Below are 72,089 nucleotides of genomic sequence, written 5' to 3'. Positions count from 1 at the left end.
AGACAAATTGTTGTTGTTGTTGTTGTTTTCTGTTGAGTGTAACCTGACTCGTCTCCTCGAGTGCGCGTTCATCCTGTGGTGGCCGGCCACGTGGTCGCCAGTGCACCACCCAGAGAAGTGGCCCGGAAGTTGATGTCACAGAACAACTACTTGAGAAAGCCACTGACATGGACCTCTTTATCCACGCTTAGGGGTCACGGTTTCTTTTCTTCTTCGTCTTATATTCTCTACAAAAGGGTGACGCGTCGCATGTTCAACTCGTTCTTTTTTTTATCATTCTTCATTCCCGAATGTAGCCGGATTGAGTGTACACACTCATTGAGTATGATGGTTTGTCTTCAGTCATCAGTAACTCGGCAAGGCCCAGCAGCTTCACGACATTTGAGAATGCCGAGCGTTGCTGCTTCAATGCGCGGCCTGTGCCCTTTCTGACTGTAAACAAAACTTTGTACGGTTGGAATAAACTCGTCGATGAGAGGTACATACATCAAAAGGAAAAAAGAGAGGAGCCATTGATCCAGTGTGATTAGATCTGTATCCTGTGCGCCCGGCTTCTCCTGGCACATCAAGGAGCAATTCCAAGGACAAATGCGCACTTAGCCAACCAACACAGCAGATGGTTTTATTCGATTGGAGTGGGAAATATTAATGGGAGAGACATTTCCCCCGGTGCTTTATTTAATAGTTCCTCTTTACTCGTGAGTTTGCTTAGCCGTGAAAAAAGGGGGGGGGGGGTGGGGTTTGTTTACAAAGGTGACAACGTGATCGGTTGTTCGTGCGAGTTACTTTCGTGTACAGTTACAATCTCTAGAGATCACTCACTCTGTCCCACCACTCACTCTGCCCCACCACTCACTCTGTCCCACCGCTCACTCTGTCCCACCACTCAGTCTGTCCCACCACTCACTCTCTAGATATCACTCACTCTGTCCCACCACTCACTCTGTCCCACCACTCACTCTGTAGAGACCACTCACTCTGTCCCACCGCTCACTCTGTCCCACCGCTCACTCTCTAGATATCACTCACTCTGTCCCACCATTCACTCTCTAGAGATCACTCACTCTGTCCCACCACTCACTCTGTCCCACCACTCAATCTGTCCCACCACTCACTCAGCCCCACCACTCACTCTGTCCCACCACTCACTCTCTAGAGACCACTCACTCTGTCCCACCAGTCACTCTGTCCCACCACTCACTCTGTCCCACCACTCACTCTGTCCCACTACTCACTCTGTCCCACCACTCACTCTGTCCCACCACTCACTCTGCCCCACCACTCACTCTGCCCCACCACTCACTCTCTAGAGACCACTCACTCTGCCCCACCACTCACTCCCACCACTCACTCTGTCCCACCACTCACTCAGCCCCACCACTCACTCTGTCCCACCACTCACTCTGTCCCACCACTCACTCTGTCCCACCACTCACTCTGTCCCACCACTCACTCTCTCGTCGTTTCTACCAGACCACTCATTCTCTACCACACCACTCACTCTCTAATAGACGAATTATAATAATAGAATCATTATATAATCATCATGCTCTCTCTCACTCAGTTACTCGCCCGCATAACCACCCTGATGTTTATATACTTATTTTTATCCTCGTCAAAATTGTAACTAATAATGAGTTAGCATCAATGACTGTCATATATCAACGTTTGGCACACCTCGTATGTCATAAGTTTCGGAGCGAACCGCACGAAGTTTGACTTTTCATCGAGAGTCAAAATCCATAAGCCCAACGCGAGAGCCAACCGGAGTTCAGATATCGATTTCCTCCGCTGATGGATTCGCTCCTGGTGCCCGAATCGAACTCAGGTCACCGGAATCTCAGCGGCACGCGCTTCGCACCGCAACCCGCTCACCCCGAGTTCGATTCGTGCGTTGACAGAAGGCGCAGCGTACGGAAGACATCCGTGTCGCCACGTGCCCTGCCGCACGTGGCAGCCGAGGCCAGCGCCGCTGTCAGTGAGCGCCTGTTAAGGCCCGCAGGGTACAAGACGGACGGGGTGGGTTGTGGCCCAGCATCTTTGCTTGCTTCGTCCGCGTCGTCTCGCTGCCAAATGTCGATCGCGATGCAGCGACGCTCGTTCATTTTAGAGGCCATAAAAAAAGTGTTTTTTTTTGTTCTCCGATACCAATTACCGCTGGCGCTGTACTTTGTCACGGGTTCGTCGTTGAGCCTTTGCTGACCAGTCCCCGACTGAACGTCTGTGACAAAAAGAAGCTTCTTCATAGCTCATCGGATTCCTCCAATGTCAAACTAAGGTTCTTCTTCCGCGCTGCAAACCCTGCGTTGCTCTGGGCTCTTAGAGGGCACTGCCTTTGCCACGACAACACCGGCCACCCGCCCGCCTGCCCGCCACGTGACAGCGACGGTGTCCGCTCATCCGCGCGGACTGGTGGAGCAAGCGCTGTTGGTGAGCACCTCTTTCGGCCAGGGTGACGCATGACGGTGTCGCTGTGTCCAGTACCAAGCCCGGCCGCGTACACCTCCAAAACTGCCGATATTGGCAATCCACGCACCACAAAACTGCCGATATTGCCAATCCACACACCACAATACTGCCGATATTGGCAATCCACGCACCACAAAACTGCCGATATTGCCAATCCACGCACCACAAAACTGCCCAAATTGGCAATCCACGCACCACAAAACTGCCGATATTGGCAATCCACGCAGCATCAACTCTTCACTCAAAGCTGAGTCAACCTAGGGGAGGCACGCAACTCGATTGACGGCGCACCAATGAAGCGCGCGTCGCCGGACGCCTCGTTACGTTAATTGCCCCCCTCTTTGGGGGAGGAGGGGAAGTACGAAATGGGGGGGGCGAAATGGAGGGGCAGAGTGGAGGGAGCAAAGCACCTGGCCGCCTCTGTGCCTCCACATCCACAGGTGGTTCGCTTGGCAGCCCCCGGTCACAGCTGCCGTTGCGTTTACCCCCCACCCAGGGGTGATTGTGGTGGCGAGATGTGAACTACCTCGCCTGGTATGCAGGAGGTCGTGGGTGATATCCAGACCCTGGCGATGCCGGTTTTGAGTTTGCGTGTTCTCTTTCTCTCCCTGTGGTCGCGTGGATTTTTCTCGGGCTCGTCCGGTTTCCCCCATCCACATTTAGAATTCACACCACGCGTTTGGAGTATTTGCCTCCTGCTATAAATCTCCACCACGACAAGCCGCGTCGTTGGACTATCATCTGTGGCCAAGAGCTGTGTAGCTCAGTGGGGCCTGACCTGGTAAAATAAAATAAACAAATATTTTCTGATGATGATGATGATGGCAATATGCAATGTTAAGGTACATGAAGACGCAATTTTGAGAAGATGGGGAAAACATCGCATTTGTTCGATGTGAAGTGTCAGGCCATCGCGAGAGAGCACGCGATCTGAGATGCTGCCCGGCTCTGGGTGTGTAATGGAGAAGTCTGCCTTGGTCAGGAGGCAACTGACCAGCAGCACTGTTCCTATTGTCACCATGTTTGTTTGTTGTAGTACGGAGTTAGACTGAAGGTGTTAATCTAAGTTGTCTTGTGGTTGTTGTTGTTGTGGTTTGACTTGCATCCCACTGGGATTTTTGCACACAGCTTTGGTGTACGGTGGTTTTTTCTGCAATATTTAGCTGTTTTTTCCTGGATTTTTCTGTTTGCACATAGTCACACAGTCACTTCAAGATGTTTTCTTGTTCATGTTTTTGTTTTTGTTTGTTGCGGTTGCACCCGATTCAAGAGCCGAATGGCTCACAGGGCTATACCACCGAATAAATGAAACTGAAACTGAATGATTGCACTCGAAGGTCACCGCGCATCTCTCCCCACGCCGTCTGTCGCCGCGTGGTCTTCGGTCCGTTGTCTGACAACGCCCACCGCTGATCTCAAGACAAACGATGTTGCTGCTGCTGCGGTTGGCAGTGGTGCACAGACACAATCGACAACAAAAACAACAACAACAACAACAACTGTTTATAGCACACGTGCTGTGAAGAAGGGACATTGCCCGAAACGTTGCCGGTTATATATGTTGTTTTTCCTTTTCATGCCACGGTGTTATTGACGAGTGTGTTGGGTTGTTTGTTGTGTTAGGCTCACATAAGTCGGGACCAAGAATGCCAATGTAGGACCCCAGAGCTTGGAGAATTGCTCACGCCAGCTGTGTCCCCCTCCCCGCTCGCCTGTGGTTTCCCACGCTTCTGAATCTTCCTCTCTATTTATCTAGCTGAGCGTGAACCACGGCAACCACAACCACAACAACAGACACTTTTCGCGCCGCTCTATGGGACACGGTGAAGGTGCATGATCATATGCCGTTGAGGGCCCCCTTCCCGCGTGTGGAAATTCCACATTCCCGCAGCGACGCTGGACGGCAGCCACTGGTGACGATCTTTCGTTTTAGTGAGTGGACACCCCTGCCTGGATTTGGTGAAGTGTGGTCTCGTCACTGCTGCTATAACCAACCACGAATGGACCACAATGCATCGCTGATCTCGTCAAGGAGCTCAAACCTTCATCACACGAACACCGCTCATCCTTGCAGCAGCAGCAGCAGCGGCGGCCCTTTGGCTCGACATCTAACAAAGGGGCCGTCCATAAATGACGTCACGCACCTAGGGGGAGGGGGGTCAGACATTTGTGACTATGTGTGACGAGGGGGGGGGGGGTTTGAGAAATGTGACGTCACATCAAAATGCGCAACTTTAAATAAATATAGACAACACGTTCTACTTAATTAAATATACTTTTTTATAAATGTTTTCTCCTACAACATCAGAGTGCAGCGCCACATTAAATACGCACTACAATGACAATAGCTTAAAGCGATTTGAAGCATGTTTTATTTGGGGGGGGGCAGAGCTTTGTGACGTCATATTTGAGGGGGGGTCTGACCTTTTGTGACGAAGGGGGGGGGGGGGTAAAAAATCGTCCAAAATCGCGTGACGTCATTTATGGACGGCCCCTAAGGCAGTGGTGGCCACCGCATCGCGCCATTTCGGATGCGCTTTAAGCAGCCTTCTGGAACGTTCTTCCCTCCGATATTAGGAAGCCACCATTTCTTTAGAGCCGCTTTTGCGTGTTTAGTTTGTTGTCCTTCCCCCGCACCTCCGAATTATTATCACGGTTGGCTACGTACGGTGCGAAAGAAGTTCAACATACGTACTGACGGCAAGGAGCCGAGAGCTCCCGGTTGAATACAAATTAATTCATTGAAACAAAATTCCGTATGGAGCAGCTCTGCTTTGTTCTTCGATAATTTTTTTGAATCGGCGCCTCTCCTCACTTCATTAACAGCAGATGTTCATTTTTTTTTCGTCTGAATCAGCAAGCAAAGTGGTTTCAAAACGGAACCAAAGACGTTGTTGCTGTTGTTGTTGTGACTGAGTCGAGTATGGCGCCGTGCAATCACTCTGAGTTCGGCTAATGAGAAATTAATTTTAAGTTTATAATCTAAGCGCAGCTTGCCGAGACATTTGGCTCGAGCATACGAATGGTGGCTTAATTGGGTTATCAGCCTGAGTGCGTATTCTTTAACGTAATGATTCTAAACGGCTCATTACTTATTTACTGATTTGAATAAATGTTCATGTGGCGCGGTGATCGAGTCACAGACGGTTAGAATGTTCGAGATGATTCAACCCATCGCGGTCTGTCAACTAAAGCCCCACTCCACGAGAAGTCAGCAGTGGTTAAGCTGTGCGTAGGGTTGGCACCCATCATAGGAACGTGGAATTGCCATCGCTGGCTGTGGACAAGTGGGTACACTTTTCGATACCGCTCTCGGAGTTCAACAATCTGCAGGCCTTGGTCAATCCACCGCTGGATGAAAGTATAACCCACACCGGCGGCGCCACGGTGGCTAGGAAATGTTAACTACCTCGCCTGGTATGCAGGAGGTCGTGGGTTCCATCTCGACGCTGCGCCTGCTGCTGCTGCTGTGTATTTGGAGTGTGCGTGTCTCTCTCTCTCATAATCATCACGGTGGCTAGGAGATGTTAACTACCTCGCCTGATATACAGGAGGTCGTGGGTTCCATCTCGACGCTGCGCCTGCTGCTGCTGCTGTGTATTTGGAGTGTGCGTGTCTCTCTCTCTCATAATCATCACGGTGGCTATGATATGTTAACTACCTCGCCTGGTATACAGGAGGTCGTGGGTTCCATCTCGACGCTGCGCCTGCTGCTGCTGCTGTATATTTGGAGTGTGCGTGTCTCTCTCTCATAATCATCACAGTGGCTAGGATATGTTAACTACCTCGCCTGGTATGCAGGAAGTCGTGGGTTCCATCTCGACGCTGCGCCTGCTGCAGCTGTGTATTTGGAGTGTGCGTGTCTCTCTCTCTCTCTCTCGCGTTGGTCGCGTGGATCTTTCTCGGGGTCCTAACGGGGTTTCCCTCCACATTGAGAATCAGCATCACGCGTTTAGAGTATTTGGCTGATACAAATTTCCACGCGATGATAAGCCACTTCGTTCATTTGTGGCCAGGTAGCTTCTGAAGAAGAGCTGTATAGCTCAGTGGGCCTTACCTGGTAACATTAATTTTAAAAAGTTTAGTTTTAAAATGTTGCTTACAATAGTAGTTACTCGACCATACTTCACCAAGCTGGTCATTGGTGCAGGCTGGTTCAGATACCACTCGTTCACTGATGTTCGCCAGATCACGGAATCGAACTCAGACTGCCACATTCACCGCGCTGCGCCACCACTCAGGAGCAACTTCACGCCTAAATACAGACTCCCCATCGGTCACCGATTCCTTTCTAATTCCTTAATTGAGTTAATTAAAAGTAAAAGATCACGTCATCACGTCTCCGTGCTCTCCGTTGGCGACCCTGAACCAACGGTGGAAATTCCCCATTCCTATGACAGAGGGCCGTGGCGGGTTGACTCTTAACGGGGTCAACCGCTGTTGACTTTTAACTCAAAGCGGACTTGACCCCAGGGTTCCGCGGTTCAAGTGGTCTGGCGGGTGCAGCCCAACTGGTGATTGGTTATCGCCGAGATTCCGTTCGTACGGGCGCAGAAAGCCTCTGCGTCGATGGGCAGCGTCTCTCAGCCGGTGTGATTTTATATTAAAGCATCTGTCCGGGAGGCATGGCTCGGGTTTGTTGATGAATAACGTGGAGAGGGAGCCTCGCATTCGTGTCAACACGGGCTTTTCGTGGCACTTGCTAAAACTTTCGGCTGATCTCAAGAACAAACGGGGAAGCTTCGAGTGTCCGGGTTGCGCGCAGGTCACAGGCACTGAGCTCGGCACCTACTGAAGACCTGGGTTCGACTCCAAGGCAGCTCTTTCTTCTCTTGATTCGTATCCAGATACAAATCGCTGCTATGCTCAGTCCATCTCTTTTGTTGTTGTTGTCTTTTCCTATGCCCATCAACATCTTCCTGTCCTTGTCTTTCATCGCCGCTGCTTGCCTCGGGTTTCCACGTCCTATTTGTGCTCTAGATGACTTTGTATGGCTCTCTGATTAATTTAGATTATTCTCTAGCCATCAAGCGAAGTGAGAGAGAGAGGTTAATGGTCTCTCCGCCTGGTCACCCCATGACAAAACCCACAATTTGGTTTCGGACAGTTAATTTGGAGAAGGTACCGCCTCTGGGTAATTACAAACCTTGGTTTTACTGTTTCGTGGGATGAAGATCGCTAGGCCGAGATAGGTGGAAGAGCGCTGTGGCCCCTCGTGTTTAGAGCTCACCAAGGGGGGTCTCCAACTAAAACAACAAAACAAGAATATTCTTGGTTCTTTCGGTAAAGTCACGGAGAAGGGAAATAATAAAATAATAAAAATATAAAACATTAAAAATGATCACGACGTTTCGACTGCAACACAAGCAATCATCATCAGGTGTGAAATCCACAACAAGAAAATTTTAAAAAAGTGGCGGTTTTTTCTTAACGTCAGCACCACGGACAGCGATTTGGCAGTTGGTCAGATGGACGAGTCCATCTATGTTCGGAAAAGAGGGGGGGGGGAGAAGAAGAAAATGGAATGCGGTCTGAAAGTCACCGTAAGCGTGACCTCAATAAATTAAGACCCGAAATGGTTTATCAAATCCTTCCACACCTGATGATGATTGCTTGTGTTGCAGTCGAAACGTCGTGAGAATTTTATTGTTTTATATATTTTTTATTTTATTATTTCCTTTCTACGTAACTTTACCGAAAGAACCAAGAATATGAATCCCTGCAGTCACGAAAGCTTTAAATCAAAATAAAACAAGACGTTTAAAAAAATCTAATTCGGTGGGGGAAAAAACGCCCTTCAATATTTTAAGAGCCGCAATGCACTTTGTGCACTTTGTGGTGAATGCGAGACGGTGGTGGTCCGGAATAAATAACATCACGGAACAGCAGCTCTTAAAGAGCAGCATGCAGGTTGCCGACCCCTGCCCATAGTAAACAGGACTTCCATGGTAAACTGGATTTCCATGCTAAACTGGACTTCCATGGTGAACTGGACTCCCATGGTAAACTGGACTTTCATGGTAAACTAGACTTCCATGGTGAACAGGAGTTCCATGGTAAACTGGACTCCCATGGTAAACTGGACTTTCATGGTAAACTGGACTTCCATGGTGAACAGGAGTCCCATGGTAAACTGCACTCTCATGGTAAACTGGACTTCCATGGTGAACTGGACTTCCATGGTGAACTGGAATTCCATGGTGAACTGGACTCCCATGGTAAACTGGACGTCCATGGTGAACTGGACTTCCATGGTGAACTGGAATTCCATGGTGAACTAAACTCCCATGATGAACTGGACTTCCATGGTAAACTGGACTTCCATGGTAAACTGGATTTCCATGGTGAACAGGAGTTCCATGGTAAACTGGACTTCCACGGTAAACTGGACTCCCACGGTAAACTGGACTCCCACGGTAAACTGGACGTCCACGGTAAACTGGACTTCCACGGTAAACTGGACTCCCACGGTAAACTGGACTTCCACGGTAAACTGGACTCCCACGGTAAACTGGACTCCCACGGTAAACTGGACTTCCACGGTAAACTGGACTCCCACGGTAAACTGGACTTCCATGGTAAACTGGACTCCCACGGTAAACTGGACTTCCACGGTAAACTGGACTCCCACGGTAAACTGGACTTCCATGGTAAACTGGACTCCCACGGTAAACTGGACTTCCACGGTAAACTGGACTCCCACGGTAAACTGGACTTCCATGGTAAACTGGACTCCCACGGTAAACTGGACTTCCACGGTAAACTGGACTCTCATGGTAAACTGCACTTCCACGGTAAACTGGACTCTCATGGTAAACTGCACTTCCATGGTCAGGGATCGGCAACCACAACCACAACAAGAAGAAGAAGAAGAGAGCCACTTTGCTTGTCGAGTTTCCACAGCCGCCACTGCGCAGTCCTTAAAGAGCCACCGCTCTGGACCGGACTCACATCGTAGAGAGAGAGAGAGAGACACAAAGGGTCAAAGGGTCAAAGAGTCCTTGTCCGTAACATCGGCAGGTCGCCAGTATTGACTCAGGCGAGCCTGACTGCTGATGAGACACTGCGTGTCGAGACCCGTCCAGAGCTTTGCTTGTCTTGAAACAACGCGGCTGAAATGCGATGCACTCCAAGGAAGGGGATCGTGAGTTGTGAGAAATGTGTTTATATATATTGATTTGAAGCTTTCGTGACTGCAGGAATCCATACTCTTTGGTTCTTTCGGTAAAGTCAAGTAGGTATAAAATAAAATATATATTTTTTTATATTTCATGCGAACAGACGAATGAACGACGGAGACATATCTGTTGATTTATCACTTTGTTGTGCAGACCGGAGTTTCACTTGACGACATTTCAAAAGTAGCTCTGTTACATCAACTTCCACGCGGGTCGTACTCTAAAGACGAATGGCCGTGCCGCTCCGCGCGATAACCACCCCCCCCCCCCCCCCCATAGATTCTCCGTCTCGTGGTGTGACGCTGGCAGCACAATCAGTACAACATTGGAGTGGGGGGGGGATATAACATTAAAAAATATATAAAAACAAAACAAAAATACAATGATAAATAACCGGAGGTTTCTACAGCGGCGGGGGGGGAGTCTTGTGACTTTCCACCGCGCGACTCGGCTGAGGAGCAGTCTCCCGTATCCATCACCACCACCACGAGCCGTCGTCTCTCCGCTGCTGGATGAAGGCCCTCTCTTCTCCGAGCCGTGGCCACCCGCTGGCGCGCCGCACGGCCCGGCAGTGCCGCATGAGGCGAGTGCGGGGCCTGTAGCATTATGATATAAAGGTGCCCTAAATAAAAAATAAACATTAATATTTAAACATAAATTTTTGACTTGCATAGAAACGTAATTTGCTTTTTAATTGATATACAGCCAGAAAATACGACAACTCGCTAACCTTAAACACCCAGTCGTTCATAAAAGTTGAAGGCGGTATAGTACTATAGTAATAGAGCAAATGCAGAATCACTGAACCGGAATTGATAGCTTGAAAGCATTTAGCGCGGGACCCTTGGAAGTTCGGGGCCCGTAGCTACTACACGTGTAGCTACTACACGTGTAGTAGCTACTACACGTGTAGCTACTACACGTGTAGCTACTACACGTGTAGCTACTACACGTGTTGCTACTACACGTCTAGCTACTACACATCTTTTACAGACGGAACCAGATCACGGATTTTATGTAATGTGTTGAATCGGACCTGGATCTTGTGTTTATTCAAGATTTTGGAGATCTTTTTTGTGATCCCCGCAATGTAGGGTAAGGTGATGGTTTTGAATGGCTCCTCAAGAGGGTCCTTCTTCATGGTTGGAGTGATGGCTTTGCGGATTGTGTAGTCGGAGTAACCATTAGCCTTAAGAGCTTGGTGTACGTGCTTGAGTTCACTGGCAATGTGTTCCTGGTCAGAGATGCATTGGGCTCTATGGTGCAAAGTCTTGATGAGGGAATTCTTCTGGGATGGATGGTGGTGGGAATCCGGTTTCAGGTAAGCATCCGTATGGGTAGCTTTTCTGTAGACAGAGTGGCTCATTGAACCATCAGGTCTCTTTTGTATTAGGACATCCGAAAAAAGGTAGCTTGCCATCTTTTTCGACTTCCATGGTAAATCTGATGGCTGGGTGTATGGAATTGATGTGGTCGAGGAATTGATCTAGAGCAGGCCGGCCATGTGGCCAGATGACAAAAGTGTAATCCGCGTACCTCTTCCATAAGGTTGGGCGCAGAGTGGCAGTCTGGATGGCGTCAGTCTCAAATTTCTCCATGAAAACCTTGGCTACAACCGGAGATAGGGGGGAGCCCATTGGGGTGCCCTCAGTTTGTTTGTAGAAAGTTCCATTCCAAGTGAAGTATGTATTGGTTAAGCAGTGTCTCACCACTACTGTAGCCCACCGGTATGTTGAAGAGTGAATCCACAACATTTACAATTTTTGAGTAAAAAAAATTGTAGTAGTGAACTATTTGTCTTTTGTCAACGTGATGCTTTTTTACTCATTGGCCGTGTCGGGTGGTGGAGGGTTACGACACATTTATAAGTAATAACGCGATCTAACCCAAAAACGTTTATTATGAAGCTACTACATATGTAGCTACTTTTTCTCCGATGATAATCCGCAGTGGACATTTTTGTTGCAATTAAAAGTGGAATCACGGTGAGAAGTGGGCCGCTTACGTTTTCATTATTACGTTTTTAATTGAAGAAAACATATACACGTAGTAAATTATTAGAATCATGTTAAAATAATAGTGTGTGAGAATGTTTGCAGTTAAAAGTGGGCCATTGTGTTTTATTTGTATTAAAGTTGTCAAATTACGATAATAAAAGCATAGCATATTATTGTAATAGTGTTATAATAACAGTGCAGTATTATCATATTTTTTTGCAATTAAAACTGGAACCACAGGGAAAAGTGTCCCACTATGTTTTTATTACAGTATTTTAGTTATTTTAATAATACAAAAATGCATTGTATATTATGTTACAACGAGCCTTTTGCCCGTCCAAGGACGGATATATTGCAGTAAATCTTAAACTTGCAAGCAAAGAGCAGGCCGCCACGTGATATTCATTGCATCCATTCGCGTGCAATTTGTAAGGCCGCGGTGACACAGACCAATTTCATTTAAAGGTGATAATCCCTTGTTCATCGCGACGTCCTTTTTACTTTGATGTCTCAACAGCGTGACGGAGATCGCGTGACGTGAGGGTTCTGCCTTTGTAGTGAGGGTTGTAAGTTAATGCTGGGGGGGGGAGGAGGCGCCCCCCCCATGGGGAGTGACGTCACCCGCTCATGATTATTAATGAGCAGGGTGGGGTCCATGTGGAGTGACGTCAACTGTTCATGATTATTAATGAGGGGGGCTGGCCGACGTGGAGTGACGTCACGCACGGGACACACAGACATTCTCGGATCATTATAGTAGTAAATAATAGCATTCTTATAATAGTAGTAAATTATTACTTTATATTATTATAATACATTATTGTAATATTATGAGAACATTTAAAAAACTATTATTTAACAATATACGACTGCTGCGCTGCTTCTAAGGCTATTTGACATCCACTGGAACGTCACCAGTATCTTTACCTAGTCATATTTTTTTAAAACTAGTTTAGTTTTATTTGTGGGTTTTTTTTTGTGTGATTTGTTTACCTTTCCTATACTTTGCGCTTCTATCGTGTTTTTGTGTTGTTTATTGTTGTAACGTCCTTACCCCGTGCTACTTTACTCGACAGCCGTGCAAAAAGAGCTTTACAGCTAATTGTATTCCTCCTGCAGTACAAGTACAATGTTCACATTTTGATCGACAGCAGCCACCTATCCAGCGCTGGCTTCAAGGCCCTCCTCAAATCCGTCACCGCCGCCGCCGCCGCCGCCACGTTTCACGCGACCGTCCGTGTCGCTCCAGCGTGCGACAACGACGATCAGCCGTGTCGCTCACCGCATCTCAAGGCGGGGGGGGGGTCACGGTGTCCACCCCCCTCCGCGTGAACTTCCAGCAGCAGCAGCAGCATCACACCAAATCGAGTCGATCGATTCGGCGATAAACAATGGAGGATGCGCACGATGAAGTTGATGAGGATGCGCACGGTGAAGTGCACGTGTCTTGGTAGCAGGAAGGTGGGAGGCCTCAGATTGACCGATGCGTGCCGCCCGGCGATTCGCGGCGGGCGTGCGGTCAATAGCGGCGACCTCGGGGTTGATTCTCGATCCACGTTTTGGGGCCACCTCGGAGGAGATTGATGGAGGGCTCCGTTTGGCAAAGTCGTTTGGGGTAAAAAAAACGATGTTTACGCGTAACGCGGCAGAATATTAATTGCCCTTACGGGCAAACTTCGTGCGACGTTGGCCGAATGTTTTCCCCAAACACTGTAGTGACGAGAGGCAGCTGGCGTTGCGGTAACAGTCATTGTTATTACTAACAGAGTCATTCTTATTCTTGGTTCTTTCGGTAAAGTCACGCAGAAGGGAAATAATAAAACAATAAAATTATCACGACGTTTCGACTGCAACAGAAGAAAAAATTATTGCTGTGGATTTCACACCTGATGATGATGATTGCTTGTGTTGCAGTCGAAACGTCGTGAGAATTTAATTGTTTTATATTTTTATTATTTTTTATTTCCCTTATACGTGACTTTACTGAAAGAACCAAGAATATGAATCCCTGAAGTCACGAAAGCTTTAAATCACATTTTAGAGTCATTATTATTAATAACAGAGTCATTATTATTGAATCACTATAATGATTAAAATAGTCATTACTATTATGATTAAAAGAGTCATCACTATTATGATTAAAAGAGTCATCACTATTATTATTATTAATAACAGAGTTTAACAGTTATTCGTGTTTGTGTCGCTGTTTTCGGTCCGGGGGCTGCACCTACAGCAAGTAAAAAACCCAGCGTCTGGTGGCTCGCAGATGTCAACTCCCTCGTCCGGTAGGCAGGAGGACGTGGGTTCGATCCCGACCCTGATGCCTGCTGCTGTATCTTTGGAGTTTGCATGTCTCGCTCGCACCGTGGTCACGTGAGCTTCTCTCCGAGTCCTCCGGTTTTTTTCCTCCGTATTTTGAATCAACATCACGCGTTCAGACTATTTGGCTGCTATCAATGTCCACGTGATAAGCCACTTCGTTGAGCTATCGCTTGTGGCCAGGTCGCTGCTGAAAAAAAGAGCTGTATAACCTGGTGAAATAAAAATAGTTTAGTTTAGTTCGACGTGCCGGTGCAGGAGGATTCTAGGGATTTCAGGGACAGGATGGTGTAAGCAACTTGGAAGCTCAGAATAGAATGGCAGGATACGGATGTGGATGTAATGTTTGTATGGAAGTATGTTGAACTTCTTTTCGCAGCGTACGTAGCCAACCGTGCTAATCGGAGGTCAGGGGGAAGGACAACAAACTAAACACAGAAATCAGTTCTAAAGAAATTAGTTTTTAATCTATATGATTTAAAAGTGCGTAGCTCCAGTGGCCGCAGAAGCGCATCTGAAAGCGCCGCGCGATGCGGTGACCGCCGCCTTTGTTCGACAGCTATCAGCCAAAAGCCGCTGCGAGGATGGCCGGAGTTTGCGCGATGATGGTTCATGTTCCTCCGCATGCCCCCACCCAAGGATACTTCGCCGATCGGATATCCGAGCTCTCCTCTCGATATTCCCCTTCGCAGCAACAGAAGCGACCCAGCAGCAGCACTCACTCGGTATGGGGGGGGGGGGTTGAGGGGGGGTAAGGCGGGGGCTGACGCAGGGAAAAGCGTTTGGCGAGGCAATGCGATTGATTTGTCCTTTCCCGTAAATTTGCCGGGTGACCTGGATGCACCTCCAAATCACGCGCCCCGCCCGTCGCTCCTTCCTCCTCCTCCCCATTTCATTCAAACTGCCGCTGACAGATTGAGGGCGGCTTCCAGAGCCAGGGCCGGATTCAGATGTTGTAGGCCCCTGGGCTACAGGTACTGTGAGCCCCCCCCCCCCCCCCCCAGTAATATTTTCAAAAGGAAAATAAAGTTAAAGAAAAATAAAAGGCTAACAACAAATAAAATCAGCATTCACAAGTGAAATAACGTTTCGCTTAATCTGGCCCTGTCCAGAGCGTTGGGTCCCGGCGTCAGCACAGCGCCAAGGGGTCGGTGCCGTGAGTTAGGGTCACAGTTGGTGCACGTTTGCTTTCAGACAACAACAACAACAAAACCCCATGCCATTATCATCGTCGTCGTCATCATCGTCGTCATAATTTAGCACCAGCAGATCGCATCGACAGCGTGTGGCTGTCGCACAAAGACGACGGTCACCGCATTCTCATCGCGCGCTTTCGGATGCGCTTCTGCGCCCGTCTGGAACGCTCCTTCCTTTCCGATCTTAGGAAGCCACCAGAGCTATGTGCACTTTTACATCATCGAGATTGACAAACTCATTTCTTTGGAACGGCTTTCTTTAGTTTGTTGTCTTTCCCCCGCACCTCCGATTAGTACGGTGTGAAAGAAGTTCAGCATGTACGTTGAAGTTCAACATGTATGTTGACGTTCTTTCGCACCGTACGTAGCCAACCACGCTAATCGGAGGGGGATTAATGTTACATCACCGCACTGAGCTGGCAATACGGTACTGAGATTTTGGGTTTGAACCTGGGTTTGAACCACCACCACCACCATTATTATTATTAAGCCGGGATCTCACGTGCAGTGAGTTGATGATAGACTGTCCCCAGCGACTCTCATAGCCGCCCTATTCATGTGGTTTTCACCCCATAAAAACGAAACCTTGGGCCAATTCAGCCACACCGTAAAACAACACCAACACGGCCACACGAAACCCGTGCTATTATTATTATCATCATCAACAACACAGAGCTTGAAATCAAGCTGTGCAAACATTTTACACGGATAGATACCTCATGTGGGACGGGGATTACGACGAAGTAATCCGGCTCGGTCGTACGAACTATTTTTATTTTACCAGCTAAGAAGGCCCACTGAGCGTTTTGCTCTTTTGTCAGAAGCGACCTGGCCACCGCTGAATGATGGCTCCACGAAGCGGCCGGACGTCGTGCGGGAATTGTTGATTCTGAATGTGGAGAACGAAAATCCGGAGGACCCGGAGGTAAAACCCGCGTGACAGGCGTCGGGATCGAATCCACGACCTCCTGCCTACCAGGCGAGGGTGTTAACACCTGGCCACCATGGCGCCCTGAACTGCACTGGCGCCGCTGTGCCCGCTGTTTGTATCCCTGCACTATAAATAAACAAATGGCCCGGCTCGTGGGTTGGGGCCACGGGGCGGTGCACCGCTGTTAGGGATCGTGGCCAATAGCCGAGGACTGGCGACGGAATCGCAGCCCAAGGATAGAAACGCGCCCGAGCGGACGAACCGCCGAGACGATGGAAGCGGATGCAATCGGCTCGTGCGCAGGAGCCAGATGGATGATTGTGGCACGGGGGCTGCTGTGTGAGGTGCGGTGACCGTGTGGGGTGGGAGGGTGGGGGTCCTTCATCCAGCAGTGGAGAGATCGTGGCTGATGATGACACAGTAACATCTGACCACGTGCCAGGCAATGTGTAAACCATGGCAGCAGTAAGATGCGGTTCCCTTGATGCACAGACCAGACCGCGACTGCTTTATTGTGTTCAGTTTGTTGTCCTTGCCAACATACATAGACTCACACAGATACCATGTCTGTGTGTGTGTCTTTGTGTGTGTGTTTGCGTAAATGTGTCTGTGTGTCTTCGTCTTTGTTCGTCTGTGCGTGTGTGTGTCTGTTTGTGTGTGTCTGTGTGTCTGTGTCTGTGTGTCTGTTTGTATGTGTCTGTGTGTATGTTTGTGTGTGTCTATGTGTGTCTATGTGTGTCTGTGTGTGTCCGTGCAATGGGGAGCGGTAGTAGTAGAGGTTAGCGCGCTGCGCTATGAACCCGGCAACCCGAGTTCGATTCCCGCTCACGGCCAACACCAGTGACGATTATCTGAAACGGTCCTGGGCCTCCTCTAGGTTTACTCGGCCTCAAATGAGTACCTGGTGCAGTGTGTAGACATCGCCACCCGGGAGACAAAGGCGGCCGCGGGTGGTGTTGGCCACCCACTCGCGCGCCGTGCCGGCCTTAATAGGTGCTCGCTAGCAGCACTTGCCCCAACAGTCTGTTAAGGCTACTTTGTCTTGTGCAGTGGTTCCCTCTGGTGAGTGCAGGGCTATGGGGCGGCACGGGCTTCCTTCTCCTCGCTGCCGCGGTGGATGGGAGAACTCGAAGCACATTTATTGGATGTATATTTTTTTGCTTGGCCAGTATCAGAAAAAATAAGAATAGGGTTTGCCCTTTCTGTTTTTTGCATGTTTATAGCGTGTTTTTGTTCATTTTTTTTGCATGTTTTTTTGCATGTTTTGCCGACAGGATGTGTGGTTAATGCAGACTTGATGCCTTGCAAAAAAGGTATCTTACCTGTGTGGAGACAGTGCGTGCGTGGACTAGCGGTCACGAGGGGAAATTAACAGGTGATTGATAAATAATGAGAGGGCGAGTCGTCACAAGGGGGGAACCATCAAGGAAGTTCGGGGACGGGACAGAGAGTTCGAGAAAGGGGGCGTGGCCGAGGGCGGGGTGAGGGCCACGCCGGGGATAAAAGGAGGCGAGGAACAAGGTTCGGGGCTGCCGTGGGATCGGGGTCGTCACTGTCTTCGCGTCGTCCCTACTTGCGTTCGATCCCTGGCCAAAGTTATCTGCGTGTTATCCCTGGCCAAGTTATCTGCGTGTTATCCCTGCCCAAGTTATCTTGCGCGTTATCCCTGGCCAAGTTATCTTGCATGTTATCCCTGGCCCATGTTATCTTGCGTGTTATCCCTGGCCAAGTTACCTTGTGTGTTATCCCTGGCCAACTTATCTTGCGTGTTATCCCTGGCCAAGTTATCTTGTGTGTTATCCCTGCCCAAGTTATCTTGTGTGTCATCCCTGGCCAAGTTATCTTGCGTGTTATCCCTGGCCAAGTTATCTTGCGTGTTATCCCTGGCCCAAGTTATCTTGTGTGTTATCCCTGGCCCAAGTTATCTTGCGTGTTATCCCTGGCCAAGTTATCTTGCGCGTTATCCCTGGCCCAAGTTATCTTGCGTGTTATCCCTGGCCCAAGTTATCTTGCGTGTTATCCCTGGCCCAAGTTATCTTGCGTGTTATCCCTGGCCAAGTTATCTTGCGCGTTATCCCTGGCCCAAGTTATCTTGCGTGTTATCCCTGGCCAAGTTATCTTGCGCGTTATCCCTGGCCAAGTTATCTTGCGCGTTATCCCTGGCCCAAGTTATCTTGTGTGTTATCCCTGGCCAAGTTATCTTGCGCGTTATCCCTGGCCAAGTTATCTGCGTGTTATCCCTGCCCAAGTTATCTTGCGCGTTATCCCTGGCCCAAGTTATCTTGCGTTATCCCTGGCCAAGTTATCTGCGTGTTATCCCTGCCCAAGTTATCTTGCGTGTTATCCCTGGCCCAAGTTATCTTGCGTGTTATCCCTGGCCAAGTTATCTGCGTGTTATCCCTGGCCCAAGTTATCTGCGTGTTATCCCTGGCCCAAGTTATCTGCGTGTTATCCCTGGCCAAGTTATCTTGCGTGTTATCCCTGGCCCAAGTTATCTTGCGTGTTATCCCTGGCCAAGTTATCTTGCGCGTTATCCCTGGCCCAAGTTATCTTGCGTGTTATCCCTGGCCCAAGTTATCTGCGTGAAGCGCCCTGATCAAAATAAGGCAACCCTCTACAGTTCGTGTCGTCCGAGAGTCATTACACCTGTATTTGGTGCGTGGACATCTTAACGCAACTCCTGTTTTAGTGCCAGAAAGGGGAAAGCATGCAAACAAACATGCTCTGATTACATTGACTTGACGCCTTGCAAAAATGTACAGGTTTTGCTGTAAAGGGCAAAACCTGTACATTGCCTGGCACGTTGTCAGATTTTTCGGTTTCATCATCAGCCACGATCTATCCACTGCTGGATGAAGGCCCCCCCCCCCCCACCCCACACGGTCACCGCACCTCACACAGCAGCCCCGTACCACAATCATCCATCTGGCTCCCGCACACGGCGGGTCGTCCTCTCAGGCGCGTTCCATCCTTGGGCTGTGATTCCATCGCCCGTCTATTGGCCACGATCCCTTCTAGTGGTGCACGGACGGGGCCCCAACCATCTGCTTGCTCAGTCAGTCATTGTGACGTCTCCCGTCGACGTCACTTCTCTGATGCGAGTCTTCCTCCTTCAAAGGTCGAGGATCCACCCCCACCTTGCTTCTGTGCGCACTTTTCATACCAATACAGAGACTCATCTCCTTACGAACGCTCGACTTACGAGCATCCAGAGATACGAACAAACCTGTCCGTATGTCCAGTTGTCTGTTCAGGCTGAGAGTCGTACGTTCAACCGCTGCGAATCGACAGGAGTAAAGTTGTCATTACCAACAAATCGACTTACGGACAAAGACCTCTGGAACCTAACTCGTTCGTAAGTAGAGGAGTCCCTGGACTCTATGAGATCCCGTCTGCCGTGTCGATGCCCGCCATGTTTCAGATGCAGATTATGTAGCCGCCGGTAATGGTAAAAAACATTCCCCGTGGGCGGCGCGGAGCCACCTGGCTGTCCCTGGTGGCCTTTAGTACGGCCCCTGACGCATCCCATCGCGCTGCTGTCAACCCCCAAATGGTTTCTAATAGTGTGGGCGGCCCTCGTACGCCGACTGATGTCTCCGTTGCTTTTCACGATCAAGTTCCGTTTCCCAAATGCTGCTCCCAATCCGCTCGACCCCTTTTGTGTCGCCGCTTTGATTCCGTTCCGCCTTGAAGAAATTCCCCGGGTTATTACAAACAACTGTTCCCCGTGCTCTGGGTGAATCGCAGGCTTTGTCTGAACATACCTCACCAAGCTGGGCAATGAAGGGTCCACTGAAAGGGGGCAACAGAGAGAAAGTGATATTGGGATCTTTCTTGCCAGTGTAGTGGGTCAATAACTAGAGGAGAGTCGCTCCGGGGCAACACGTATTTTACTTAGCAATCAAACCTTAACACAAAGGGGTAACGGCCCCTTACACCCGATATGCCTCTCACTGGCTATTCTAGCCCTTCTTGAGTGAAGCTTGTTGGTCTTCACTGGTCTATAACCTGGAGTCGACCCTTGCCAGGGGTACGGTTCTGCCCATCGGACTCTTCTCTTCAGGAGGCTCTTGGTCTTCGGGTGGACGACGACTGCCTGGGACCGTTCAGAGGTCCGGCTTTTATACAGCTTGCTCCGCCCTGGCCACGCCTTCCTTCCAGAACCTTCCACCGGGTCCCGGGAGGGTGACATCATCCCCCAGCCCTGGGTCCGTTATCCCAGGGTTTGCCGTTGGCCCCTCGGGCTATAGTCCTTTAACATTGGGCTTAGTCACTCTTCCGCTCCCTATTGACATGTGAGGGATACTACCAGCTGACAACATGGGGAGTGCATAATAATACCTCGACACCAGTATCAAAATATAACAATAGGTTTTACCCTTTCTGGCAATCAAACAGTTGTTAAGATGTTAAAGCACGAAACAGAATACGTTTTCAAGATCTTCCATTTCACAATCGTAAAGCTCGTCAGTGACGTTATTTATTGACCCGCTTTTTTGCCCAAGGACGGGTGTAGATTGCAGTAAATCTGAAATATTCAAGAGAAAAATTGTTCAGCTCATGATTATTAATGAGGGGAGGGGGGTGGGTTGCCCCATGTGGAGTTACGTCACCCGCTCATGATTATTAATGAGGGGAGTTGTGCGGCATGCGGAGTGCGCGACCTTCTTGTGCGTTCGTGTAAATTTCCATGCGGGCATGAATATTAATGAAGGGGGGGGGGGCTCTTTTGCGGTGACGTCACACACGGATGTAGCAGTGTTCTGCTTAGATTTATTTTTTACCATTACTTCCAGTAAAGAAACGTCATATTTGAAGCGACTTTGCGTAATACATTATTTAATTCCGCACGACCTTCCTCTGCGGTAGTGTGGAGTGACGTCACGCGGGGGGGTGGGCCTCATGTGGAGTGACGTCACGCGCGGGACACATTCTTGGCTCTAATTTATTGATCACATAAGACTTCACATTTGATTCATATTATTGAACCTGTTAGCAACAATGCGAACAACCAATGGCAATCAACAGCACAATTTATAATTGTTACATTTGAGTGAAATTAAAGATAATTTAGAATTTGTAATGCACCCAGTTTTCATTCGTATTTTCTTAGAGGCGCCGTTAAACCCGCACGGAAGTAGGAAGGCTTCCAGAATCAGCGCCAGCTATCGTCCAAGCTCCGGTGGTCCTACATCGGAACGTTTGGCCAACTCCGTTATGAATTATGAGTTAAACAGGAGAGCAACGTGAGGGTACAACTACAAAGTACATCATTCTAATTCTAGATTTGAAGTTTTCGTGACTGCAAGGATCCATAATCCCTTGTCAGAGCGATCTCTTCTGCATACCTCAGCAACTGTTGTCGCTGTTGTTGTCCCCACCCAATGACGGGCGCTTGTGTTCCGCCAGAAACGTCGTGATTTAATTTGGTTATTTTAATTTTTTTTTCACCTACGTGACTTTACCGAAAGAACCAAAGAGTATACGTAATTTTACTTGCTGTACTGCCATAGTCTGGCAAACCAATACATGGTTACCTTGGCACCCACAAGTAGGGAGATTCACGACCTCGTGTGATCCACCAGGGGGAGATTCACGACCTCGTGTGATCCACCAGGGGGAGATCCACGACCTTGTGTGATCCACCACCTCGTGGGATCCACGATCTCGTGTGATCCACTAGGTGAGTCTCATCACCTAGTGTGATCCCCCTTAGGAGTTTCACGACCTCATGCGATGCAAGATGCAACTGTGAGCCCCCCTCCTTTCTACCGACTTTCACTGAAATAGCTACGGATCGTTTTTTATAGTTGTGTAGTGCCATAGATGGGCCACACTCACCAGCAGTGGTGGACAGGAACCATCTGCAGGTAGCTCGGACCCCCAGGGGAGGGGCCACTGTGCCAGCCCAAGAGGGGAGGGGCTGCTGGGGGCTCTAGGATCCTAGACAGCTAAGCCCTCGGCACCAGGCCCTAGGATCCCAGGCAACCCAGACAGCTAAGCCCCTTGGCCCACCAACGGGGGGCTGTGTGTGCTCTGTGGGCTATCTGGGGGCACACACAACCCCACCCCTCGATGGGCAAGAGGCATAAAAGGGCCGCTCCCTGGCCGATCGGGGCCAGTCGCAGCTCAAGCCCCAAGACCGGCCAGCTTAGGACCCTGGACCCCCTCGTCCCGCTTGTCCTTGTAAAGGCCGGGACGCTGTGCGGGCCAGTGGTGGGACTCTGGGACTCCCGGCTCTACGTCCTTGTAAGGGCGAATTCCGAGGAAGCCAGAGTCTAGACCCGCACTTTCGCTGGGTCGGGTCAGGTAGTCTCCCCTAGGGTAATTGTAGCCGGAAGACCCCAGAGCGTAGCTAGAGTCAGGTACGCTAAGAGTAGGCTGTGTCGCTAGGCTGTGTCACTAGGCTGTGTACCTACGCTGTCTACCTAGGCTGTGTACCTAGGCTGTGTACCTAGGCTGTGTACCTAGGCTGTGTACCTAGGCTGTCTACCTAGGCTGTCTACCTAAGCTGTCTACCTAGGCTGTAACAGAGTATCAGGACTGTTGGAGTGTTGTATTATAATAAAGAAGTTACCTCTACAAGTGTCTCCGGAACCCATTATAGTTGCACTGTGTATTGGATTTAGAGGATGAAAGTCTTCACCAGTGTTAATAAAAAATATTTAAAGGTCACAATACTCACAATTAAGTTATCGTGCGTCAATAGTTATTGATATTACATTGCATAGGGCACTTTCCCACCTGGAGGTGAAGGAGTGTAACGATGTGAGAATGCTGTTTATCGATTACAGCTCAGCATTCAATACCATAGTGCCCTCCACCCTAATCTCCAAACTGGAGGCCGAGGGTGTGAACGCCACCCTCTGCAGTTTCTAACGGGAAGACCTCAGGTGGTAAAGGTGAGCAAATAACATCTCATCTTACCTGACCGTTCACAAGGATGTGTGCTTAGCCCCCTCCTGTACTCCATCTACACTATCGACTATGCTGCCAGGTACAGCTCCAACGCCGTCATCAAATTCGCCGACGACACGACAGCCGTGGGCCTGATCACCAACAACGACACCACGGTACACGTGGTTGAGGTGAGGGCACTCTCGACGTGGTGTCTATGGAACAACCTTGAGCTCAACGTCGGCAAAACCAAGGAGCTGATTCCGGACTTCAGGAAGAGTGGTAAGCACCTGCCACTAACCATAAACGGGGCCTCAGTGGAGCGGGTCAACAGCTTCAGGTTCCTGCGAGTTCGCATTTCAGAGGACTTGGAACGGTCCCGTAACGTGGATACACCGATTTAAAGCTTTCGTGACTGCAGGGATTCATCTTCTTGGTTCTTTCGGTAAAGTCACGTAGAATGGAAATAAAATAATAAAACATAATAAAATCATTCTCACGACGTTTCGGCCACAACGCAAGCAGCCGTCCTCAGGTGAAGAACAGGTCTGTCGAGAAGACAGTCTGAATGAAACACCCCAAATAGACGCTCCAAGCCTGGGGTGTTTCATTCAGACTCTGTCTTCTCGACAGACCTGTTCTTCACCTGACGGCTGCTTGCGTTGTGGCCGAAACGTCGTGAGAATGATTTTATTATGTTTTATTTGTATTATTTTATTATTTCCATTCTACGTGACTTTACCGAAAGAACCAAGAAGGTGGATACACTGGTGAAGAAGTCCCAGCAGCGCCTTTAGAACCTCAGAAGGCTGAGAGAATTTGGCATGTCCGAACCTGTCCAGGTGCACCATTGAGAGCATCTTGGACTGGCTGCATCACCGCCTGCAACGGTAACTGCACCGAACGGGACCCTCAGGGCCTTCGGAGGGTGATGCGGTCCGCCGATTCCAGCCAGCCGGGCCACGGCTTTTTTCATCAGAAAACAATCCAAGAGAAAGCCCGGCCACATCAGCATTGCGGCTACCACCGACCGCCTCAGGGGGGGGGGACAGCTTCTATCCCCCCAAGCCATCCGGATGCTGAGCTGAGCAGTGCCCCGCGCAATATTTGCCCAAGCCCCACCAACCCAGATTTTGCCCCCCCTACCACCATTCACACCCCCCCCCCACCCTAGACATTAACCAAACAAGAACATTTTGCATAACAAGATAATTTATAAAGCTCACCCGCAGGGGGTCCTATTTCTGCGATGCACATGTCACTTTTATCATCTGCACAGCGATTGTACTTAGTTTTGAATAAAATTTTTTATATATTTCAAAATATTGTTGATGCTGTTTACATTGTTGTTGTTAATTTGCACAAGATGAGAGAGCGACACGGGAACAAATCATCTCACTGCCACGTACCTCATGTATGCATGCCTATGTGATTAATAAAGGGGACTTGACTTGCTTTCACGCGCATGTCACTTAGCAAACAAGCTTGGCAGTGTCCAGGAACAAACACCAGCAGTAGCATGACCACATTTTACGCTGCGTGTATTTTTTGGAAATGCTATTTTTTTTCACTTGTAACATTGTTTTTTTGGCATTTATGCTTCATTGTTGGAATATTTTTGGAACTTTTTTTTACATGTTTTACTTATCTGTTGATTCGCCCCCCCCCCCTTGTGTCCGACTGGGCCCCCCTATGCGTCGCACGATGCGTGCCACATAGCCACCCTCACCCCCCATATTTGCACCCCTGGCCCCACCGACCCTCGCTCTCCAGCGCTGTGGTTACCGGGCGTTGCGTAGCCACCGGTGCCCAATGCGGTTCCAGGGAAATTCAAATGCGGCATCTCGCCCGATGGGCTCGGAAAGGCTCGGAACGCGACATGTTGCTTTACGGAAGGCTCGTAGTCGGCTCATACCGGGCAGCTATCGGATCCGATGCGATGGTGACGCAGGTGGGGAGCGGTGGCGCAGCGGTTAGCGCTACACTGCGCTACGAAGCCAGCAGAAACCCGAAGTTTGATTCCCGCTCACGGCCAAGAACGGGTGACGATCATCATCTTAACCGGTTCTGGGCCTCCCCTCGATCGACTCGGCCTCAAATGAGGAACCTGGTGAGGTGTGTAAACGTCGCCACTGGGGAGACAAAGGCGGCCGGGCGTGATGCTGGCCATCCACCTCCTCTTGTGCCCTGCCGGCCTTTATAGATTCTGCTACTTGCTAACAGCACTTGCCCCAAACCTGTGTCTGTTGTGATACCAGTGTGAGAATCCGCATGAAAACGGAGGCGAATGCCTTAAAACCAGATGGCCTCAAACCAGATGGCGAGTGATGATGAGAGCGCACGCAAGGAACGTGGCAGTGAGGCGAGGCGTCGTTAAAAACGAACACGTCCAACAACACGGAGGCGCTGCTCACTAGAATCAGGAAGGCACTTCGCTCCCACCCTGCTGTGCATGCATGTCCACGGCGACATGGACATTAACTACTTAAACGATGTTTTTATGTTACCAGGTAAGGCCCACTGAAGCTACATGGCTGGAGGTTATTTCTTTCCAGAAGCGACCATGGCCACAACAAATGACAGCTCGACGAAGTGGCTCATCGTCGTGGGGCAAACATTCATGGCGGCCAAATACTCGAACGGCGTGTCGATTCTAAATGTGGACCCGGAGAAAACTCCACGCGGCCACCGCGGAGGGGCATGCAAACTCCCAGTATACAGGCGTCACAGTCGGGATCGAAACCAACGACCTCCCGCATACCAGGCGAGGTAGTCAACATCTCGACACAGCGGGTCCCCACGCACACACCCGCACGTTGCGGCTACTCGCAAACACCCGGGCCCCGCATGGCACTGCGGCGGATAGAGGACAGAGCTGAACGCTTCGCGTCCCATTGCCGCCGCAATGAGCGTACGCTGGGCACGGTTACAAAAAAACACCATGAGACCATTAGCATCACGGTGTTTTGCATATTACACGTTTTTGGTTACATGATTGACGCGCGCGCGTGTTTTGGCTGGGACATGCTAAAGGACCCCCCCACCACCACCACCCCGGGTTGAACTTACACCCCTGCTTGCACGAACGCAACCGCATGTCCCCGTCGGCGCAACTGGAGGGCCGCAACAGCGCCGCTGAAGGTGCAGGACCCTGCAATTCCCTTCTCACTTCACTGCTGGCAGAAACGGCCGCCTCCACTGGCGCGCGCCATCCAGCGGAGACCCCCCCGACTCTTGCACGACGTTGAACTTCTTTCGCGCCGTGCGTAGCCAGCCGTGCGAATCGGAGGTGCCAGACGTCTTGGCAGAGGTGGATGTACCCACACTTTACCCCACCGCACTCACGCCCATACTGCTGGGGAGATAAAGGCGGGGGTGGTGGTGGATTTCGGACATTTGCCGATCCTTACAAGTGGCACGCAGGGAAGAATGAACCGCAAGTCCAGTGCGTTAACCATCACACCACGGCGAGATCACATTTCATTGCGTAGATTAAAGTGATGTAGCATGCACCATAATATATTTAAATAAATATAAACTCTTTCAATGTTTACAATAACTTTCAGTTTTAAAATCGGGACCATTATGGTGCCGGTGGCTTTGCGCGAATGAGAAGAGGCAATGCACACACAGAGGCTACAACACCTCGCCTAGAGGCGAGGCAATATACTGCAGCGGGCTGCTACGTCTGGGGTTACACCAACGTGATATATTATCTATAGAAAAAAGAAAGTTACTCTGAACAAAACAAAAAATTTGATTTCAATCATGCCTTTCATTCAGAAAATGTTTTTTTTAAATCAATGTTAAATATCGTACTACTCGTTGGAAGTAGCCCGCGCTTTTATAAGAAACTGTGGACACAACGTGGGGTCTCTTCCCCTTCACATGCACGCCGCCACGTTCCAAGCGCCGCGTTACGGCGACGATGGCCAACACCTCGTCTCGTCCGGGCCCAGGGTGCGGTGGAAACGGCTCGTCGGCGGCATTACTGTTGTCACATTCTACTTTATCGCTTTATTTTGGGTGATTTCGAAAACATATGGTTAAGCCATGTTTCTTGCGGAAGAGCAGAGTTGGCCTGATAACTTGAATCTAAATTGTCTTATGGTTGTTGTTGTTGTTTGACTTGCTCACACTGGAATTTTTGCACACGGAGTTTTAATACGGTGTTTTTTTCTGGAAGATTTGCTGGTTTATCCAGGATGTTTCTGTTGTGCGTCGTCGCTTTAAGATGTTCTCTGTTCATATTTTGTTTGTTGCGGTTGCACCCGACTCAAGAGCCGCATGGCTCACAAGGCTCACAGGGCTCGACCTAATAAATGAAACTTGAAAACCGCGCGGGAAGGGAGTGCAGAGGCGAGGACGTGATGCTGCTGCACATTCCCACGCGATGGGCCTCCTCTCGTCGAGCAATCATTTGTTGTGTCCAGGGTTGCTTATTAAAATATGCTTATAGCCAAGTAGGCTTTATCTGCTCAAATAAACGTTGATGTACGTATATGGTTCTAGTGATTTGCTTATCTTTCCTATTCCTTTGCACTATCGTGTTTTCGTTATGTTTGTTGTTTTTGTAACTTTCTTGACCCGCCCCTACTGGACAACAGCGACAGAGAGCTTTAGAGCTCATCGGATTCCTCCAGTATACATAAAAATTACGATTCTGGCGAGTTGTGTAAGATGTCAGACGGGACGCAGTGTGCGAGAGGGCGAAAGGTTTGCAGGGAAGGAGAGTCCCGAAGGCGGACAAAAGAGGGCACACGGCTCAAGATGAACAGCAGCAGGAAGAAAGACGGAGTGCCGTGCAGGGAGGGGAGGATGGGGAAGAAGGAATGCCCGGGCGAAGACGTTGGGGATGATGAGAGGGGAGGAAATAGATGGGGAGAGAAGGCACGGGGCAGAAGTGAGCTCCATGGAGGAGCTGAGGAGTTTACTTTCACAGGCGACGCGGAGGCGGGGAGAGAGGAGGGAGTGGGGGTGGCCACACAGAAGCCACGTGATTTACTGGATGCTTGAGCCGATTTAGATAGACGTAAGACAGCACCAGAATATTAACCTTTTCCCATTCCGATGACGTACGTGTACGTCATCAGTTTATCTTCTGATCCTGTTCCGATGGCGTATGTGTACATAGGAAGATAAAATAAAATAACTTCATCGGTACTGAGGCTCTCACAAGGTAATGCAGCAGGGCGTGTGGCAGTTTAGTGCCAGCTATCATAGAGTGCGGTCGTGTCGCGACAGTTATCTGCAGTGAGTACAACCTCTATAAAAAACAGCACTACGCCTCTCTAAATAGAATTCACGCTGAACCGCTTGCGCGTTCCGAGATTCAGAGATGAACGGGACACCCACCCTTCAACTTGCAGACGTCTTGGAACGGGAAAGGGTTAAAGAGTATTCCTTCTCTATGCGATGGGTGGCATAGTTCAATGAGAGATAGGCCAAATGGTCCTACGTATGAATTCTTTAAACAAAATAATCAAACATTTACTAAATACACAGGAATGGAAACAACCTCAATTGTGGAATGATGCTTCAATCATTTCATTCAGAAAAGATCAAACGAATGTTAAATACCATTGTACATTGCTCTGCAGGCTATGAAAAAGCATTTGATTCAGTCGCGATGAAAGCAGTCAATAAAGCTGTCACAACTAAACGCCTAAAAAATACGAAAATAGAAATGATCAATAATTTACAAAGACGGAAGAGCTACACGAGAACTAAAAAAAATCATAAGTGGAGCTATGCAAGCAGCTGCGTAGGCTTTTTGCGACCATTATTTTGCATGCTCATTTTGTTGGGGGGTTAGACGGCGTTAATGTATTCCCGGCAACCGCCCGATGATGCCGGTTGTTGTAATCGTTAGCGAGATGTCGTTAACTCCAATTGTAAATGTCGTGGGTTTGCTCTCCAACACAGAGCCGGTAGTGCTGAAGTAGAAATTAACTGGTACGTTTTGTTCACGTGACAAACCTTGCGATTGGCTGTCGGGTGGAGGTGGGTGAACGACACATTTCCGCGATCTAATCCACGAAACCTGATCATGAATCGCACAATCAGCTTCACACACTCTCCCCAATGCTATTCACAGTGGCATGAGACGCACTCCAAAAACTAAATTGTAGACATAGAGGCATAAATATGAACGGTCATTATAAAGACCATTGAGAACGGGGGGGAAAACCCCACCATGAAACGATTGGAGAACGTAACCAAAGAGGGAACAAAACTGAGCTTGGGTTAAACCTTTCCCATGACGAACATGTACGTCATCGCAATGGGAAAGGGTATGTCATCAGATTTCCTTCTGATTCCGTTCCAATGACGTACACGTACATTATTGGAAAACTAAAATTAAATAACAAGACCATGCGGGAGGGGGGCATGTGGCAGTTTGGCGCAAGCTGTCATAGAACGCGGTCGTGTCACTACAGTTCTCTGCGGTGACGTCTTTAAAAACAGCGGCGCTACTACGCCTCTCTCAATACAACTACCGCCACGCCACTCATGCGTTCCGAGATTGAGCGGTGAACGGGACACCCGCCCTGCAACTTGCAGACGTCTCGAAACGGGAAACGATTTAAGATTATTGATTGAAACAAGTGCAGCGGCGTACGATTTAGTTCGCGAGCACGAGAGAAAAAAATCGACGAAGAGACCCGATTGGACAGGAGCACAGGATGTCAATATGCAGGGCGGGGGGGGAGCAGTTGTGGCATCGGGACCCGAATGGTGGAATAACGAAAGGAGGATAAGCGACAGCAGGGAGGATTCGCTTTAGAGGATGAGCTTGGTAGAGTCAGGCAGACCCCGGCTCACCACTCCTCAAAATGCGCCATTCCTGGGGAAGCAAGCGCTAATCGAATCAGCGCTTAGAGGGATCATTGTACCCCAGTGTCCATATGGGGATGCGTTCTCCGACAGCATTATTCCATTCGTACGACCAATATACGAGAGCTTCGTTGGGGTATCGGTAACAGCGCTAATAACAATACAGATGGTAAACAGTCTTTCACGAGAAGAATGTATTGTAACATCGGTACGTATTATGCACTGTACTCACGAGTGCATTCTAGTGTACTCCTGCCACAAGGCAGCGGTGAGGAGATGAGGTTGGAGGAGCTGTTGCGCTCCCAATCCGGGCCATTCTCACGAGGCGGCTTCAGGGCCTCCGTGATCTCAGCGCTGCCCGTCCCAGTCGACATTTCTATGGCGAGGTTTCTTTTAGGTGGAGACTGAGACTCTGTCCTGGTCTCGTGAGTTCTCGCCAGGCTAACACTGGAAAAACAAAGTTTAAAAAGAAAGAGGTTTTTATTCTTTGGGTCTTTCGGTAAAGTCACGTAGATTGGTTCAAGGAAAATATATTTTGTTACCGAAAGACCCCAAAATATGAATTCCTGCAGTCACGAAAGCTTTCAGTCAAAATGTGTTTTTGTTTATGAAAATCGTGACGACAAATCGTGATAATCGAATTGCGGGAGGCAGAGGACTGGTTGGCTTAGAGCCATACGTCGCTCTCATAGGCTGAGAGAATGAAGGGGGCAATCTTGTTGTATACCCTTTGCCTGATGACGACTGCTTGTGTTGCAATCGAAACGTCGTGATTTGTTTTATTTGATTTCTAACTACATGACTTTACCGAAAGAACCAAAGAGTAGAGTAATTAAGGGAGCGGCTACGTTTCCTCGGCCTGCGCTGCTGCTGCTGCTGCTCGTAAGCGCCTTATAGACCTTTTGCTTTTCTTCATTTTGTAATTTTTTTTATCAAAATCAATTTTCTCCAGGACAAACGAGCACAAATAACAAATCTGCGGTCTTCGGGGTCGCACTAAGAGGCATGTCACTGGCATCATCAGGGCTATCGCCTGCTGTGGCACAACGATCAGAACAACGGACACCCCCCGGCAAAGCAGAATTAAAGATGCGTAAGAAAACACGCACAGCACCGTGACCGTTCCCTGATTACAAGGCTGCGTTCCGTCTGGCCTGTTATACGCTACATGCTGTTCCTCCCTCCTTTTGATGTTCCCACTGTACTCTGAGTTCTTGAGAGAAGGAGGGGAGTGTGGCGTTCACTCCACGTAAAAGGGAGATCTGGATAACTGCGGCTCTACTGGGAGTGGAGTTTCTTTTACTTGCTTGCGATTTTTTGGTTTGTGAATCGAGTTTAATTTTTGCAGGCTGGTGAATTTGACCACTGGCACTGCCACACAATGGAGGGTTCACTCTCTTACAAATCGTGCCGCGGCTTGATTATATTTCCATTTCCTCTGGCTGCTCCGTTATGCTTTGCCAATGAAATTTGGGGCATCTGAGGCTGGAGGCAAACGGTGGACTTCGTGCACACTGGCTCATCGTCGAGCATGTTGTATACTCGTCCACCCAGCCACGCAAAGTGGTGGAAATCACACATTGCGATGGATGTTTAACTTCTTTCGCACCGTACGTTGCCAACCGCGCTAATCAGAAGTGCGGGGGACGGGACAAACTAAACACAAAAAGCAGTTCTAAAGAAATGAATTTCCAATCCAGATGATTTCAAAGTGCATAGCTTCAGTGGCTTCCTATTATCGGAAGAGCGTTTCAGACGGCCGGGGAAGCGCATCTGAAAGCGCGCGATGCAGCGACCGTCTTTGTGCGATGCCCTTCATGAAGACAACCACCAGATATTGGGAGGAGTTCCGCTCACGTGATGGATATCGACGGGAAAAGTCACGTCACAAGGTTGAGGGATGGCGTCGCCACGAGGTGGGGGGGGGGGGTTCTTCACCCAGCGGCTCCCGAACCGACCAGCGTGGGGAAGTATGGTCAAACAACACCCCACGACCCACACGGCGTGCGGAGGCCCTCGTTCAGCAGTGGATTGATAAGGCTGCTGAACACGATGCCTGCTTTGTAGTGTGATTGTGAAGAAAAAGCCACGTGATAAGAAGGGTTTGCTACGATTGGCCACTCGTGATCTTCGACACAAAACTCCGTTTTTCTCGCATCAGATAAATTAACTCTTCAAAGGCGTAAAACTCGCGAGGAACAAAAAAAACACAGGCAAGTTTAACGTATCACTTTAACTTATTTCAACATAGAAGTAAAAAAAACTAAAACGACCCTCAAAGGTGTAAAAACATCATCAGGTGTACCACCACACTCCTTGCAACAGACACGTAGTGTGCAACAATGGCAATCTGGTTAGGGCCGTCCATAAATGACGTCACACAATTTTGGACGATTTTTTACCCCCCGTCACACGGCGTCACAAAAAGTCAGACCCCCCCCACCTCCCAAAAAAAACCATGCTTCAAATCGCTTTAAACTATTGTCATCATTGTAGTGCGTAATTAATGTGGCGCTGCACTCTGTTGTAGGAGAAAACATTTATTAAAAAGTCTATTTAATTAAGTAGAACGTGTTGTCTATATTTATTTAAAGTAGCGCATTTTGATGTGACGTCACATTTCTCAAACCCCCCCCCCCTCGTCACACATCGTCACAAATGTCTGACACCCCCCGCCCCCCCCCAGGTGCGTGACGTCATTTATGGATGGCCCCTTATATATAAATGATGAAAGCGTTCCGCGCCGTTGAGGTGTTGCGGCCGCGCCGCTGCGCGTGGCCCGTCGACGTCACTCCCGTGGTGTCGCACGCGGCGCTCCGTCCTCACGCTCGGCGGCTCAAGACTGGCACAGCACGCGCAAGTTCATTTTCAGAAGCGACCCGGCCTCAACAAATCATCGCCCAAGTTGATTTTGGAGGGGGAAAAAACCTGGAGGAGCCCGGAGAATAATCCACGCGACCACGGGGAGAGACACGCAAACTCCAAATATACGGCAGGCAACGTCAGAGTCGGGATCGAACCCACGACCTCCTGTATTCCAGGCGAGGTAGTTAACATCTCGCCACCGGTACAGCACAGGTACCCCAGGCTCCGGCAGCCGCTGGTGCGACCCCGCGTGTGGTTTTTCAGGGTTGGGCTGCGTGTTGGGACGCATCTGGAATCGATGTGTTCAACTCCTGAAGGTGGGCCTGCAGGGCCGCGTGGCGAAAGCTTCGGATAAGGAATGCTCAACGCTCAGCCCCAACAACCCGAACCAACGCACTCAGAGTGCGCGCGGATTTCTATTGGCACCACGGGGCAAACACTCGCCGATTCATAATGTATACTCCCAGAGCGATGATTCAGCCCGGGAGAATTGTGGGAGCGACGACAAGGGGACTCCAATGTGGCCAGGACTGCGGTGGAGTTGACGGGCTCGTCAGCCTTCACAATTCAGCCTGTCGGGCCACGTCCCTAAACATGCGCCGACGGTCGCCCTGCTGCCGTTGCCAGACACGGGAGCACAGGGGGGTGAGCCCCGTTGTTACATGACCCGAGGTTAAGCAGAGCTCCCCTTTCCCACATGGTCAGATCCACGTCAGTGCAGGGCCCACGACGGTACGGGGTGGATCTCCACTGGCTGTTTGCTGTGCCGAGCCTGAACCAAAACCGTGCGACCCTCTGGTCTCACAAGACATCTAAATGTGGCTCGGGTGGCCAAGCAGGGCCAGGGGCGGCACACAACTCAAACCAAGCGGCACCGCGTCACATACACGTGTCTCGACTCGTTCATCGCACGAGACGTCGCAGAAACTAAACCGTGCGATCCTCTGGTCTCACAAGACATCTGAACGTGGCTCGGGGGGGGGGTGGGCAAGCAGGGCCAGGGGCAGCGGACAAGTCAAACCTAAATTTCGATTAGTTGCTGCAGCTCCATACCATTAACATTCCTTCCCTTTATTAATGCTAACCCTACTCCCTCCCTTTGATGCTGCTAATCCTGCATAATGCACGGGCATATTATGACTTTTAAACCCCCCGCCCACCTCCTACGCATTCCACAAGTAATGACTAATCCCATATCTGCATTTCCATAAATATGCTAAATTCCTCTTGATATGCAAATTCTTTTGTCAAGGCGCTCTTCCCCCTCCGACCCAGCTTAAATATACGCTCCAAGCCTGGTGGTGTTCACTCAGACGCTGTCTTTCCGACAGACCTGTTCTTCACCTGAGGACGGCTGCTTGCGTTGTGGCCGAAACCTCGTGAGAATTATTTTATTATGTTTTATTTGTATTATTTTATTATTTCCCTTCTACGTGACTTTACCGAAAGAACCAAGAAGAAGTCAAACCTAGTGTCACATAAACGTGTCTCGACTCGTTCATCGCACGAGACATCGGCAGCTCGGTTCGGCTCAGCTCGGATTCCGCAGTGGAAAAAGACGAGCTGGCGCCTCCGACCCAGCTCGGCACAGGCCCCGGCACGGCTCGGTTAGAGCAGTAGAAAATACATCGTCGGGACACGTCTGAATATGTTGCCGTGAAGGCTTCGGTGAGTAGCGTGCCCCTGTGAACGCTTCCGCGTGTGTGCACCAGGAGGCTTAGCTTAGTTACGCGTCTTAGCTGAGCAGCACTGCGTAGCACGTCAGTTTACTGGTAAACAAGGTAAAAGCTTAACTATTTAGACAATCGAGTGAGGTTAAGTAGTGGCATTTCGAGAACGCTGAATTACAAAATAGCTTTTCAAAACTATAGGTGGGTATAAAATGGCTCACAAACACATGGGTCGTAAAAAATTTCAAATCTCGCCTGGAAATATAAAAGTTTTGCTGACACACACAGGAGGCCGTTGAACAGGACGACCAGACGGTAAGGGGCGCAGCACAAGCTTTGTTTGATTTCTGCAAATCGAGGAAGCGGCCGCGTGTTTGACGTGGCGGTGGTGACGGCGAGACTAGCGGTGCCGTGGTCATAATGCTCCCCACTTGATAATGCTCCCCACTTGATAATGCTCCCCACTTGATAATGCTCCCCACTTGATAATGCTCCCCACTTGATAACGCACCCACATTTGAACTGTGGATGAAATCTCTAAGAAAACTTTATCACAAAAATGAAACATTGTTGATTTGAAACTGTCCGCACCATTAGGGGAATGTGTATGCTCACGTAACCGCCGATGATTTTGAACTGAAAAGCATTAAAATAAAATAAATATGATTGCTAGTTAAGCTTAGTGTTTCTTAATCTGTATTTTAGGAGGAATGTGAGAAAGCTAAGCCTTCCCCACCCCACCCTATGCAAGTCACACGATTTTCCTGTACAGAAAGGCAATACCTAAGGCTCAAAGAGCCAAACTAAGGCACCTTAAAGCACGTCCTTGTGAGCCTTGTTACGGCCAAATACAGCTGAAATTGGCCAACAAGAGCCTAGCCCAGCCAAACTACACGCACGGAGCACGCCGAGGACAAACTGAGCCCAAGTCCTTCCGGGTTTAACCCAACGTGCCCCACGGCGGTCAGTGGATTCTTGGCCTGCCCCAAGTCAGACGGACGCAACGTCGCGAACGGGAGGCAACACAGCTCGGTCTCACGTGGAGCCGAGTACATTCCAGCGCGGCGCTTGGGTTACGAGGTTGTCGCGTGCGTTTCTCCGTGGAGGGCAGTGCGGGGCGGGAGATGGCGGGGGTTGGGGGTCGCGTGGGACGGCTAGGGGTCGTGCCGGACGGGCAGGGGTCGTGCCGGACGGCCAGGGGTCACGCGCTCGTGTCCACATCGGCCATGAACTCGGCCCAGACGGGGCAGTGTCGTGATGCCGCCCCCCCCCACTCCCAACCGTCGGGGATCCAGCTGCTGCAGAGGCCCTCGCGCACGGCGCACGCACGGCCTGGCACGGGCACGCAGAGACGTGGACGCGGTTAAACAGACGTGGACACACGCAGAGACACGGATCTGCGGGTAAACCCACGGGCACCCACACAGAGACACATATTTGCAGGTAAACACATGGGCACGCACGCAAAGACACGCACGCACGGGTATACACGGGCACGCACGCAGAGACACGTACGCGGGTACACGTGCGTGCGCGCATAAAAGGCACGTGAGGCTACAGAGACTTACACAAGCCGATGACAGGGCCGGTCACGTGGCCCGGCGGTTAGCAGATTAAACATTTGTTGTGGGCCACCCTAGTTAATGCTGCACGTGTATTAATGATACCATACGCGCCATGTTCTAAGAAGAGTGGGCCACTGCGTGCCCACGTCACGGTCCAATTTTGCTCAATTCGAACAATCACTCGCAAATTACCAAAATCAAAACACACAGCAATCATCACCCCTGGGTAAATAAACCTAAAATAACACAAAGCCAGACACATAAACGCACCGCCGAAAACACACACACAGACACACAACAACAACAACCGCTATTCGCCAATAAAAGGCGGGGACGTCACCATAGCACCTTGTGCCAGGTTATGTGCACTGAGGCCATGTGAAGCGTCCAAGGCTCGCTGGCAAGAGGTCACGGGACAGACCCAGGTGCAATGGGTTGACTCGCTGAGATGACTGGCAGACACAAAGAACAAAAATCCCCCGCATAGCCTTAAGAGACTGTTGGGGCAGTGCTGTTAGCAAGCACTTATGAAGGACGGCACAGCAACACCATGCCTGGCTGCCTTTGTCTCCCCAGTGGTGATGTTTACACACCACACCAGGTACTCATTTGAGGCCAAATCAACCGAGGGGAGGCCCAGGACCAGTTTAAATTAATCGTCACTGCTATTTTCCGTGAGCGCGAATCGAACGCGGGTGGTCGAGTTCACGCGTACAAATGTCCAGGCCACACCGTGCCGCGGGTGTTTGTGCGTGCGTGCACGTGCGCGCACCGGTGAAGATGCGCTGGATCGCCGGGTTGATCCAGATGTTGTCGACGCAGCCTCCCGCGCCGAGCTCCGTGGCCTCGCCAGGCGGGAGGCAGTGGCGGAAGCCGGCGTCGCGCAGAGCGTCGAACGCCGCGTCCTCGGGGGAGCAGGAGAAGCCGCCCATCATCAGCACCGCGCGCTCCTCTTGACGACGCAACGCGGGCGCAGGAGGACAAAGGTGCACACGCGCAACGTTCGACGACCGCTTGGACGGCGCACTCGGCAAAAACTCAGAAAGTGTCTCCGCGCCACTGCTCCCACCCGCATTGTGGGCACCGTGAGTGATTAACCCCGACGTTGAATCCAGCCTCTCGTAGGTGCTGGCAACACTACGCTTACAAAGCCAGCGAGTGAGCCACAGACTCCTCACGAAGACACCTGGCCCCTCCGAGCCAGCGAGTGAGCCACAGACTCCTCACGAAGACACCTGGCCCCTCCGAGCCAGCGGGGCGAGCCTCACCTTTGATGTGCTCGTCCAGCGCCCCGAGGCACTGCTCCACGAGGGCGCGCCGCACCGACGGGTCCTCGGCGGGGGCCGCGTCCGCCGTGGCCGCTCGACGCGTGTGCACGTTGAGCAGGATGAACTCAAACCCGCCGGCCTGCGCGCAACGCCAACGCGTTCACACACCAGCAGCGGCACCGCTCGAACATTCAGTTTTTTATTTTACCAGGTAAGAAGGCCCCACTGAGCTATTATATGGCCCTTTTTCAGAAGCGCCCTGGTTATCACCAAAGAGAGCTGATCCTGTGGAAATTTATAACAGCAGCCAAATACTCTCAATGCACATTGATTCTAAACGTGGGGGGGGGGAGGGCGGGGAAACGGGAGGACTCGGAGGAAAGATCCACGCGACCACGGCGAGAGAGAGACACGCGAACTCCAAATATACAGCAGGCGTCAGGGTTAAAATCGAACCCACGAGCTCCTGTATATCAGGCGCGGTAGTTAACATCTCGCCACCCCGCCTCTCTCCTCTACTGCATAAACCTCAGCAGGGCCCTCCTGTTGAAGGGTTCTGAGACTCGGCGAGACTTTGCTGGGCGAACACCAATGAAGTAAACATCGCAACCGCTGCGAGTCGGCCAGACAGCAGGACAGCAATGGATTCTTCAATCCATCTGTGCCAAGGTTTGAGTTGCGTGAAAGACACTCGCGAATAAAATTGGGCCAAATATCCCAACGCAGAACCTGCCTGAAAATGACCACGCCGCTTAGCCACAATACAAGTGTAATAATCCTTCAGGAGACGGCTTCGGAATCGGTCCTTTTTATTTCCACTTCACGATACACCTTGCTCACTCACTCTCCGTTGCTGGCAGACAACGGAGAGAGGACAGACCACCCACTAAGTCCCCGCCGCGCACGTGGCAACCCCCGGCCCCGTCCGCGCGTGACCCTGCTCTCCTCCTGCTCCATTCTGCTCCCGATCGTTCTCCTCCCCTCGCTCTTAACACCTTCGTCACGTGGTTCCCCCAGCCAATCATCCATGGACAGCTCCGACCATTCTCGATGGTTCCCTGTCAATCCCGGGACCACGCCCCTCATCCGGCTCCCCATTAGCTGGGGCCCCGAATGGCTAAGCCCATCCCCCTGATGGCCTGTCATGATGACGCATGGGCCATGGTCCCTATCTCAACCCTTATTGGCTACAAGCAGGACCGGCAAGCCAATCCCCACGTGAACCCTCTGTGGCTGTTATTACACAAGCATCCTCAATGTTTTTGGCCAAGAATGGTAATGAAACACATTGAGAGAAGTGCTTTGTTATCCAGAAAAAAACATTTCAATATGCAGTGTATGTACCAGTACGGCTTCTATATATTTTTTTGTGTTTAATTTGCTGTCGTTCCTCCACACCTAAATTAGCACGGGTGGCTACGTGCAGTGCGAAAGAAGTTCAACGTACATAAATACAACACGCTTAGCATGTTAAGAGAGCATGTACCTGGGCGTGAGCGGACATGCAAACCGCGCATGCGTGCGCGCATGTGTGCATTCATGTACGCATGCTCACATTGCTCTCCAGAGTCGAACCACCGGATTAAACAGTGGCTCCCTCAACGGACCGGCCCACCGGCCTGTTTGGAGCGGAAGCAGACCCTCGCTCGTCTCCTTGTTACGGCTACAAGGAGCGCACGCCCCTGGCCCGTGGCAGAGCCGCACGACGCATGGTTACCGTGAAGTGGCCCAGGAAAGGGGAGATGTGGGTGTCGTGTCCGAGCGCGTCGCGGTGCTGGAGGTGCAGGGAGGAGGCTGCGAGCAGCTCGATGCCCGTGTCCGTGTCCCACAGGAAGCCCAGGCGACCCTGCTCACAACCAGTCCCATCCTGGGGGGCCAAGAGCCACCGCCACCACCATCACCACCACCATCACCGCCACAATCAAAAGAAAAAGACAAAGACTCCTCCCGTATAGCCTATTAACAGTATCGGAGAGACAAAGGCAGCCGAGCATGGCACTCACTCGTGTACCGTACTGGCCTTGACAGGGTCTCCGCGGATGTCACTTGCCTCAACGGCCAGTAAAAAGCTACGCGGGGGACCTTTGCCTTTGTGTGTGTACTCGTACCTGTCCGGGGAGTTGTTGCGGAGGCTCGGACAGCACGCCCCGCCACGAACCACGGAGGAGGGGCTCCCAGCCACTCACTTGCGGCGTGATGGGCTCATTCATCTCCATGCAGATCTGTGTGGACAGTCGCGCACACACACGTCAAATACAAATCCTTAACCGACTGTTGGGGTAAGTGCTGTCAGCGAGCACCAATGAAGGCCGGCACAGCACGCGAGGGGGTGGATGGCCATCAGTGGCGATGTTTACACATCGCACCAGGTATTAGTTTGAGGCCGAGTCGAACTAGGGGAAGCCCAGGACCGATTCAGATAATCGTCACTGGTATTGGCCATGAGCAGGAATCGAACCCGAGTCGCCGGAGTTCATAGGGCAGCACACTAACTGTTGCACTACTGCTCCCCACACACACACACACATCACGCACGTGTGTGTGTGTGTGTGTGCATTCGCACACAAGTCCCGTTCTTAGCCTTCTCAAGCTGCGGGGCCTAGCGTAATCACGAACCGTAACCTGGCGTTTTCTTAAACCCGTGGCGTCGCACCGCCCTGCCTTGCATCTCCCTGCTCACACGAACAACGGAACGACGCTCATCTCTGCTGGAGAACAATGGGATGGCCCTGATCCAGTGGTGTTAATTATATTCCGATAGCAGAGCCAGCGTATCCATAAGCACCGCGGACTTACTCGCAAATGATCCTCATTATACTGACCCCGAAGGGAAGAAGGGTTGGGTAAACTGGGATCTGAACTTACTCTGTGGGATGCCCAATTATCACGCTTTGGCGAGCACTGGGAATGAACGTAATCTGCTGCACCAGCCTTACCTTTTCCAAGGAAACTCTGTCCATGACATCCTGAACAGCCAAGAGTTTGATCCTAAAGATGGGGAAAGGAATATTGATTATTTGTGCAATGAATGACACCATGGATATCGTATGTTCAAGATTCCCTGTTGTCAGGCAGCCAATCCCCACAATTAAATTAATTTTCCAGATTTTTTTGTTATCACTTTGTAGATAATCATTGTTAGATTCAACGATCACTTCCAAAAGCCATGGCAGTGACCATCAGATCCAGGTTCATGTTATGTAACAATTGAAAGTGCCAACCCATTGCGTTGAAAATATATTTTTTTTAAACCCGTAACAACCCCTTTGTCGGCCCACTGCTGGATGAAGGCCTCGGCCACGCTTGTGTAGCTCATGGGGCTTGCGCTAGTCAGGTCGTTCATTGTTTATTCTTTTTATACATCTCATTGTCGACAACGCAATCAAAATCTGATTTTAAAACCTGATTCTGAGCTGTGTTTGGAGCATATCTCGTGTTGGGCTTTCGCCACGGACTACTGCGGGTGTCTTCCCCAGTTGATAACGGACACAAGAGGCTGCGAACACCCACACGGCGGATTCAAAACCGTCATGCCAAGGCGTTTGGACGTCGTGGGTTGACGGATACACGCGGTGAAGGGGCCAGAGCGTGGGGGGGGGGCAGGGGTCGGCACCCACCCGTTCTCCAGCAGCGTCATGCCGATCACCTCCCTGACCCCAGGGTTTTCCGCCTTCTCTGCCGTGCACCTCGTGAGGTCCCACGTGCCCAGCCGCACCGAGGGTCGGCCCTCCGCTCCGTCCGCGCCGGGCAGGCACGGCGACGGAGGCCGCCCCACCCGGCCCGACCCGGTCGCCGCCGCCGCCGCCGCCACCCCCACCGCCGCCCCCGCCGCCCCCGCCGCCCCGTCCGCGACTCCGTTGGGGCCCTGCGGCACGTTGGCGTAGAGAGACGCCGGCCGGGGCCCGTTGCTACGCGCGCCGTCGTGCTTGCCGTTGCTCTCGTTCGGGACGGCGCCGCCGTCGGGCGGGGCCCGCGTTTGGGCCCCCGGGGCGGGCGTCGTCGTCGCCGTGTGCTCGGCCGTGTCGGCGCCCAGGGGCCCCACGCAAATCTCGGGCTGGATGTGCTGGAGCTTGGCGGCACCAATGCCGCTGACCAGCGCGAGGTCTTCCACCTGGGGCATGGGAGACAAACGAAGTGAAGCTGGCGGCCCCATTTGGGGAGGAACGCTTCGGCCCTGTTGAGTAAGACGTCTGAAGGGAAGGGCAGCGGTACAGGACATGGAGGGGGGGGGGTTATGCAGTTTGTGGGGGCACGACGCAGCTTAGCTTGGCGCAGTTCTCATAGCAACAAGACTTTGGGCCATTGTGGATTCTGGGTTCAAATCTGAGGCCGTACACTCACTACGCTCATTTAAATTCTGGGCTGTCAAGCGAATCGATCGTCTCAACCTGGCTACACCAATGTCATACTGTGAGATAAAAGTTTATTGGCTGGATTTCTGCCTCGCAGGCTGGTGCGTGTGTGCGTGGTGATGACGTCACCGTGCACATCTGCGCGGTGACGTCACACGCGCCCCCCCCCCCCCCAGCGTCAAGCCGACGTCACGCCTCCCCTCTCTACCCACCCTCCACCCTGGCCGTGTCTCCCGTGCAAATGCAAGCGATACCCGATCATACTATTATATCACACTATAATGTCATACTTTATCATACTATAATATCATACTGATGATATCGTACTGATGACATCATAATTTATCATCGTATGATATCATACTATATTCAGAATAAGAATCTTTATTTAAGACTGGATTAATCTGAGCTATTAAACAAAGATTTCGCGGGAGGGAGGGAGGCGTCTTAAAGATCCGCCAGCAGCTCGTCTATACAAAAATAACCCCGTAACATTACATTTCATTTCACTAAATGATGCACATTTCCAGCTCTGAAGATGAAAATTAAATATCAGTCTGGCACAGAACCTGACAGTGGTGTGCAAAGGAGAGTGCAGCACCCCTAGCGTGGACAAGAGGGAGTTAAAGACACGTCACAAGTAATTTTGCGACGGATGATTTTATATGATAAAAGATTTTTTCCCTTTTTTCCAGTCAGAAAAAGGTGAAAAACCTATCATCATAAATTGGTACTGGCAAAGGAGGTCCCATGATGTAAATTCTCACCCCGAGCTCTCATTACTCTGATAGTGCATTGTCTTTGTGCTGTACACCTTTTGGCGTCCTCTGGTCTAACACCGTTTGAGACTAGGCTCGAAAGAAAGCTGTCTCTGGTGTGGACCAATCAGCTTCAAGGACAATGCGTAGATTATCAGAGCATGTTTTTTGTTTGCATTCTGACCACAAGTATCGTGGTGAATGCAGACATGATTCCTTGTAAAAGGTTTCAGTTTGGTGTTTTAACATCTTAACATCATATTTTGGTACTGGCAAGGGAGGTCCCATGATGATGGATGATTTTATACTTGGGGCAACGGATGCTTATCACCCAATTAGGATCGGTGCTCGTGTCCGCCGTGTGTTCTCCATGTTTCACATTGCGGTTGATGAGCACAGGCCACAAAATACAAATCGGAACATTTATTTATTTAAGACACAGATGTCCAGTGGGTGTCCAAAACCATAAATCCCACCGATGTCCAACGCCCCAAATCCGCTGAGCATTCCGCGAAACAAGGGCTCGATTAAACGTTGCGGCTTCACAGATTTCACTCCTTTCTCAAGTTGGGCAAAGTAAAAAAAAATGTTGGGGGGGGGGGGGGGGGGGTAAAAATAAATAAATAAACGACCGTGACGGTGGTGTGTGTGTGTGACCAAGAGAGCGCCAATTCACCCAGCTAGGCCAATGACCTCATCCGGCCGTGTCGGCAGTTTTCCTCTCTGCCGCATCGGCGAGGCAGCGACGGAAGCGGGGGGGGGGCAAGCCGCGTCACGTCGGCATGCGCATTAGCGGCCGACTGCTCGGCAGCGAACACACACACACTCACCTCACTCCCGGACGCCAATCAATAATGGGCTTCAGGCTTTAAGTGGATTCAAACAAAGCTGAGGCGAAGGTAAGACGTAACGATTGAAGAATATCCTTGAAAGAGGTGATGTGTGTGTGTGTGCATCTATCACGTTCAGTTTAGTGATTAGCGCACTGCGCTATGAACCCGGCGGCCCGAGTTCGATTCTCGCGCACGGCCAACACCAGTGACGATTATCTGAACCCGTCCTGGGCCTCCCCAAGGTCGACTCAGCCTCAAATGAGTACCTGGTGCAGTGTGTAAACATGGCCACAAGGAAGACAAAGGCGACCGGATGTGGTGCTGGCCACCCACCCCTCTATGTGCCCTGTCAGACTTCATCGGTGCTCGCTAACAACATTTTCCCCAACAGTCTATTAAGGCTATAACAAGGGATTTTTGTCTTTGTCTATCGCGTTCGTATCTTTCTCAAAAACCTCCAGACAAACAATCACCATAATCCATTCTCTATCAAGAGCTGGGCGGCGAACGACCATTTCCACACCATGGAGAGGTGGGCCGCAGCGACGGAGAGGAGACAGAGCGACGGCAGTGGGGGGACGCGCGACAAACACGGGAGGCTGATCAAGCGACTCGCATTCGGAAGATCGTCGAGTTAGAATCCTGGTTGGGGGTTGGCTCGTCAAGACACGTCCGTCATTAATGCTGCCCCCAAAGGAGAATATACACAAGAGGAGACGTTTTGGGAAATGGCCCTTTACTCAGCATAGCAGAGTAAAAGCCATCACCAACACCCTCGGTGATCACGTCAAAAAATATAAACCACCAAGCGAACTGCAGTTATCGTCGCAGCAATGGCTTTTGGCTGGCCATCTAACAAAGAAAATCACCGCTTGTGATTCTGTCGCCGTCTGGAACGCTCCTCCCTCCTACATTAGGAAGCCACTGGAGCTTTGCACTTTTAAATCATCTACATAGCAAACTCATTTCTTTATATAGCTTTCTATGTTAAGTTTTTTGTCCTTCCCCTGCACCTCCGAATAGCACGATTGTCTGCGTACGATGTGAAAGAAGTGCAGCAACATACCTAACTTACAACCTCACCGATTATACACGATTTCCTCTCTCGGGAAGTGCTATTGACGTGCGTGAGTTTTTGGTTGTTGTGTGTGCGCTTGAGCAGAGCTGCCAATGTAGAACGCACGCACGGTGGTCCCCTCCCCCAGGTCTCACAGGATCGGGGGACATTCCAGGAGAGTTTGGGCACCACGGTGGCGAGATGTTAACAACCTCGCCTGGTATACAGGAGGTCATGGGTTCAATCCTGACCCTGACGACTATATATTGCATGTTCTCCCTATGGTCGTGTGGATTTTTCTTCGGGCACTCTGGTTTTTCCCCTCCACATTTAGAATCACCGTGCGTTTAGAGTATTCGGCTGCTATACATTTCCACATGATGATAAGCCACTTCATCGAGCTGTCATTTGTTGCCAAGTTGCTTCTGAAAAAGAGCTACACTAACTCAGAGGGCCTGACCTGGTCAAATAGTTCAGTTGAGATTTGGTCGTAGGCTGCTGGAACATGCAAATACAAAAATATAGAACTAAAACCAACTGAGTGTTGTGTGGGTGTGTTGGCGTGTGGGTGGATCATCTGTCAGTCATCTCAGTCAGTCAAACCCATAACACCTCTGGGTCTGTCCCTTAACCTGTCATCAGTGATACCTTCCTCACTTCACTCGATGGCCTAAAACTGCACCTCGCCTGTCGCAAGCGCCGTGGTGACATCACCGGCCACGCAGTGGCGAATGGCAGCTGCTGTTGTTGTTGTAGGGAAAGTCAGGGCGGGGGGGAGGGGGCACCTTGCGGAAGCCGGAGATCTGCTGCCGGTACTCGACGATGCTGTGCGCGATGGCGCGCGACACGCCCGGCAGCGTCATCAACTGCTCCTCGGTGGCCGTGTTGATGTTGATGCGGTCCACGCCGTACGGGAGGCCTCCGTACTCCCTCCCGGGGCCACCACGGTGGCAGCTCAGTGGGCCCCCCATCGCGCCGCTAAACAAAAGACAAAGTTCCCCCGTAAATAGCCTTTAACAGACTGTTGGAGCAAGTGCTGTTACCGAGTAGCACCGATGAAGGTCGGCACGGCGCACGAGGGGGTGGGTGTTCAGCATCACGCCCGGCTGCCTTTGTCCCCTAGTGGTGAGGTTAGAAACCACACCAAGTACACTTTTGAGGCCGAGTCGACTTCGGGGAGGCCCAGAACTGGTTCAGATATCCGCCACCGATGTTGGCAGTGAGCGACAATCGAACTCGGGTCGCCGGGTTCGTAGTGCAGCACGCTAACCGCTACACCACCGCTCCCCACACATACACCAAACACACACACACACGTATGTGCGTAACAGGATGAAGAAAATGATTGCGCGTGCAGACGGATTCAAAACACAATTATTTTTTGCGGCCTTTCCTCCGTTGTGTTCTTATCGTCTTTTCTCCTCTCCGACGGCAAGATAGCGTGCGCATGTCATTTCGAAAAATAGTGCACGATTAGTTTCTTGCACGCACGATTTGATGCACGTATCAAATGTATCTATTTATCAGCTTCGACGACAGTAACACACGGCAGAAAATACCGGGGGGAGGTGGGGGGTAGGTGGCTAAAAGTGAACCCCAATGCGTTGGCAAAGCACACAAGGACACTCTGCTATCCAGCCACCTAAATTTAACCACTGGCATAGCAAATGTTCAAAACGTTCTACGCCCTTATTGAAAATTCGCAGTTTCGCTTTAGCAAGCTGACGCATGGCACTGGCTAATGTGGAGGGAGCAGGCAGTCTCGGCGCAGCGGTTCCCAACTGGAGGGCTCGCCCTGCCTGGGTTGTGTGAAGAGGGGTGGAATTGTTTGTAAATGTTCGCAAAATCCAGCGTAGATATTGAAGCGCATCAGCAACTTTGACACCATTTGCATTCTTAAGATGCGGTGATAATACCTGAAGCTTAAGAGTCTAGTCTTTTATGACTGCCTTAAAACCACATAATTCAGAGCTGGAATTAACCAACAGAAGCGAAATGGGGTTAATTGTGCAGCTATTGGTGACCAGGCTGAGACCACCAACTTGTAACAATTGAGACATCTGTCAAAGAGAGTTTCATAGCTCATCGGATTCCTCTAGTATTCTGATTTAGAAAACGAAGCTTTAATCTGGGTGGATAAAACCCAAATTCCACTGTGGCATCTCAGCGCTCCGATGTAGAACTCTCACCCTCTGAGCCACACGGCCACCTCTGAACTCCTCGCAACAGTCCCAACTACGAGCCAAGCGCTCGAATGACACACGGCGCCAGCCGGCACGACGATGCCAAATGACAACGCGGAGACCAGCGTCCTCCAGCGTCCTCCAGCCGACGGCTCAGAAGGGAGCGCTCGGTCCTCGACGCTTCAGACACTCTCGAGAGAGAGACGTCGGGGAAAGGCGACGGCGGCTGCAGCAGGGGGTGGGTGGGGGGTGGGATTGAAGAATGGTGCACTCCAAGTGCTCTGCGGAGCCGCCCGTTGCACAACCGCCACCCGTTTGCACGGCTATTTGACATCGTATTCACGAGTCATCAACACGGCTGGCTTTTGACCGAATCCGCCCGATGGCTGGCATTGGTTACTCACGAGTCGTTTCAATTGTGAACATTGTGTTTTGGGCGCAGGTCCGTGAAAGTGATATGAGGGTTGACAGTGGGTCCGCGGGTGCAGAGGGGATGGGAACCGCTAGACGAAGGGGGTGGGCGGGGGGCAGTGGGGGGGGGGGTGGGCGTGGGGGTAGGGGGGGGGGATTTGGCAGGAAGGGGGGTAGCGGTACCTGCTGCGAGCGAGGTGCGCGCCGCCACCGGCTCCGCTCCCTACTCCAGTCTCCTCTCCGTCAGTGACACCCGGCGCTGGTGCCGCGAGCCTGGCGCCGGTGGCATCCGAGAGCGAGCGCGGCGGGACGGCCCCCTGCCGACGAGCGTGGCCATGAAAGGCAATGGGCAGACACGCGGCGGCCGTGTTAGCGCGACTACCCAAGACAACTCCCACCACTATCACCGCAGTCTCACCACGTGACCACATCCCCGCCCGGTTCCCGCTCAGGGCCCCACAAGACATCTTCCCGTGGGACCATCTCTCACCGACTGTCACCAGAGTTGTGCTCGACCCCGACCGGATTTCCCACCACTCTCTCCCCATCCTACTCCCAGCAGACAACAGCCCCAGCCCTGTCTCTGGGCTCCGTGCCTGAGGCTTAAGCGAGTCAAACGCCATTAGCAATAGACCGGCGTACCGGGATAGCCGAGTTGTTTATTTTGTTTAACCAGGTGAGAACTCAAGCGGCCACGATGATAGAAAATGCGGGGCATTAGTCCGACAGTTGGTGGTAATGCTTGCTGTGTTGTAGTCTCAATTGAGTCATTTGGGGGAGGGGGAAGGGGCATTTTCTAATTTGGCATGTGGTTTTGCCAAATTCTAACATTAGGGCCTACGTGTTAAAATGTCCGGCCATCGAAACAAAGACGGTCACCGCATCGCGCACTTCTGCGGCCGCCTGGAACGCTCATCCTTCCGATAAAGGAAGCCACTGGAGATACGCACTTTTAAATTTATATTGAAAACGCATTTTTCTAGAACTGCGTTTTGTGTTTAGTGTAGTTGTCCTTCCCCCGTACCTCCAATTAGCACAGTTGGCTACGTATGGTGTGAAAGAAGATTAATATACATACATATAAATTGGAGGCACTCTAGAAATCAACAGCTCTGCACTGCGTATGCAAACGGTGTACAACATTTCATGATAATGACACGTACAAGTACACGTAAACCAACCTTCTAAAAACCCACAAATCATCCACCGATGAGAAAAACAGATGCCAGCGAATGAGCCGAGGGCTCGGTAATCGCGTGGGTTTGCTCAAGTCGCACGTGGCCTTGACATCACGTGGGGGCCGTATTCAATGCGGGCCCTCCTCTCGCCGACTCGGGCACCGAGCACTTTAAATCCAGCTGGGTGGCTCTTTTGAGATTCGGAGCGCTCGGTTCACGATCGCAAATGTCCCCACGTGAAATGTCACAACGCCAGCCCATCATCTTTCAGGGGTTGCCAAGAGGGCTACCGCTTTGTTGAAAGGCAAGAGAATGTTTTGGATCATAGCCAAAAATGTAATTTGCACCTCTGGTTTGGGGCCACCAGCTGAGACAAAGCCCCCCCCAGAGAGAGACACTTTTAACTACCATTTTGAAAAACACTGCAACTCATCTGTTCATTCCAGCTGTTATTGTCCAGGGCACATGAACACATCAACTAAGACAACAGATTGCTCTGTAGTTGGGCAGGCAGGCAAGCGGCCATTCATTGCTCCGTACAGGTACAATTTGTTGCCTTTATTGGACCGAAAATATCCACGCAATAATAATGATAATTCTAGATTTGAAGCTTTCGTGACTGCAAAGATTCATATTCTTAGGTTTTTTCGGTAAAGTCACGTAGGTAAAACATTAAAATTAATCAAAGTAAAATAAAATAAAAATCACGACGTTTCGGAGGCAACACAAGCTTCCGTCTTCAGGTGGAACCGTCACAGCCACGACAGCTGTATCAATTTTAATGTTTGACCTACATGATTTTACCGAAAAAACCTCAAAATATAATAATGATAGTTTAACATTTTTACAATGAGGCCTATAGCGTGGTAAGCGCTGCTCAAGGAAAGCCTTGTGGGCCCGTGGAGGGGTGGGAATGTTATTTTTGTTTAAAAATAAAAAGACGTTTTTATGCATCCATCATCTTGCGTGCGTGCACCGCTTCCAAATATGTCCACGGCAAACGCGCGATGACGACGAACTGTGTTTGTTTATTTCCCGCAGCTGCTTGCAACTTGTGCAAAAGGACGTCGCTGTTTATTTTACTCGGAGTATATTCACCGCGGCCGCCGGGTCCCAGCAAGAGAATTCTTTCGCTGCTCACAGTGACGTGCGGTGATCACAAGGCTGCCCTGTTCAATCTCGTGGAGGGTGGGGAGGGGTTTAAAGTTGCCTATGCACTGTAGGTAAAAGATTTGTTCGACAACTCTGGGGGCCCCTCCAGCCACCTTTTGCTAAGGCCGATCACGCTCTCCTCGATACCGCACCATCGGCGAAAAACCCGCAATGCCTGCGATGCCTCCGTTTAATGGAGCGAGGTCACCGTGATTTCCTGCTCGAAGGAGCGCCGAGGAAGCGCTCGCATCCCGTTCACAGCCGCGAGAGAGCTGCGGATATTCCACGTTCGTGTGACGGAGGCGAGTCCATCCACTGGAAAACACTGTTGGCAATTTTCCTGGAGGGATGACGATGATAGTGGGCTGAGTCAAACACCAAGCACAATTTCAACTCGCTACCTTACAGTTACAAGCCACTCGCTCTTCCGCTAAACCACCTACAACACCATGTTTAATACGACTTGGTAAACAACAACGACGTTTAACCATCTGTGACAAGACGCAAACTGAACAAAAACTTGAAAACTGCGCAAAGAAGCATGGAGAGATATATGCTTAAACTTTACATTCAATATCAATATCAAGGTGCCATGAGTGCAAGGCCGTGTTTGCCACCACCGCCCCACCTCCGCAACGTTCTGTACCCTCCACCAGATCCTGCAATTGCTGCACGGTAGGCACAAGATCTGCCCTGAGAGTGTCCCACCACCATGGGCACGATGGTGCCAAGATGTTAACCACCACGCCTGGTATACAGGAGGTCATGGGTTAGATCCCGACCCTGACGCCTGTATATTTTGAGTTTGCATGTCTCTCTCCCTGTGGTCGCGTGGAATATTCTCCAGGCATTCTGGTTTTTCTCTACACATTTAGAATCGACACGAGAATTTGGCTGCTATAAATGTCCACGTGATAAGCCCCTTCGTTGAGCTATCATTTGTGGCCAGGTCGCTTCTGAAAAAGAGCTACTGTACATAGCTGAGTGGGGCCTTACGTGGTAAAATAAAAAGACAATTTTAGTTTTATCTGCTCTCATGCCTTCGCCTTGGTCGCCAGACTTTACATTGATAAAATTACACAGCGCAGCGGTAGGAACCACTACACCACCATTCTCCGCCCCCTTGTAGGTTTGACCTTCCACGAAGCTCACGGATCCCCTCCTAAATCTCATCCACTGCACAAACCATGGCGGTAGACGCGGATACCTGATGCACAAATGGAAAAAGAACTCCAGTAGTGCGCGACTGTGAGTCATCCAGAACAGACTGTAGTACAACGTGCAACGCCGCAATCCCCCCCCCGATCCACAAATACGAAGGCAGACATCGCAGCGATGCACTCCACTGCTCCTTGACCAACCTGAACGCGAGATAGTAGTCGTTGCGCCGCATCTACATCGGCCGTACGTCAAGAAGAAGGAGACCGCGCGGACGTACGCAGCGACGCCGCTGGCTTTTAATGGGAAACACGTGCAGAGAGAACGGCTACAAAAAATGTGCGGCGGCCGCGCCATGTAGGGTCATTGCGGCGGTGCGAGGTTAGGTTCTGCGCACTCTGCCACCAGCGCCAGCGCTCGGCCCGGCCAAACCCAGACAGGGTACACGACGGCACCCCCTCGACATACCAAACGTGGGCGCGCGCCGCCGTCATCATCATCACCGCGACAACCACCGACACCCGCGGCCCCCCTCATGCCCGCGTCCGTACAGAGCGCGCGCGCGTGGGTGGGTGGGGGGAGTCAACGGTGGCCATCCTCTACGATCAGAATCAGATCAGAGTCGGAATCTTCATTTATACTGAGGGAGGAATCGATGGGCTATGAAGCTCTCTCTCGACACATGTCCAGGAAGGGGGCGCCGGGGTCAGGAACGTTACAACAACAAACAATACAACAACAAAAACAACAACACACGATAGGAGTGTAGAGTATGGGAAAGGTAAACAAATCACTTAAAAAAAACGAATAAAACGAAACAATTTTTTTTATATTACCAGGTAAAGCCCACCGAGCTATTTTTCAGAAGCGACCTGGCCACAAATGATAGCTCAACAAAGTGGCTTATTACATGGAAATATTCGAGCAGCAAAATAATCTAAATGCATTTTTCTAAATGCGGGGGAGGGGGGGGACCGGAGGACAACAGAGGAACGTTTGTATGACCAGGATTTCCCAAACTCCAGCCCACGCTACTTAGTCTTTCTGCGTTTAGCCAATTAACTCCCCGCCCTTCAATAACAACCATGCCGCATGCGCCCACACGTCCCACGTGAAGCGCTAATCAATAAACGCTGCCTGCGATGAGCACGGTTGGCTACATATGGTGCAAAAGTTGCTCAACATACATTTATACCGAGCACATGCGCACAGGGATCCCATGCACACGCACACGGAACAAGTGTAAAAAACAAAGGATCCACTGTATAGCCTTAACAGACTGTAGGGGCAAGTGCTGTTAGCGAGCACCAATGAAGACCAGGACGGTACACCAGGAAGTACGTGGCCAACACCACGCGCGACCGCCTTTGTCTCCCCAGTGGCGATGTTTTTACACACCGCACCAGGTACTCATGTGGGGCTGAGTCGACCTATAGGGAGGCCCAGGACCGGTTCAGATAATCGTCACTGGTGTTGGTGGCCGTGAGCGGGAATCGAACTCGGGTCGCCGGGTTCATATTGCAACGCGCACACACACTGAGATCTCAACCTTAATTCGAACAGGCCCCATTAATGCAGACTGCATGAATTTCTCAGCGCATCGCTCGGGACGTGTTAAACAATCATCAGGCGTATGATTGGTGGTGGGTCACGAGGACTGGAGAGACTGGGAAACCCTGCGTATGGCAGCACTCATAATTTGGACCCAAAAGTGCCCCAAGAGACAACTGGGTGTTATTTCATTTCATCAACCAAACAATCGTCGTCCGCAGAAACGTGGTAATATTTTATTCGTTTACATCCGGAAAGGTCACAATGAGCCCGAACACTCTTTTTCGGGAGGGCATTTGCTATATCGGGATGTGTGGACAACACCAATTACATTGCTTCTATTTATCTACGGAAGGAAATTTGGGCACCACATTGGCAAGATGTTAACTCCCTTGCCTGGTATCCAGGAGGTCGTGGTCTCGATCCCGACCCTGACACCTGCTATATATTTGGAGATTGTGTCTCTTTCCCCCTTGGTTGCATGGATTTTTCTCCAGGTCCTCCGGTTTTTCCTCCCACATTTAGAACTAAACGTTTAGAGTATTTGGCTGCAATACAATTTCCACGTGACAATCCACTTCGTTATCATTTGTCACATCTGAAAAGAGCTCCACAGCCCAGTGGGCCTTACCTGGCAAAATAATAAAAATAGTTTCGTTTTTAATTGAGAGAACCCAGAGGAAACACACGCAGAAGACGGGAAGACCCTACAGCCTCCACACAGAAGAGCGCCAGAGTCAGGAATCGAACCCAGGTGCTTCTGCCTGCGAGGCGTGTGAGTGTTACCACTCCGCCACCACCCTGCTTCTATAAATAACTGCGGGTGTACGGTTCCCAGCGGGGTTACCAGATACATAAGGGCGTGGAGCTATTGTGCATGTGCACGTACAGTATAGCACCTCCGATAATCACGGTTGGCTACGTACGGCGTGAAAGAAGTTCAACACACACTTAGCCGTTTGTCACTCCACTGCTGGATGAGTGCCCCCCTAACGCCTGCGTGGGCCATGGGGATTATTTGACCATACTTCACCGTGCTGTTCAGCACAGGTTGAAGACGGGCAATAAAACAATGGATGTTGTTGCACCGCTGCACAGTGGAAGCCCAGAGGTCGATAGAGTCCTGGCACAGAATGCCATTGTGGGCCCTCCTTCTTCATGAGCGTCAAATCGAGAGGCTCCGCTGTGAGGCCCCCTTTTCAAACTCCGCTCATCCTCGCAGCAGTGGCTTTCGGCTAACCATCGAACAAAGAGTCGTCACCGCATCGTGCGCTTTCAGGTGCGCTTCTGCGGCCGTCTGGAATGCTCTTCCTTCCAATGTTAGGAAGCCACCGGAGGTATGCACTTTTAAATCTAATTTGAAAATGTATTCTTTTAGAACTGCTTTTCGTGTTTAGTTTGTTGTCCTTCCCACCGCAGCGAAAGAAGTTCAACATACATAGATAGGTACGTGTGAAGCCTGGGGTGAACCCTTAATGCCCTCTTCTGCTCATCACGCAGCTCCGTGAACCCGATGACAACCCTGCTTTCCTCACAAGCGGAAGCTTCGACGAGAGCGGGACACCGCAGGATACGCAACCTAGGCGTCTACCGCATCTACAAAACAATGAAACTTTTGCGTTTGCATCGTCGGTCGGCGTCGTTTAACATCCGGCCCGGTAAACTTCCACCGACCTGGGCCGATGCTCAGTCACCGTTCCAAGTCGACGGTGATGACGACTTGGGCCGACTGGTCTACGGGGCAACGCGCCAAAATCCCGGCACGCTCTTCTTGCGCCGGTCCCAAGAACGTAAAGGCCGCCGTGACGAGCCGGGTGGGGCACGGCACAATTTACACACCGCAACAATAATCCCCCTCGATGTGTCGGAGTCGGATCCGCGGCATGCCAGAATGTCTCCACGCTCACGCCGTTGAGACGTCGCGGCATTCATCTCTGTTGGCAACCCCGAGCCAAACAAGTGGAAATTCCACATTCCCAGTGCGGCCGCTTACTCTTTTACTGACCCAGATCTGGTGGAAATCCTGGCTTGCGCCCCCACCCGCGTGTGCGCAAACACGCGCGCGCACACACGCGCGCGTCCTTTCTCGCCACGCAAATGATTCCATTTGCAGCGTCGCTACGGGCAACCGCCTCTATGTGGAATAAACACCAGTGAAGAGAAACGCTATCCGTTTATTCATTATTATTTTTTATCATCATCATCACATTTTTTTTATTTTACAGTCAAATATTTTCTCAGGGCACCCACCCACCCTTGAAACGCCTGCCGACCCCCACAAAAAATCCACCAGCTGTCCTCAACACACAGCCAGGGCTCTTTAAGGAATCCGTGCAGGATTCACAGGGGCACACATTTCAGAATCAGAATCTTCATTAATCCCGGAGAACTCCGGGATTGTGAAGCTCTTTTTACAAAGATGTCCAGTAGGGGCGGGTCACATAGTTACAACAGGGAGGCCGTTTAAACCCAGGGTCCATCTTCTTGGTTCTTTCGGTAAAGTCAAGTCCTCAGGTGAAGACCAGGTCTGTCGGGGAGACAGCGTCTGAATGAATGACGCTGTCTCCCCGACAGACCTGGTCTTCACCTGAGGCCGGCTGCTTGCGTTGTGGCCGAAACGTCGTGAGAATTCTTTTATTTTGTTTTATTTTTATTATTTTATTACTTCCCTTCTACGTGACTTTACCTAAAGAACCAAGAAGATGAATCCCTGCAGTCACGAAAGCTTTAAATCGAAACCCAGAGTCCAGTCAAAATTATCAATCAACGTGCCTCTGTCCTTCAACGGTGGAGCCCGTGGTGGAAATTCCATATTTCCATGACAGGGGGCAGTCCATCCAGGTACTAACCACAGCTGTCTATTCACAAAGCGCTACTAGTTTTATCAACCCCCGAGGAACACGATGGGCTGAGTTGACCAATCGACCGAACGTATAACTTTCACATTGGCCTGAGCGCGCATTGACAACCTCACTGCCACCCGGATCAGATTCCAAACTCAAGCAAACAAATAATAATAAAATAATTTGAATCCCTGTCAATCTACTGCTGTTAATCATGGCCACCACCTCTGCTCTGGCGATAAATGAATGCCCTATAGAAATTACTGGGGGGGGGGGGGTGCAGGGGGGGGCGCCAAAAGTGAATCCGATGCATTGGCAACACACGCAAGCGTGTCCCTCTCTCTGACAGCCTGAACGGAGCCACCGAACCCGACAAGGGCTCAAACGTTTCGCCTGCATTTCACTTCAGCACGCCCATCCATTGCGCATTGGCTTGCGTTGCAGTCTGGGGCAGTGGTCCACAAAGCGACCGCTGGTGGCCCGCAAAGGCGGTGGAAATGCCATGGCGGAGCGCCAGATTCTACTTGAATTCACGCTAATGATTCACCCGCTAAGGATTCCAAGGATTCGACGGTCAGGCCCTATGCTCAGAAAGCCACAAGACACTGGAATGTACATCGAGTTCGGTGTTCATGTCTGACGTTGACGGTCAAACTAAGGCACCATTAGACACATGCAGGGTTCATCGTGTCAGACTCGGAGACATTAAGACAAATTTGCCAACTTTAGTGTTCACGATCAAGGCTTAGTGTGGCTACGACACCTTTAGTATTCTTAGGATTCAGGTATAATGCCTAAGACAACTTAAATAATCTTTAGGTTCAGTGTAAATGCCCATGGCTCAGAGAGTCTAAGGTATCTTTCAGATTCTGAGGGTTCCGTGATTACATGCAATGCTCAGGGGGCCAGACTAAGGCCCCTCTAGGACTGTTAGGGTTAAATGGCAAGGCCCGAGGCTCAAGGAGTCAGACTAAAGAGCACATTTACAGCGTTCAATGTCAATGCCCAAGCGCTTTAAAGCCTGTTTCAAAGGCGCAGCACTGGTGCAGGCAACCTTCGTGTAAATAGACAAACGAGTACCGCCCGCAAGAGTTCCCACTGCGAACGCGTTAATGAGTAACGTCGGTGAACGTGCGCGCATGCCAATTAACTCGACTCAACGAGCATAACGCGCGTGCCCTGCACGCGATGTTTGTCAAGGTCGAGGAGGCGTTAAAAAAAACAACGCGAGCCAACTTCATTAAATGTTGAAGCTACCGGGCGGCTGCATGATTTATATCCCCAGGACAGGCCTCTCGCTTCTGAACTCAATCGGGCATCATAAAGCGGAGGAGCTGCAAGCGCGGCCCGTGCTTGGTATGGGTTGGAATCAATACTCAAAAACACCAAAGCTGTATTACGGTTTCCAAACCAGGCCGAAAGAGCAAACGATGCAGTTGAGTGGCTGCTTAACTGACTGCAAGGAACAGACTCTGCTGTTGAGGGCAATGCCTCCGACGTGGGGTTAGTGCGGCGCTCCTGGTTTCCGGTGCGGCAATAATAATAACCGTAAAAAATACAACGTGCCGTCCGCTTCACGGTTGACATCGTTCGATACGAGTAAAGCCATTGACTGTGCCAGCGTCAGGATGCGAATACAAAAAAGCACATTCCTGCGGAGGGAGCTGGTAGGAACGTTGGGTTGCTCGGTCAATGGCCAGGATCAACGGCGGCGTGGTGTATTCTGCAAATATGCCCGACTGTGAGGGCGAGCACAAGCCGGCGTGAGTAGGTCAAACGCTGAGTTTTATAAGGGCACTACGGGGTGACCAGCCCCTCCCCACCCAGCCCCACCCCTCCCAACCCCCACCCAGCCCCACCCTCCCAACCCCCACCCAGCCCCACCCAGCCCCTCCCCACCCAGCCCCTCCCGACCCTCTCCACCCAGCCCCTCCCCACCCTCCCCTCCCCACCCAGCCCCACCCGCCCCACCCAGCCCCTCCCCACCCTCCCCACCCAGCCCCTCCCTGCACGACGGACGGACACAATAATCCCCTGTGGGCTGGTGTAACCAGGAGGTTCCTACCAGTATAATACATGTGTTGTGTGGTAAATGACGACGCTGAGGCAGGTCTCAAAGGAAGTAAGTAAACACCAGGGGTAGCTGTCCTACACTCGGTCCTTCCCTTGGACCCTTAGCTCTCTCCACTGCTAGGCTACTGGCTGTCTCTTCGCCTTCCGTAACTACAGCCGGCTCCTACAGACTCCCAGAGCTCTACCCCGGCTGTCTCTTCAGCTCCCTTCAACCGCTCTCTCTATCCCGGGCCCCCCCAAAGACCCCGCTTTCGTCACGGGGCCCCCCTTAAGTTACCCCCAGGTTACATGACGTCATTGCACCTCACAGCGCGTATGACGTCACGTCCCCATATAACTCCTCTACACATGGGTATGTAGAGGAGTAGCATGGGGACGTGACGTCATACGCGCTGTGCGATGCGATGACGTCATGTCTCTTCGTGGTACTTAAGGGGGACCCCCGTGACGAAAGCGGGGTCGTTGTGGGAGTCCAGGATGGAGAGTGGTTGAAGAGACAGCAGAGGGGTAGAGCTCTGGGAATCTGGAGAGAAACCGGTGGTCGTCGTGGAAGGTGCTGCTCTCCTCGGTCGGTGTTGGCTGAACCCCCGATCCGACTCGAGAGAGAGCCCCAGAGCTAGCCGAGCTAGGGACAGACAGAGCCGAGGGTCCACGTGAAGGACCCAGTGTAGGGCACATACCTCTAGTGAAAGTTGTCACCAACCCTTGTTAATAAACCGGCGCAAGCCCTTACATGAAGACCTGCCTCTGCGTCGTCATTAAGAACACAACAGGTAGACTACAGTCTAGTCGACTGGCAGGTCTCATGCAGTGGGGCACAAGGTGGCGCTTCTTCTTTCGTATGGATTAATAAAATTAGGATTAAAGGTGTAATATTAGATTTGTTATCCACTCAATTGTTTGTTCAGGCACTCCCACCTCTCCGGAGCTCCACACTCGTGATAGGCCCTTCAGCCAGCAGTGACACGAACAAGTAATTGCGGGGCTACGCCTTTGCCTCTCACGAGCTCAAAACAAAATAGTACACTTTGGTTCTTTTGGGAAAGTCACGTAGAAAATAAAATCAAATAATAACAGAATACGACGTTTCAATGGCAACGCAAGCAACCATCATCAGGTAAGAATGAATGAGAGTAAACTTAGAAACACAATGCAACACAACACAGAGCCGGCCAACACAACAGCCAACACCCCACCTGGCTGACCACGCTCAGCTGTTGTTGTTTCTAAGTTTACTCTCATTCATTCTTACCTGATGATGATTGCTTGTGTTGCAATCGAAACGTCGTTTTCCATTATTATTTGATTAGATTTTCTATGTGACTTTACCGAAAGAACCCAAGAGTAACTCCTGCAGTCACGAAAGCTTCGAATCTAGTTTGAAAATAGTACAGCGAGGATAAGATCTTCCCAAGGTCATGCTAGGGCATTCAACATTTTTAGAAGTCCACATTTTTAACTATAAACAGCTCGTTACAAGCCCTCGATGATATTCGCTCGCCTTACATGGAAATAACGACCAAAATAAACAAACCTCGGAGTCTCCGGGGTTTATTGAATTTTATGTTTTACTCCCTCGGTCTTCAGTGGGGGCGGAGGGGGGGGGAACGAGTGAGTCAATTTGTTCTGTTTAACAAACCCAGCTGACCTCAAAGAACTGTGCTTACCGGATGCCCCCTAACAACTGAAATTAGCCAAACGTGAGCTGCGAGCTCAGGGACATCGACGTGTTTACGGTGGCAAACACTCAACTTACGTCGCCTCACGAGCACCCACGAGCAGCAGAAAGCCTCCATTCATTATGCATTATTCAAGGCCAAGGTCAACGCGCGAGGTCACGGGGTCACCGACGCGCTGCTGCCACCGCCACTGCGTGGCCGCTTGCGTGCTTCTGCTCGATTCCCTCAGCTGCCCGTGGACCCAATCCCCAAGGATCTTCTCCCGCAGCTTCTGACCAATTGCACAGGAGAATCGAGGATACCAACGGCACCACGCTTGTACTTCCCCAAAAAAACATGCCAACGTCAGGGCAACGTCGGGGCAACGCTGGACCAACGTTGGCCCAACGTTACTCCAGCGTTCCATGCTGGACTAATGGGGCGCCGTGGTGGTGAGGTGTTAACTCCCTCACCTGGTATGCAGGAGGTTGTGGATTCAATCCCGAACCGATGCCTGTTTGTTTGGAATATGCATGTCTCTCTCTCCCCGTGGTTGCGTGGATTTTTGTCCGGGTCCTCCGGTTTTTCCCCCCACATTTAGAAACACGCGTTGAGAGTTCTGGCTGCTATAAATTCCCACGTGATAAGCCACTTCGTGATCATTTGTGGAAAGGTCGCTTCCGAAAAAGAGATATATAGCTCAGTGGGCCTTACCAAGTAAAATAAAGAAAACTGTTTATAGTAAAAACTTGATTTGAAGCTTTCGTGACTGCAGGAATTAGTCTTTGGTTCTTTCGGAAAAGTCACGACACAGAGGCATTGGGTCTCTGTGTGTATATGTTGTGTGTCTCTCTCTCTGTGTCTCTGTGTTGTCTCTCTCTGCTTGTGTGTCTGTCTGTGTGGCTATGTTGTGTGTCTCTCTCTGTGTGTCTGTGTTGTCTCTCTCTGCTTGTGTGTCTGTCTGTGTGTCTCTGTGTCTGTGTTTTGTCTCTCTCTCAAATTTAGTTCTACCTGATGACGCTTGCTTGTGTTGCAATCGAAACGTCGTATTCTATTATTTTATTTATTTTATTTCTACGTGACTTTACCGAAAGAACCAAAGAGTGCTGTTTATAGTAGTTTATAGTTTAGATTTTCCATGTGCACTGGGTCTTTTCCACTTGCACGTGCAGCGACTGTAGCGCACGAATCAAGAACCAGTGATGTTTATGTTCGCTATTAAACACACATGTCGTTAATATGATCATTTATAATAATCGACGTGTCGTTGCACCCCTACCAACCACCACACCATTGCTATAGCGTTATCAAGGTTAAGATTTTACACGTTTAAGATTTATCATGCTTATCATGGTTAAGATTTTACATGTTTAAGATTTATCATGCTTATCATGGTTAAGGTTCTACATGCACCGCAGCCCATCGTCAATAAACCTCTGGGTGAAGGCCTCCCCTGGCGAAACAGTCATGAGGTTGTTTGATATTTACTCTTAATAATAACATTGACATTTTAGTTTGTATGTGTAGATCATGCTGCCTTATGAGATTAGATGAACATTGGTAAATGTCACTTTTAATTATAGATACCACTAACAAATCGGATGCATGCACTACATGCAAACATCTACTGGCCTGTATCCAAGCAATGGGAATGACTAATTCATGGGATTTTAATAAAAGCAAACAGTGTCGTTCATTATGAAGCCAAAGCATCTCGCTGCTCAAAGGAGTGACGCTCATCTCCACTGTCAGCCAAGGACACTGGCGAATATTCCTCATTTCCATGGCAAGTGCCAATCCATCCATAGGACGACCATCGCTAACTCTACCAAAGTAGTCATGATTGCCATCGGCCTGACCAGGATTTAAAACCACAACCTTCCACATTCAAGTCTCTGATCACAATACCGCACACCCTGATACGACTGTAACAGATACAATTCTACAAGAAGTAATCTGTTGTTTATCCAGAAAAAGTTTCGCTGATGCCAAGTTTCCATGACCACTAAGACATTTTTTTATCGAATAATTTTATTTTTATCTTTAACAACAATTAATGTACACTCGGGTTTGGCAAAACATTACTGCTATCATTTTGCGCCAACGTTACGAGCTGCAGGGCTCACGGAGGAGCGTGGAGACCTGGCTCTACTCCGCTGGAACGCCTCCGTGTCATCCACGTGGCGTTCCCACGTTCCCCATGTGGTTATGGAAACACAGCACGAGTCAAGACTTTGCACGGCAGGGTTCTACTGGAGATGTTTGTTTGGCCAAATTCGATTCGAGTATTACCGCTTGCACGTATGAGACAAAAAAACTGAGTTGTGCCTGGACAAAACCGACGCACGGTATTCGGCTCGATAACATGGCACGCCAAAAGTGCAGACAGGTCACAGAAAGGTATTCTACGTACTTACAGGCACCTTGTGGGCATGCACGTGGATGTCTCACGCACGCTCCATCTCTGTGTGATCCACCAACTCCACAGATTTATTAGAAGCGTGCACCACTATCACTCCTGGTGAAGACTGCATTAATAAGTAAACAACTCAGCAGGCAGCACACTAAAGGTGCAGCACCGCAATTGCTTGCTCTAGCCACTGCTGACGGAAGGGGATCTAGAAGGTATTTGGCCTACTCTTCTACGAACTGCAGTATAGCCATTTATACTGCTGGCTGGATAAGAGGTAGAAGGGGCGGTGGGGGGATTAACTAAACTCGTACCATTGTTTCAACTGCCGAGCCGGAAGATGAAATCAAACTGGTGACCTCTGGACTGCAAGTCCAGCGTCTTAACCGTTATGCCACATGGCAGCTCCTTCTCTTCACACTGTACTTGCTAAAATAATTAGAGATAAAAACGCATTTTACACGCAACAAAAGTGCATGTGTAAAGCAAGTCAGGCTTTTGGCTCAACAGTACTGATTTAAGCGCTGGGTTGGCTCTGATATTTACGTGCAAGGGAAGCCAGGATATCTATTAATTCTGGCAGGAATCCTGCCAAGAGGCTCTTTGTTGAATTAGAATCTTGTCTTGGAGCACCGGCCAGGCGCAGCGATTTTCGGGGGGAACACTGTACGCTCACACTGCAGGGCCTTCCCATGGTTGACGGTCATGCATCAATCACGCTTTTCATCGTGGTCCAATAGCCTGCTGAATGTACCTCTGTTAAATAAAAAAACCATGAGTACACACGGTAATTGCGCCACTCGCACAGGGCAAAGGCTGTCAAGAAGGCGCTACGTTTTGAGACATAAAAGTCCCGTGAAACAATCTATTCTGCTGCCCTGCCTTTTTGGCTGCCCACTATGTAGCCTGTGATGCCTCACAGCCTATAACACCTGTTACACGTGGTGTTCATCCAAGCACTATCCAGGCTCAACCCTGCTGTGTTTGCGAGATCTGACGAGTTCGGGGAGAGCCCGAGTGAATTGGTCACTGGCTAAACGATATCAGCGGAATTAATGTCATTAGAGCCCACTGGAGAAAAGCAGTGTCTTTATTATGAAGGTGGACCTTTAACACCCACAAGTGTGCCACCTGTCAGCCGGTGCCATCTGTGCACTTGGCCCCATTGCATCGAAATCTGTAAAGATCACCTATACTGTTGTAAGGGATCTGCGAGCCACCCTCACGCACCACGCAAACACGACATCTCCGCTCTCACGACAACACGCACCAATCACACGCGCGGCAATGCGCTGGACAGGAGATTGAGGGGTTAAAAGGGGCTGTGGGACGTGTGTTCGAGGTTGGTCTTGGAACGAGTGTTGCTGTGCGTTAGTGAAATAAAGAAGTACTTAAACCAATTTACGACTCCTCTTCACGGTGTTGGAGCCAAATCACCCAGAATAAGGCCAATCTCATCAGATCTCAGAAGCTAAGTAGGCGGGAGCCTGGACAGGGCTTAGATGGGAAACCACAACGCATAACCCGGGGTTGCGATAGGCTGCCGTGTCACGTGGCTAACAGAGGGCAGAATGCTGTACACCGTCGTACTTTACTACGCTCCAACATCTGCACTGTCCCACCCTCACAAAAAGACACGAACTAGTTTGAAGTTTGATCAACTATCACCGACAACAGGTGGAGGCCATCCTGCAGCAGTGGACTGACAAAGGGCTGTAAATTCTTATGAGTGCACGGTTGGCGACGTACATAAAATAGAATTGGTTAGTCCGCACCTTAATTGTTGATCTCCCCACACAAACTGAAATCGAGACGGAAGAATCATCTTTCTTGCCAGCCCTGAGTCAACGGTTTGGAAACTCCACCTTCCCATGGCAGTGGCCAGTAAATAACGACCACTGCTGACTTCCAACCTTCCGACTGGGAGCCATATGATCGAACCAACGGGGCAATGTATTGGATTCACCGCTATACAGTACTACACAATTGTATTGTACTACCACTGCCAATATATAGTCCACATGCCAAGCCAAGCATCAGAGAAATGGCAGATATTCTCTGCACAAACTGTCACATGGCAATAGTTGAGGTCTAGAAACCAACCATAATTCTTGTCATTATTTCTGCTACAGTTCATTTGTGGAAACATGAGCCTCAGTGCAAACACACCCACATCCACAATAAGTATGTGAGGATACTGTTGATTTTAGGTAAAAAGAGCAAGTCAATGCACCTTTGGCTGTAGTTCCTGCGGATTTTACGTGAATGGTTCCCACTTACATCTCGCGAATATCACGGCCAAATAAGGAAAACACACGTACGTACGGACATAAAATACGAATTGGCTTAATACGGATTCCCATTAATAATAGTTGAAAGCAGTCGGCTATTATGACCACTGCGACATTACATCATTGACAGTGACTAATACAGTACTGTATACCTTTTAATTAAAAAAGAAAAGCTCTTGTATTGGTCATAGATGCCCAAGCTTGGTAGTGTATCCAGGGATAATCCGACACGAGTTTTGAAGCGTTGCGTAAAGTTAAGAAGAGAGAGGCTTTAAAGCAACGTGAAAGATGACCGTGGTGAAATTCAAGCGTGGTGGACATCATCGCGGTCATGTCATGCTGTCCTCAGCTGGGGACTGTGGGCAGGCTCCACACAAGCCCATCTGTGCCAGCAGAATGTTTATTTTGTGTGGTGTGTGCGCGCCACTGTCGCGAAATGCTAACTCCCTCGCCCGGTGTACAGGAGGTCGTGGATTCCGATCGCGACCCTGACGCCTGCTGCTGTATATTTGGAGTTTGCGGTGTCTCTCTCCCCGTGGTTGCGTGGGTTTTTCTCCGGGTTCTCTGGTTTTTCTCCAGGTTCTCTGATTTTTTCCCTCCACGTTTAGAATCAACATCACGCGCGAATCGAGTAAGTGGCTGCTGCGATATATTTCCACGTGATAAGCCACTTTGTGTTTTTTTTTTTCTGGAAGATTTGCTGGTTTATCCCAGGATGTTTCTGTTTGCGCGTCGTCACTTTAAGATGTTCTCTGTTCATGTTTTTGTTTGTTGCGGTTGCACCCGACTCAAGAGCCGCATGGCTCACAGGGCTATACATGATAACACATTCCTGCGGAGGGAGCTGGTAGGAACGTTGGGTTGCTCGGTCAATGGCCAGGGTCAACGGCGGCGTGGTGTATTCCGCAAAAATGCCCGACTGTGAGGGCGGGCACAAGCCGGCGAGAGTAGGTTAAACGTTGAGTTTTATAAGGGCACCACGGGGTGACCAGCCCTTCCCCACCCAGCCCCACCCCTCCCACCCCCCACCCAGCCCCACCCTCCCCACCCAGCCCCTCCCTGCACGACGGACGGACACAATAATCCCCTGTGGACTGGTGGAACCAGTGGGTTCCTACCAGTATGAAACTTCGTTGAGCTATCATTTGTGGCGAGGTCGCTTTTGACAAATTAACTTTTAGCTCAGTTGTGGCTCACCTGCTAAAAATTTAAACAAATCTCATGTTGTCAAGTGAAGTTGCTCCCAACTCATGCTGATGAGAGGGCCCTTTAAGATAACATGTTCAACCAAGTTGCTTTATGCGTCCATTAACAAAGCCCTTTAGCTCTGCGGCAGGCCGGGTCCATTATTCTGATCATGTTTAAGTATTTTCACTTTTAGGCTCTACGCAAACGGAAAATTCCAATGTACCCCACGCACCCCTTGCAAACGAAATGTGTAATCTCCAGGGAGAATCTAGGCACTACACTTTAATTAATAAAACAAAGTATTCGCGTACTTTCAAAATAAAATAACGTATTATGATAGGTTTAGTAAATGTTAATTCGGTTTCATTTGTAACAAAAAAGAAAATTAGATCGCTGATTTTATAACGGGAAAATCGTTACGCTGATTTATGTCAATTATTACGGTTATTAGGGGTCGAGAGAGTGGTGAGGCCCTAGGCGCCGTGCCGCGACGCCGGGCGCTGGTCTAGCGGCGCCGCCGGGATCAGCGCCCCTCGGTCCGCCAAGGCACCCCGACACACCCCCCCCCCCCCCGCGAGAACATCAAAAACAAATATCTCCCTCCTGTAAACAAACTGTAGGGGCAAGTGCTGTTAGCGAGCAGCAACCTATAAAGTCCGGCACAGCACACGAGGAGGTGGCTGAGCAGCAACAACGTAAACATCTCCCCCGGGTGGCGATGTTTACACACCACCGCTCCAGGTACTCATTTGAGGCCGAGCCTACCTAGGGGAGGTCTAGGACCGGTCACCAGTGGCTGGCCGTGTCGAACTTTTATCAACTTAAACACTCGAGTCGCTGGAAATTATTTGTATCTCGCCGGACGCTGCAGGACAAGCGACAAAACACGGCGGGGACGGGATTCGAGCTCACGTAGCCTCGAGCTGCGGGGTCGGGGACGAAGACGAAGACGCCGCCGCCGCCGCCTGCGGCACGGAGACGAAGACGCCGCGAGTCCAGAGCCCGTGCTGCCGGTGCAGGCCGAGCGCGTTTCTTTCCCGCGGCTACGCGGACACCGATTCCCGAATGGGTGCTCAGAGCGGTGGTGCTTGCTGGGGGCCTGGGGTGCCAGATGCCCTCTCTGTGGGGGCTTCCATCGATGACGTCACGCAGCTAGGTGGGAGGGGGCGGGGTCAGACATTTGTGACGATGGGGGGGGGGGCGTTTGAGAAATGTGACGTCACATCAAAATGCGCAACTTTAAATAAATATAGAGAGGCGTCTACAAACTAAGTTGCCTCTGTGGTAGCAGTTACATTGGAGAAACCAAACGACATGTCTCGGACCGCATCCGTGAACATAAAGCAGACTTGAAACACGGTAGGACAAACACCTCAGCCGTGGCAGATCACTGTTACAATTCAGTGGGCTCACGTGACATTGACTTCTCCAAGACAGAGGTTCTCTGCAAGCCATCTGGCTACCATGAGAGATTCGTTCATGAGGCGATCCACATATACAAACATAGAGACAATTTCAACCGAGAAGATGGATTCTGGCTTAGCAATCATTAGAAGGACGTAATAAACCATCTCGGATCTTAACTGATTGTGTTCACGTTTACGGTGACTTTCAGACCGCGTTCCACTCACTGGCATTGTATTCTCAGCAGGGAATGGATTCTTTGCTCCGCTGCAAGTTTCCCCCCACTACTCTCCATTGACATATTTCGTTGCTTCCTCTTAGTATCTTTCACACGACGGTCAATGGTACAGTGTATAATAATAAATAGTATAAAATGTATATGCTTAATACAATGTACAAAGTACTGTAATATATAGTATCGTAATTGTATAGTGAATATACAGCAGTATATTTAGTATACTGATGATACTATGTAGTTTATACTTTAGTTGTTTACGTGGTGGTTTTGGTTGCTGCAGCTACATACTATTAACCAGAGGTGTGGACTCGAGTCATGTGACTTGGACTCGAGTCAGACTCGAGTCATGAATTTGATGACTTGCGACTCGACTTGGACTTGCATAACAATGACTTTGTCCCACCTCTGCTATTAACACTTCCCTTTATTAGTGCTACCCCTATCCCCTCCCTTTGATGCTGCTAGTCCTGCATAATGCACGGGCAAAGTAGCACTAATCACATACCTGCATTTCCCATAAATATGCTAAATTCCTCTTGATATGCAAATTATTTTGTCAAGGCGCCCTTCCCCCCCTTCCAACCCAGCTTAAATATATGCTCCAAGCATGGTGCTGTTTCATTCAGACGCTGTCTCTCCGACAGACCTGGTCTTCACCTGAGGACGGCTGCTTGCGTTGTGTTTATTATTTCCATTCTACGTGACTTTACCGAAAGAACCAAGAAGAAGAGTGCACCTTGTGAGTGAGCTACACCTGTGAGTGAGTCAAGTGCACTTTGAGTAGTGTATAGTGTAGTGTATAATGTAGTGTATAGTGTAGTGTATAGTGTAGTTTATAATGTAGTGTATAGTGTAGTTTATAGTGTAGTGTATAGTGTAGTACTGTAGTGTATAGTGTAGTGTATAGTGTAGTGTATAGAGTTGTCTATAGTGTAGTTTATAGTGCAGTGTATAGGCTACAGAGTTTACCTTGTGAGTGAGCTACACCTGTGGGTGAGTATTCTAGAAGGTAAATAATAGAAACACACAAATTTAGCACGGGCACGTCAGTATACAACTTTGTAAAAACTGATAACCAAGGCTGGCTGCAGTGAAGGTGAAGAACCACCGGTGTGGACTTAAAAAACATTAGCACAGCGCACAGATTCTGGACTCGGTAGAGCGACGATTGTTTCAGCTTTGGTGGAGCGGGACACGTGATCGCCGAATTATTCGGGCTTCCGCCGATTCCGGAACGGGTGGCCCCCAATGCATAGTGACGAAACAACAACAACAACCGCAGTTCGCCACTAAGTGTCGGTTGTTGTTGTTATTGTTGTTGCGCCTTGAGACAAGGGTGACCAACGTCTAACCCGCGCACGACACTGCATCGATACATTTTTGCCATTCGATTCCGACATTGTTTTTTTAAACAACCCGCTACTGATTCCGGAATCGGTGTAACAGCTTTTCAGTGTCCACGTCGACAACTCAACGCACTTCGCACGGCACCGGGTGTGTTGTACCGGGCCACGTGGTCACGATGGTAAACAACGCCACGTGGTCACGATGGTAAACAACGCCACGTGTTCACGATGGTAAACAACGCCACGTGTTCACGATGGTAAACAATGCCACGTGATCGTGATGGTAAACAACGCCACGTGTTCACGATGGTAAACAACGCCACGTGATCACGATGGTAAACAATGCCACGTGTTCACGATGGTAAACAACGCCACGTGATCGTGATGGTAAACAACGCCACGTGTTCACGATGGTAAACAATGCCACGTGATCGTGATGGTAAACAACGCCACGTGTTCACGATGGTAAACAACGCCACGTGATCACGATGGTAAACAATGCCACGTGATCGTGATGGTAAACAATGCCACGTGTTCACGATGGTAAACAACGCCACGTGTTCGCGATGGTAAACAACGCCACGTGATCGTGATGGTGAACAACGCCACGTGTACACGATGGTAAACAACGCCACGTGATCGTGATGGTGAACAACGCCACGTGTTCACGATGGTAAAGAAAGCCACGTGTTCACGATGGTAAACAACGCCACGTGTTCACGATGGTAAACAACGCCACGTGATCGTGATGGTAAACAACGCCACGTGATCGTGATGGTAAACAACGCCACGTGTTCACGATGGTAAACAACGCCACGTGTTCACGATGGTAAACAACGCCACGTGATCGTGATGGTAAACAACGCCACGTGATCGTGATGGTAAACAACGCCACGTGTTCACGATGGTAAACAACGCCACGTGGTCACGATGGTAAACAATGCCACGTGATTGTGATGGTAAACAACGCCACGTGTACACGATGGTAAACAACGCCACGTGTTCACGATGGTAAACAACGCCACGTGGTCACGATGGTAAACAACGTCACGTGTTCGTGATGGTAAACAATGCCACGTGTTAACGATGGTAAACAACGCCACGTGATCGTGATGGTAAACAACGCCACGTGTTCACGATGGTAAACAACGCCACGTGTTTACGATGGTAAACAACGCCACGTGTTCACGATGGTAAACAACGCCACGTGATCGTGATGGTAAACAACGCCACGTGATCGTGATGGTAAACAACGCCACGTGTTCACGATGGTAAACAACGCCACGTGTTCACGATGGTAAACAACGCCACGTGTTCACGATGGTAAACAACGCCACGTGATCGTGATGGTAAACAACGCCACGTGATCGTGATGGTAAACAACGCCACGTGTTCACGATGGTAAACAACGCCACGTGTTCACGATGGTAAACAATGCCACGTGATCGTGATGGTAAGCAACGCCACGTGTTCACGATGGTAAACAACGCCACGTGGTCACGATGGTAAACAATGCCACGTGATTGTGATGGTAAACAACGCCACGTGTACACGATGGTAAACAACGCCACGTGTTCACGATGGTAAACAACGCCACGTGGTCACGATGGTAAACAACGTCACGTGTTCGTGATGGTAAACAATGCCACGTGTTAACGATGGTAAACAACGTCACGTGTTCGTGATGGTAAACAACGGCACGTGTTCGTGATGGTAAACAATGTCACGTGGTCGCGATGGTAAACAATGCCACGTGTTCGTGATGGTAAACAACGCCACGTGTTCGTGATGGTAAACAATGCCACGTGTTCACGATGGTAAACAATGCCACGTGTTCGTGATGGTAAACAACGCCACGTGTTCACGATGGTAAACAATGCCACGTGTTCGTGATGGTAAACAACGCCACGTGTTCGCGATGGTCAACAATGTCACGTGTTCGTGATGGTAAACAATGTCACGTGTTCACGATGGTAAACAATGCCACGTGTTCGTGATGGTAAACAACGCTACGTATTCGTGATGGTAAACAACGCCACGTGTTCGCGATGGCAAACAACGCCACGTGTTCGTGATGGTAAACAATGTCACGTGTTCACGATGGTAAACAATGTCACGTGTTCGCGATGGCAAACAACGCCAGGTGTTCGTGATGGTAAACAATGTCACGTGTTCACGATGGTAAACAATGTCACGTGTTCGTGATGGTAAACAACGCCACGTGTTCGTGATGGTAAACAATGTCACGTGTTCACGATGGTAAACAATGTCACGTGTTCGCGATGGCAAACAACGCCACGTGTTCGTGATGGTAAACAATGTCACGTGTTCACGATGGTAAACAATGTCACGTGTTCGCGATGGTAAACAACGCCAGGTGTTCGTGATGGTAAACAACGCCACGTGTTCGTGATGGTAAACAATGTCACGTGTTCACGATGGTAAACAATGCCAGGTGTTCGTGATGGTAAACAACGCCACGTATTCGTGATGGTAAACAATGTCACGTGTTCGTGATGGTAAACAATGCCACGTGTTCGCGATGGTAAACAATGCCACGTGTTCGCGATGGTAAACAATGTCACGTGTTCGTGATGGTAAACAATGTCACGTGTTCGCGATGGTAAACAATGCCACGTGTTCGCGATGGTAAACAATGCCACGTGTTCGCGATGGTAAACAATGTCACGTGTTCGCGATGGTAAACAACGCCACGTGTTCGCGATGGTAAACAATGCCACGTGTTCGCGATGGTAAACAATGCCACGTGTTCGCGATGGTAAACAATGTCACGTGTTCGCGATGGTAAACAACGCCACGTGTTCGCGATGGTAAACAATGGCACATATTCGCGACAGTAAACAATGTCACGTGGTCGCGATGGTAAACAATGCCACGTGTTCACGATGGTAAACAATGTCACGTGTTCGTGATGGTAAACAATGCCACGTGGTCGCGATGGTAAACAATGCCACGTGTTAAATTTCGATTTAAAGCTTTCATGACTGCAGGGATTCATCTTCTTGGTTCTTTCGGTAAAGTCACGTAGAAGGGAAGTAATAAAATAAAAAAAAACATAATAAAATAATATTATAAAATAATTCTTTTATTATGTTTTATTTTTATGTTTTATTTTTGGTTCTTTCGGTAAAGTCACGTAGAAGGGAAGTAATAAAATAATAAAAGTAAAACATAAAAAAATTATTATTATATAATATTATTTTATTATTATTATTTTTTTATTTTGTTACTTCCCTTCTACGTGACTTTACCGAAAGAACCAAGAAAATGCCACGTGTTCACGATGGTAAACAACGCAACGTGTTCACGATGGTAAACAATGCCACGTGTTCGCGATGGTAAACAATGCCACGTGTTCGCTATGGTAAACAACGCCACGTGTTCGCGATGGTAAACAACACCACGTGGTCGTGATGGTAAACAACGTAACGTGTTCACGATGGTAAACAACGTCACGTGTTCGTTTACCCGCTACGGGAGTGGTTGCGATTTGCGGCGCGCTGCGCTCACGGCCAACACCGGTGACGATTATCTGAACCGGTCCTGGGCCTCCCCTAGGTTGGCTCAGCCTCAAATGGGTATCTGGCGCGGTGTGTAAGACAAAGGCGGCCGGGCGTGGTTGCTGGCCCTGCAACAGTCTGTTGATACGGCTCGACCGGGGGGAGATCTTTGATTCGACACCGCGTTGTTGATGTTTGTTTATTATGGATCGACTGAGCGGTAATCAATACGATTAATCGCGATTAACGATCCAAAAGACTTTATCTAAAAAGTATAAACTTTGCGTTTATGTTATTTTGCTGCTACGAGTGTCAAAATGATTGGCTACTTTGTTGAGTTATCGTCTGTGGCCAGGTCGCTTTGGAACAAAAAGTTAAAATACCTCGGCGGGCTTTTTCTGGTACGATGGGGGTGGTTTTGTGTTTGAGTAATTTAAATTTTTATTTAAAGCTTTCGTGACTGCAGGGATTCATATTCTTGGTTCTTTCGGTAAAGTCACGTAGAAGGGAAATAATAAAATAATATAAATATACAACTATTAAATGCTCACGACGTTTCGACTGCAACACAAGCAATCATCATCAGGCGTCAAATCCACAGCAAGAAAAGTATTTCCCTTGTACGTGACTTTACCGAAAGAACCAAGAAGATTTGGGTGATGTGTTTACATTTCTTGTACTTTTCACTCCTACCGTGTGTTTGTTGTAACTGTTGTTGGCACGTGCTTACCCCGTGCCCCCGACTGGACATCTGTGAACAACAAGAGCTTCATTGCTCATCGGATTCCTCCTGCAATCTAAATATTCTGATGTGTGGGCAAATATTCGCCCCTTAGGCCAAAGCCACACTCACTCTCTTCCACATATGAGGGGTAAATCTCTGATCGGTGATTTTCTCGGGTGTACGAGAAATATCAATGAACCTGATACGATTGTTTGCTATTTTTATCTATGATGAGACTCTAACAGATACTCCAAAAATGTGTTCTTTTCGCAAAAATTCTGTAATTGTTGACGACTTGATTCAACTTCTTATATTTAAAGACGGACCCATTGGAAACCGCTCAATGTAAACATTACGATCACTATTTTTTCCTGTCTCAGCAGCTCTCCCACTATATGTTTTCACCTGATGACGATTGCTTGTGTTGCGTTCGAAACATCGTGATATATTTATTATTTTCTTTTCGATGTAAAGCTTTCGTGACTGCAGGGATTCATCTTATTGGTTCTTTCGGTAAAGTCACGTAGAAGGGAAGTAATAAAATAATAAAAATAAAACATAATGAAAT

General features: G+C 50.0%; 1 protein-coding gene across 2 annotated transcripts; it reads right to left on the bottom strand.

The window, feature by feature from the left end:
• Nucleotides 1–32,511: 32,511 nt before the first annotated feature.
• Nucleotides 32,512–65,423, bottom strand: LOC144949686 (endonuclease/exonuclease/phosphatase family domain-containing protein 1-like). 2 transcript variants are annotated; one of them, XM_078879697.1, is made up of 10 exons: nt 65,201–65,423; nt 46,970–47,103; nt 44,978–45,170; nt 40,810–41,303; nt 40,129–40,180; nt 39,301–39,414; nt 38,910–39,059; nt 37,193–37,331; nt 36,697–36,876; nt 32,512–35,691 (listed from the first exon to the last, which is right to left on the bottom strand). In XM_078879697.1, exons 3-10 carry the CDS (start codon nt 45,161–45,163, stop codon nt 35,561–35,563), a joined length of 1,446 nt encoding a protein of 481 aa, XP_078735823.1. In that variant the 5' UTR covers nt 45,164–45,170; nt 46,970–47,103; nt 65,201–65,423; the 3' UTR covers nt 32,512–35,560. The 2 variants fall into 2 exon arrangements, with proteins under 2 accessions (XP_078735823.1, XP_078735824.1); XM_078879698.1 differs by lacking the exon at nt 65,201–65,423 and adding an exon at nt 50,478–50,725.
• Nucleotides 65,424–72,089: the final 6,666 nt, after the last annotated feature.

The sequence above is a fragment of the Lampetra fluviatilis genome, chromosome 54 (assembly GCF_964198595.1).
Source record: "Lampetra fluviatilis chromosome 54, kcLamFluv1.1, whole genome shotgun sequence".
In the NCBI taxonomy this organism is placed as follows: domain Eukaryota; kingdom Metazoa; phylum Chordata; class Hyperoartia; order Petromyzontiformes; family Petromyzontidae; genus Lampetra; species Lampetra fluviatilis.
This window is presented reverse-complemented; position numbering and strand designations above follow the sequence as displayed.

Bases quoted from the DNA above. Each gene is read 5' to 3' on its own strand.
- LOC144949686 (XM_078879697.1), bottom strand. From the start codon at position 45,163: ATGGGGGGCCCACTGAGCTGCCACCGTGGTGGCCCCGGGAGGGAGTAC. The intron at 41,304-44,977 runs GTGCCCCCTCCC...CCCATGCCCCAG, and splicing joins AGATCTCCGGCTTCCGCAAG to GTGGAAGACCTCGCGCTGGT. The intron at 36,877-37,192 runs GTGAGGCTCGCC...TGCGTCGTCAAG, and splicing joins GCTGGACGAGCACATCAAAG to AGGAGCGCGCGGTGCTGATG.